Source organism: Callorhinus ursinus, unplaced genomic scaffold, assembly GCF_003265705.2.
Source record: "Callorhinus ursinus isolate GAN/ISIS: 27379988/994484 unplaced genomic scaffold, GSC_fseal_2.0 scaffold16, whole genome shotgun sequence".
Taxonomy (NCBI): domain Eukaryota; kingdom Metazoa; phylum Chordata; class Mammalia; order Carnivora; family Otariidae; genus Callorhinus; species Callorhinus ursinus.
The window spans coordinates 10,188,358-10,260,446 of NW_027397078.1; the positions used below are offsets into that span (position 1 = coordinate 10,188,358).

At 43.3% G+C, this 72,089-nt stretch overlaps 1 protein-coding gene and 1 long non-coding RNA gene across 2 annotated transcripts; both read right to left on the reverse strand.

Moving 5' to 3' along the window:
- Nucleotides 1–12,213: 12,213 nt before the first annotated feature.
- On the reverse strand, nucleotides 12,214–13,498 carry LOC141374314 (uncharacterized). Its single transcript, XR_012381092.1, has 3 exons — nucleotides 13,445–13,498; nucleotides 12,851–12,930; nucleotides 12,214–12,364 (listed from the first exon to the last, which is right to left on the reverse strand). It is a non-coding gene; the product is annotated as an uncharacterized lncRNA (long non-coding RNA).
- Nucleotides 13,499–17,893: 4,395 nt separating this feature from the next.
- MID1IP1 (MID1 interacting protein 1) lies at nucleotides 17,894–20,346 on the reverse strand. The gene is made up of 2 exons (XM_025857717.2): nucleotides 20,041–20,346; nucleotides 17,894–19,766 (listed from the first exon to the last, which is right to left on the reverse strand). Exon 2 carries the CDS (start codon nucleotides 19,495–19,497, stop codon nucleotides 18,946–18,948), a length of 552 nt encoding a protein of 183 aa, XP_025713502.1. The 5' UTR covers nucleotides 19,498–19,766; nucleotides 20,041–20,346; the 3' UTR covers nucleotides 17,894–18,945.
- Between the last annotated feature and the right edge of the window lie 51,743 nt (nucleotides 20,347–72,089).

The window sequence follows — 72,089 nt, forward strand, 5'->3', positions numbered from 1 at the left end:
GACTTGCAGGTCGGCCTACAATCAGGCAGCTAAAGCCCGTGTGGCAGAATACAATTGTTCTTCTGCTATTAATACAGAAAGCGAGTATCATGGCTCACAAAACTCTCCCAACTGGTCCCCCAGGCCAACACTGCAAGCATCATGAGGATGATGGCGGCATGTCAAAGACATACTCCTACCTCTCGTTGACCTGCATTGCTCTCTTCAAAATAGCTCTTTATCACCTTAATCCAGGGTTGGGCCATTCCTAGGCCAGAATCAGTACAATCTCTTTGGTGGGAGAGGAAAAGACTCTCACATAAAATAATATTTTCCACCTTGATGCTCCTGTAATAAATAACTTCACCATTACACCAGATGGTGCCCTCCTTTAAGACATCGAGCTCCTGGAGAACAGGGACCAGATCTCATCCATCTTCATGTCCCCAGTAACTAGTTCAATGTGTGGCACATAGTAAGTGCTCAAAAAATGTTTACCGAATTTAATTAAATCTTATTTAGTCCCAACATGTCCTGAGCATATTTGAAGGTCATTTAGGAGATCAGAGGTCTCCAGATAGTTGCCAATGACAGTAAAATGTCTTTGGCAACAAACAAGAACAACGAAACGAACAGTAAAAGACATAAGTCAGATTTCCGAATGCTCTATAAATTCAGCATCGATACGCTTATTTTAGAAAAGCGTTCGGTTTCTAGAAAAAAAACTGCAGAGATGGTAGAAAGTTCCCATACACCTCACACAGAGATTCCCTGATTATCCTACATTAGTGTGGTACACTTGTCACCGTTACTGAACCAAGATCAATATGTTATTCTTATTAACTAAAGTCCCAACTTCGTTCGGATTTCCTTTTTCCCTACTGTCCTTCCTCTGTTGCACGTTCCCATCCAGCACCCCACACTACATTAGTTGTCCTGTCTTTCCTTAGGTTCCTTTGGACTGTGATAGTTTCTCAGAGTTTTCTTGTTTTAGGTAGTGTTGAGGAAGTGCAATTCTCACCACATCCTATCCAGGGTACATACTGTCAGGAAGACTTATCGCTGTTGTTGTTGACCTTGATCACCTGGCTGAGGTAGTGCTTGTCAGGTTTCTCCGCTGTCAAGTTACTCTTCCCCCCCCCGCCATGGGCTTATTTTTATTTACTTTATCGAGGTATAATTTACATACAATCAAATGAGTGTACCCATTTTGAGTGTGTAGCTTGATAAGGATTGATGAACCACACTAGTGGTTCTCAAACAGGAGTGACTTGGTCACCCAGGAGACATTTGGCAATGTCAGGAGACATTCTCAATTGTCACTTCTGAACTAAGGGAAGGTGTTACTGGCATGTAGTAGATGAAGGCCAGGGACATTGCTAAATATTTTATAATGCAAAACACAGCCCTCCTCAAGAGAGAATTATCCAGCCCAAACTATCAGTAGCAACAAGGTTGAGAAACCCTGATACACACTCATATAACCACTGCTCCCGACGAAGACATGGTGGCACCCCGAAGTCTCTTGGGCTCCTTTGCAGTCAAGATCCCACTACTTGTCCCTAGAAACAACTATTCTGATGTTTTTCTACATCAGTAGAGTAGTTTTGCTTCTTCTGGAACTTCATATAGATGGAATAAGACTTTATTTCTCCTCTGTCTCTGGCTTCTTTCACGCAGCAGAATGTTGAGATTCATCCATGTGGTTTTGTGTATCAGTAGTTTGTTCCTTTTTATTGAATGGTATTCCATTGTACGGCTCTACTATACTTTATCAACGGGCATTTGGGTTGATTCCAGTATGGGGGTTTCAGGAATAAAAAGAAAACTGTGTAGAAGTCTTTGTGTGAGCATGTGTTTTTAGTTCTCTTGGATGAATACTGAAGAATGGAATTGCTAGGTCATATGGTAAGTATACATTTAACTCAAAGGGCTTATATTGTTAAAAAAGAAAGACAAAATAAATGGCTCTTCATCTCATTTTGGACTGTATGGATTCTCTCACTATTTCTGCTTTCTCATCTCCACTCAGAAATAAGTTTTGAATTAAAATAAGTAAGTGATGTCAGAGACACCCTCTTCCGTTTTCTTCCATCCCCAGGCAGAATTCCTTGGAATAGGTGATCAGACTTCATCAATCCCCTTCTCACTTGCACTTGGCCAAGCAAAAGTTGTTGTCTCTCAAGATCAGAACCAGAAACAGCTGTGTCTCTGGTTCTTTGGGTAATGTGTGTTTGATTTTTTTTTCTTTTGAGAAGATGTTTATAGAAAATGGCCTGCGGTATTGGCAGTTGTGAGAACAGATCTAACTTCTGCTTGGAATTGCTATAAATTTTTAAAACAAACCAAACCCTAACATCACAATATGGCTATGTAAGGTACCTCCAAGCCAAATCCATTAGATTGGGAATGAAATATTTATTATGATCTGAATGAGACAACAACAAAAAAGAACTTTAGATTTTTCTTAAAGTTGTACAACCAAAACTTGGAACATTTATTTTCCTACAGTGAGTTTGGGGATTTAATCTTTGATTTAAACAGGGACTCAACATGACCATCACAGAAGAAAAAGTTTACAGAGTTCATAAATGAAAATGAAATCTTTCCAAAGGTTCAAAGTAAAGACTTACTTTGCTAATAAGCATCCTGAATTTGAGGCACAGAGAGCTATTTCTTAGGCTTAAAAATGATTTATAATATGCATTATGAAATGATCCTTTCCCATACTCTCCCATCGAAGCTGGTAAGTGATATCTCCCAAATTTTAGACATTCATATCCAAAGATAAAATTTTAAAAGAGCATTGGTAAAATCATTAATTTTCTCAAAAACTAAATAATTTAAAGAGGGACAATAAGGAACTCTATAATGAATGAAATGACGATGGAGAGGTAGAGAGACCTAAATTCGAATCTTACCTCTGTCACAGACTAATGAAGGGGAAATATACTAGATGGATTTCAAAGGTTCATTTCAGCTCTAACCTTTCATGAATTCCATTGTCTGGTTTTCAATGCACACATAAATAACAGACCACAGATATTTGTATAAGCAACTGCTTCATCAGAGTGTTTTCACGCATTTCAAAGTAATCGAGGTGGGGGGAGCATTAGACTAGAGGCATTTGTTAAAGACTTATATGGAGTTACTACTCACCTTACAAGAATTATAATACTAAAATGTCTTCATTAATTTTTTTTTTTTAGTTACAATCTGATGGAAATTTAGCATTGCCTTTTACATCTTTATTTTCAGGTAGACTTATGTCCCCCTGTTGTAAGATTAAGCACTCATACGACACTTTAGTGTTTACTGAGTGTTTAAGGATCATATGTAAGTTAATTCTCATGCAAGACTTTTTAAGGGCAGCTGAGGTTATTTAAATGGAAAGAAATTGCTTTGGGAAAAACAGTATATACAAATGGAGTTAACTTTAAAGAGAGTAGATGCCACCTTAATCTGTAAGTATCAGGAGAAGCGTGAGGTACAACTGTAGTCAGAACAGGCTCCTAGCAGGGCATTTCACTTCTGTTCCAAAGAGACAAATAAGGTCATCTCTTGGGTGTTTCCTTTTCATATACTCAGGATTACCATTTTGGCAACTTCTCCATACATCACATTACTCTTTTCACATCTGGATTTTCAGTGTTTTGTATGTCTCTTCTCACTCTATCCCTCAGTAAGGTACAACCATTATTCAGGTGAGCATTTGAAGGTTATAAAATCATCTGCTTTTCAACGGGGGAAAAACCCTCAGGAGGGGACATTTCTGATGTCAGCCTGATAGTATGAAATCCAGTAGCTCTCCGGGTGTGAAGATTTTGTAAGACCCCCTAATACACCCTAGGGACAAATACAAAGAAACAACAAGGTCTGCAAGCTATATTTGCCATGAAAATGGAACCTTGACTTCTTTGACGTAGGTGATTAAAATGTCAGATTTGAATATCATAGTGGCTATTTTTCTGCATTTAAATTTGCATGATTTAAAAACAAAAGACAATGTCCTTTCAACGTTGAATAGAATTCAAATATAATAGCTGCAAGCATTTGTAAATGAACTGTATTTTGAAAATCATAATGTTCAGACTGAGCACAGATAATTGTATTGTTAAAACGACCAAAATTAATAAATTGCTCTGCCATTGATGTAAAGGTACCATTTTCACCTGAGTCAACAAGTAAAACTTAACACAGGGTTTCTTTCTGATATGACAGTGATGTTCACGTTGCCATGAACTGTCAAGACATGGCATCCATGAATGCAGAGTCATGGGCTCACCTTGAAAAGGGCATTTCCAACATAAATAAGAACTTACTTTTTTAAATAGGATTATTCTCTGTACGGAAAGAAGAAATGGTTTCTTTTGGCAAAATGTTTAAGTCAACACATGTAGATGGTCAGTTTATCTTGGAATGATCATCAGCACTCCGTAACCCACTTCAGACACTAGTGTGTTTCCATGAAAGAAGAGTCATTAGGAAGGAATTGACCTTTCTGGAGAAAAGGCTAGAACTCCTAGCAGGCATTATGTTGGAGAATTAGGCTGTTCTACAGATTAACAAACACATCTTTGGAGGAGGAATTAGCTTGCTGAGGTGGGAATGCATTTGATCTTACAAAACACGATACTGAGATGTTTATTTCTACCTTTCTGAAAGGTGGTTTTCATCTGGGAGGAAAAATGTTGAGATTAACTCCTCCTGACCTCTCTTCTCACAGACCTTGGCTCTGACCTTGCACGTGGACTCCCACCCTCTCCCCAGCAGCAGGCTTGTGCCCCACCAGCTGTGCCCTGCTCCTCATGGCCTCCTTGCCCTCAACAGGGGTACCTTCCACGCTGGTCATGCTATCTCATCTTCCTTGGTTCCATTTCTCTACTGTGAAGTGTCCAAGCCCCCACCCTCTACCTTCCTCTTTTGCTATGTATGCAGCACGCCTTTAAGTGTTTCGCCAAATGTCCGTTATCACTGTTGGCCGAAAAGTTTGGAACAATCCTTATTTCCCAGTGTTCTGCAACGAAAAGTTCCCGATCCTTTCCCCGGTCGTCCCCCAAAGAGGTACTGGCGTGGGAAATCTTGATGTGAGCTGGAATGTTAGAAAAATCATTTGTGTTGGCTCTGGTTTGATTATTGTGCCCTGGGTTTCTAAGCCGAACAAACCTGGGGAGCCTCCTCCTGCTTAGCCAAGACCCCTTCGAACAAATAGGAAGCTACTAACCCACACCACACCTCCCCCAAAGGAACTTTTGTTTGTAGGAAGTCAGAACAGGATTTCTTGGTAACTCAGGAGTTGGCCGAAGAAGGGGCGCCCCCCCACCCCTGCAATGCTGCAGGCCGCGTCACCCAGGGCACATGGGGGTCTTCCCGCCTTAACCACCACCTCACTGAGTGCTATGCATCACCCCTTGGCTGTTTGTTCTGCCTTGGGTTTAAGGGTGGGGTTTTATGTACACTAAAAAAAAAGAAAAGAAAAGAAATAAGCCAATCATTTTAAAGAGAGATCATAAAAAATCCATTTCCTCCTGTCACCCACGTAGGGACGAGCAGGAGCATATCCCTAAAGGTCTTCTCTCTATGGGAGATATTATAATATGTATATTTTGCCTACCCTGACTTTTAAAAGGTTTTGTGAATATGTCAAATTCCGGGAAATGATCTCCTGGTGTTTAATTTTTTTTTTTTTAACTCTTGTAACCCCTTGATCTTGCTGGTTTGTTAAAACGGATAAATTTATATATGCATTCTTTTCACAAAGAAGTTTACACCTCAGAAAATATATTACTGTAATTTATTGTCATTTTGAGTCCTTTCTGTCTCTTTAGCAAAGCTTCACTCACACTTGGGGCTATTTGTACAAGTCGCGCTAGATAATATCATGTGGCCAAAAAGCATTACCAGTGCCCTATGCTGAAATAAAAACGAAAATGGGAAATATGAGAAACTCGAAACATACATTCCACACCCAGGCCCAGCAGAACACCTCCAATGGGGTCACAAGAGCATCCCTGAACACGTCACCTTCATATTTCCTTTATACAAGAGAGAGAAATGACTCTCTTATTTAAGTCCTTGCCATTTCGGAAATTTCTCTTACATTGGTATCTGGGGAAAGAGCATTCCAAAAGAGAGGACAGCAAGAGGGAGGGGTCCAACGGCCGGAGCATGTCTTGCAAGTTGAAGGAGAATCAAAGTGGCTGGCATGTCTGGAACAGAGTGCACGAGGGGAAGAGGGTGAAATAAGGTCAGAGAAGTACGAGAGGCCATTCTGTGCAGAGTCGTGAAGGCTTTTGGAAAGATGGTGGCTTTTACGCTGAGAGTTATTAGGAGTCCTTGGGATGTTTGGATCAGAAGAGTGACAGGATAGGAGCTCTGTTTCAATCGCATCCATCTGGCTACTGTAGAGAGAGATAGGATAGATGCAGAGACACCTGCCAAGAAGCTACCTACTAATCCAGATGGGGTATCATAGTGGCTTGGGCCAGCACAGTCAGTAAAGGTGGTGAGAAGCGGTCAGGTAGTTGGTATTTTATGAAGACAGAGGCCAACCAGACTTCCTGACACACTGGATATGACATATGAGAGAAAGAGAAGAGTCAAGAGTACCTCCAACGTTTTGGGCCTGAGCAACTGGAGGGATGGAGTTCCCACCCGCTGAGCCGAGGAACGCTGTATGTAGCTAGGGCTGGCTTAGTAGTTGAGGTCTAAAACTGAAACCCTTCCTCCTAAAATCTACTCCTTTGCCTCTCATGCTTATCTTACAAACTCAATGCGGAACCACTTCATCCCAAAGGTCATCCCTGACTCCTCCCTCTCCATAAGCTTCAAAACATGCAACCACACCCTCTGCTTTCCACTTCTTAGATAATCTTCATCTGTCCACTTCTGTCCTCCACTGCCATTGCTTTATTGGAGGCCACCATCACTGGTCATCTGAATTCTTTTTTTTTTATCTGTTGTATGTTTGAGAGAGAGCATCAGCAGGGGAGAGGGGCAGAGGGAGAAGCAGGCTCCCCACTGAGCAGGGAGCCCGAAGCAGGACTTGATCTCAGGACCCGGGATCACAACCTGAGCCAAAGGCAGATGCTTAACCACTGAGCCACCCAGGCACCTCCCCCCCGCTCCCCGCCCCCCGCCCCGGTCATCTGAATTCTTGCAGGAGACTCTGAAATGGTCATGAATCCACCCCAGATTGAACCATTCACTGGACTGCACCCTGAGGCTTCATCTGAAAGCACAAAACCCTCCCATGGCTTACCATTTCTTATTGTCCTCAGATAAAGTCCAAATGCTAAAGTGTGGGGGTTCTTTTAACTCTTTGTTTTGAAATAATTTCAAACTTACAGAAAGGTTGCAAGAATAGTTCAAAAGCTTTCCATGTACCCTTTACCCAGATACCCCATTTTACTTCTCTTTCTCTTTTCTGGATCATTTGAGAATAAATTGGAAACACAATGCCTCTCTCCCCCTAAACGCTTCAGGGTATATTTTCCTAGGAATGAGAATAACAACATATGACTGCAATGCAATAATCAGAATCAGAAAATTAACATGACTCTAAGACAGTATATAGACTTTATTTAAATTTTCCCAATTGAACAAATGATGTCCTTTATAACAAAAGAGATATAGTTGTAGATATAGATGTTGTCGACATTACTGGGCCAGGAGCTAGTCCCAGATCATATGCGGCGTTCAGTCATCCTGTTCCTTCAACCTCTTTTATTGTGGAGCAGTTCCTGCATCTTTGCCTGTTATGACCTTGACACTTGTGACAAGCATAAACCAGCTATCTTGTAGAATGTCCCTCAATGTGGATTTGTCTGGGGTTTCCTCACGGCTGGATGTGATTCGAGTGTGTTGGACAAAATGATCACAGAAGCGATGTGTCCTCCGCGCATCGTATCAGGAGGCAGATCCTAAGCATGCTCTAAAACTCTCTTCATAATATGACCTCTGCTTAAGTATCACCCTCATTTCTCACCCTCCATCCATCCCCACTGCCAGGCTCTCAGACATAGCCCCAGAGAATCCATCCCAGCTGCATTTCCCCTGGCAAATCCACACTGTTCCATCAGATCTCATTGTAGAGGCCGCTCTGTCCAAGGGACTGGTGCTCAACCCCAGGCCTGGGTAAGAGCCTCTCTTCTGAGCTCGCAGAATGCCGTGTACCCACCTAGCATCACACTTATGAAGCTGTGTGGTAATTGCCTGTTTGTCTGTTTATTGGAGGGCAGGGACTGTGCAATGTTCACTAACATCACTTAGCACATAGCCCAACACCTGGCACATAGTAGGTGCCCAATATTTACCAAAGGAAGCATCACTTCATGTAAACTTCCTCCTGCATGTTCCCAGGGCCCTGCTTAACTCCATTATCTCTCTCGGTGTTGCTGGATTGTTTACTACATTTGGTCTTTCCTGTTAGACTGGAAATTCCTGGAGACGCATCTGAGCTCTTGCCCTTGATTCCAGTGCACCTTAACCCAGAAGGAGGGAAAGAGAGAAGGAAGGGAGGGGGAAAGGGAGAGATTGGGCCTTTTGTTTTAGAACTTTTTTCCTTCTGAGTTTGTGTGGAGCAGGTGCAGACTGTTTTGGAGTCTCTCTCCCAGCTACTCCTCCCCCCACACCCCACTTCCTGTTTATTCTGCCTTCCAACACTGCACTGGGGAGGGGTGGGGGGTTGGGAAACATTCCATTTCCTTTATCTGCCTTCTCACTCCCTGTGGGCCCCAATTCAGGAATGATGGCTTTGAGGTTGAGTTTATGCTTTCAAAGTCTTTATGAGAGTTATTAACAAGAATCTAAAGCTTCTGGTGTGAATTCTCATCAGTGCATATACTAATAAGCAATGAAGTCAATGAAGGAAGAAAAAAGGAAACAAAAGGAAAGGGGCCTGGAAAAATCACAGATTAAATAGTCAGAATAGTCTAGAATGTGGTTGCATTGTTTTATAAAGCCTTAAAGAACAAATCAGGTAAAAGAAAAGTATCTCCTTCCCCAAGGGTTTCATTTTTATCCTTTCCCTGGCCAACATATTGAATTAACCACTAGCAAACACTTACTTCAGGATCGTTACAAGTTATGGTTTAATTGTTGTCATATCTTGAAGACTTGGCTTCCCTTATAACAGATTCTTCAAACCCTGGTTTCAGTATTAGTTAGGATTAGATTTGGCCATGAGCAACAGAAATGGCAGTGACTTAAACAAAATAGCACTTTATTTCTGGCTTTTGAGATCAAAGTTCAGAGGTAGGCCATCCATGACGAGCAGAAACCCAGGTCCCTTTCCCCCTACCCCGCTCTTCTAAACACAGCGCTGCCACCTTATTATCCAACATGGCTGCTGGAGCTCCAGCCAGCCCGAGTTGCTCCATTTCACGACAAGAAGAAGGGAACAAATGTACTCTCCCATCCTTTAACAACACCTCCTAGAAGTCATATATGAAACTTAATGCTTTCAGCTCATTGGTTTGAACTCTGTCATGTGGTCACCTCTAGCTGCAAGGGAAGCAAGAGAATTATAGCTTTATTTGGGGTGACCAAGTTCCCAGCTAAAATTGGGAAAACAAGGAGAGAAAAGATACTAGGAGACAACAAGCAGTCTTTGATACAAATCTACTCTTCTGTAAAATGAGAATAATATTATTACTTACTTCACAGGGCCTTTGTGAGGAAAAAAACAAGATTGTGCGTGAGGTTGGCACCAGTCAGAGTAGTAACTGAGTGTGAGCCTAATGGTAGTTCGTTGCTATTACTTTTAATCCAGTGAGGTAGTATCCCCATTTTGCAGAAAAGACGCCAAGCCAGAACCCCAAAGAGCATTGATCAGATGATACCGCATGATTCCATTGATAGGAAGTTCCAGAGCAGACCAAATGGCAGCTGAGGATAGAACTCAGGAGAGTGGTTGCCTAGGCTGTGGGGGAGGGGAGGATCAGAAAGGAACATGAGGGTACTTCATAGGGTGATGGGAACTCTGGGTACCTTTACTGAGGTATCAGTTACACGGGTGTGTGCATTTGTCAAAACTCAAACTAGGTACGGTACATTTTATTGCATGTAATTATATCTCAATAAAAAAACCAGAACTAATGATGAGGTGTGGGGCTGCAGGAATGAATGCTACATCTGAATGTCATAAAACAGTTCTAGAAGGGAAAGAAGTGAGAATCGAACAAATAAAAATGAAGAGAGCAAGAGCGCAGGATCTTAGCCACAAAATACATCATAAAGAAGGCTGCTAGATTTAAAGTAAGCCCTTTAAGTTCCCAGTGGCAGCGCCACGACTCCTGTCTGTTTATGCAGAGCTACCGTCACCAAGAGTAGAGCTGAAAAGAAAAATAAAGTCTCTTTCACAAAAGAAGGTGAAAAGAACCTTTCAGTACTGTTTTCAACAAGTTGTTGTGCTCGAAATTCTATATTCCAGCCGGCCCAAGACAGTGAATGCATTAAGTGTCAAGAGTCTAACCTTTTTGTTTTCTGGCCACATGCTAGAGGCCTGGTGTTTCCATTTCCTATTGCTTCTGGAGCAAATTCCAACAAACTTGGTGACATAAAAACAATGCAAAATTATTATCTTCCAGCTCTGGAAATCAGAAGTCTAAAACAGGTCTTGCTGGGCTAAAATCAAGGTGTGTTGGCAGGGCTGCATGCTTTCTGGAGGCTCTCGGGACAATCTGTTTCCTTGCCTTTTCCAGCTTCTAGAAGCTGCCTCTGATTTTTGGCTCATGACCCCTTTCTCCATCTCCAAAGCCAGCAGGGGCAAATTGCGACTTCCTCATGTTGCATCACTCTGACTCTGACTCTGACTCAGTCTCCTACTTCCATTTTTAAAGACCCTTGGGATTACATTGGCGCATCTGGATACTCCAGGATAATTTCTTTTCTGAAGGTCAGGTGATTAGCAGCCTTCGTTCCTGTTGCAACCTTTATTCCCCCCTTGCCACGGAAGGAGATATATCCACATGTTTGGATGATTAGGACACAACCATCTTTGGGGTTGTGCATGATTCTGCCTACCAAGCTGAGCTTTAACTGTAAAATGTTACCTCGGATCCTTCTTTTCTCCACACCAGCCATCAGAGGAATATTTCCAAAGGTTCTAGGTGTATTAGAACCTGTTACTCAGGCAAATGTGATAAAACAGACCCTGTCTTATATAATTACATTAGACTTCTTTTTAAAGATTTTATGTATTTGCGAGAGAGAGAGAGAATGAGCGGGGGAGGAGGGGTAGAGGGAGAGGGAGAAGCAGGCTCCCGCCGCAGGCTCCCAGCCGAGCAGGGACCCTGATGTGGGACTCGATTCCAGGACCCTGGGATCATGACCAAAGGCAGACGCCTAACCGACTGAGCCACCCAGACACCCTACATTCTACTTTCAATTGCTTTCACTTAGTTCTACAATCTCCTGAAATTTGGATAAAGGTCTCTGCTCCGATTATCCATTATTGGGTAACACACCACATAGTGGCTTCAAAGAATGAAAATATTTTGTGTGCAAGTCTGAAATTTGGACGGGACTCAATGGGGACAGCTTGTCGCTGCTCCACTCAGCGTCGGCCAGAGTGGCTCAAAGGCTGGGAGCTAGACTCAGTAGAAGGCCCGGTCATAGGGTTGGCAGTGAGATGCTGGCTGTGGGCGGTGACCTCGCTGAGGCCATCAGCTGGGACACCTGCATGTGACCTCTTCACATGGCCCGGGCTTCATCGAAGCATTGCAACCGGGTTCCCAGGGCGAGCATCTCCAGAGACCATGTATCTCCCACAACAGGAGGATGTGCTGCCCTTTGTGGCCTGGCCTTGGAAGTGAAGGCCACGTATATTTTAACCAGGCAGCCACAAAGCCCCACCTAAATTCAAGGTGAGGAGAGGGAGAGTCTACCAATTGCTGGAAGGTGACAAGGCGGTGGAAGGGCATTTAGGGCCAGAAAGAACATGGCACCCTTTGTTAGAAAATGCAGTTTGCCACAGCTTCTCTGCCACGTTTCCATTTCTTCTCTTCATTTAAAGTCTCTTCTTCCTTTTATTCGATTTGTCCCCCTTACATAATGCCCCTTTTGGGGGCGCCTGGGTGGTACAGTCAGTTAAGCATCTGCCTTCGGCTCAGGTCATGGTCCCAGGGTCCTGGGATCGAGCCCCGCATCGGGCTCCCTGCTCCGCGGGAAGCCTGCTTCTCCCTCTCCCACTCCCCCTGCTTGTGTTCCCTCTCTCGCTGTGTCTCTCTCTGTCAAATAAATAAATAAAATATTAAAAAAAAAGAAGAAGAAGAAGAGAAGGATTACTTCCCTGCTCCTCAGGTTTCCAGTGGGTGGGAGTGTCCCGAAACACACTTTGTCTTTCTCCATCACCGCCCTTATCACGCCGACCCAGGGGTGACATCTGGTCAATTCGGAAAGACGAAATTCGGCAGCTTGTCTCAGCACCTCCCTTTTTCTCCTTGAGGCTAAACTGGCTCCAGGGAGTAGGCCTTTTCCTCTGCTCCCAAATGCGCTGGTTGGAAAGGGCTGTGGGTGTCGAGATTCCTCCCAGCCCCCAACACTTGGGTGAAACATCTAAATTTCTGGCACTTTCCCTCCAAACATTTAAGCTATGAAGGAACTGTCAGCAAGTACTTATCACAACAGAAGCTAAATTGTACCCTCAAAGCATCGATGAGTTACAAGGTGCAATGTCAATTAGATGTCACAAAATACTACACCTTGTTTTGAATGACCAAAACACACTAACTACACTCCTCGCATTCTGCACATACCTCGGCCGCTATGGTACACATACGTGTTCTTTCACAACGCACACGTTTCATTAACAAAATAGCAGGGCTTAAAATTAACATCACATTGTGAAAAACCGGAAAATTTTAAATACCTTGGTCAGAACCAACAATGCGGTACTTTCATTTTCATCTTTGCTTGACTACCAAACAGGAAATCTCCTCAATTAGATGTCTGCTCAGAAGAAGAAGAAGAAGAAAAAGGGAAAAAAAAAAGCCATTATCCAAGGACTCAGCAAGTTCTGTCAGGTATTTCAACATGGTGGAAGAGTAGTCAGGTTTTAATTGGCCCTATTGAGCTCACCCACAAGCTACAACATTCTTTACCTCAGCAGTGTGGTATTCAAAAGGAAAAAAAAAACTACAAAGTTAGTTCCTACCTTTGAAAACATCAAATGAATCATGTTCGGTTTCATCCTGTTAACTGAATGCTCGTTGATAAAAGTGCACATATCAACAGTAGTAAGACTGGTATTCAAAAGTAAAAGAAGAGTCTCGAAAACGCCCCACCCCCAACATTGTTTATTTAGCTAAAATAAAGAACTGGGCTCTGTGTTTTGCTAGTATTTTCTCGGTCTTATCTGCTGTTTTGGAAAGCACTTTCTCTAGACAGCTCAAGGTCAGAAAGTTACCTTCAATGACCCGGTCTCAACTAAATGATAAAAACTTTCTCCAATCAAAATTCTTACCAGTTCGGAGTTTTTGAAGGTAGATAGGTTTTAAAACTGCTAGGCAAAGCATTCTGAAACAATAGACAAAGAAGTAATAAAAATAGAAGAAAAATTATGGGAAGGTACAAAAAAAAGGCAAAACAAAAACGTTCCTCTTAATATAGAGAATGCCAAAACAGGAAGGACTGATGAGACAGTTGTGGTTTTAGCGGGCCTTGTTTAGACCGATGCACACAACTATTAGTTTTGTGCTTTAACTTGACCAAGACTTTTGACACTAACAAGAAAACAGCCAACTCAGTAATTAAAACAACAACAACAACAACAACAACAAATAGATGAAAGAAAATTCGAGGAGGCGAAATCTGCGTGGTTTTACGGAAGGCAGAAGGCATATCAGTTTGGGTATTTGCTATAATCACCTCCATTCAAGCCCTGAATAGCAAGCAGCTGGAAAAGCTCTGTGTACAGATGTGGTTTTCCTTCTCCTTAACCAACATTTCATTAATTAAATAACATTCTTTCAGTGGAGCAGGGAGGCTCCTGAGGAATGTGGGAAACACAAAGGAAAATGCTAGAATCCTCATTTGCCAATGCTGGAAGAGATCTTAAGGCTTGAGCTGCTTTCACCTCTTAATTTCCTTTCTGCAGACTTCCAAACCCTTTGTCCCTCCTGAAACCCAGAGGGGACCTCCCATCTCCACTCCATCCCCTTATCTTCTTCCCCAAGCTCCATCTCTGGACAACCCAGTTTGCATCCAAGCCCTGTCCACCATCCAAGCATGTCCACCACCGGGAGAATAAACTCAGGGCCAATGTCTAGGAAGTCCCCTGAAGGGGGTGAGAGACATTTGGACAAGGAACTCTGGGAATCCAGGTACCCAAGTGTGGTCTAGAAGTAGGGGCACAAGCTCTGGGCATTCCCTTGGCTCTGAGGACTCCTTGCCCCAGGGGGGTCACAAGGCCTTACAGGAATCATGGGGGGCCCTCGAAAGTGGGGGACCCAGGAAAGGAGCCCTCGTTGCATAAGGCAAAGAATGGTATTGGCTTCCAGATACAGAAATGGTTATTGGTAATAGACTATCATTATCTCCACCACTTACCAGAAAGTTCTACACAGTTCCAAATGAACTAACTGGAGATGTAATAAAATGTTTAGAGGAACTCAAGAACACCCGTCAAATTTCCCTGAATTAAAAAAAAAAAAAAAAAAAAAAAAAAAAAAAATTCGGACCTGACCTTAAAAGAAAAAATAAATAACTTTAAATTTAAATTATCTTGCTAATTAAAGCAATTTAGCCTCGATCAGAAACTACATAAAGCTTGAAATTTTATTTTATTTTTAAGCTTGAAATTTAAAAAAGACTAATAATGAATTTTAAGAGACCAATCCAATAGTCTACATGCTTAAAGTTTTTGTGAACCTCTGGTCCAGATTTTTTTTATCTGCTGAGGGTAAAAATCGCCTCTAAATTTTTAGAGAAAACATCCCCTCTGTCATTATTTCATTCAAAACTCTTCCAAATAAATCAAACAAGGATGTAATGATTGGTATCAATGTACTAGACGTCCCATAAAAAAGATAGTTTCCTTTAGAAAAAGGTAGACTCTAAGATTTGAGGCCTCAGTCCACCAGAACTGTGTCCAATTTGCAAGGAGAACCAGAGACTAAGGGGGAGAAGGCGGGGGGCCGGAGGCAGAGGGGAGACACGATGCCCCAGTGAATTTTGTTTGGCAACTACAAATAAGGGGAATCTATGGGGCATATGCAAACGACAATAACTTTCATTTTTTTAAAAAATTGTTAACAGTGGGCTAGTTTTCAAGTCGGTCCAAACAATAATAATCCCAGCTGCTTTCTAACAATTGAGTTCAGGTTCAGAGAAAGAGTAAATGAGGCCAGACCACTAAGGAACACTGTGTAAATGTACAACATGAAAAAACCCCATGTGAGCAAAGCAGAAAGCTGGTTTTTAGAGGCAAAAGCAGCCCTTCTCAAAGGCTTCGGTGTGCAGTTTTGATGTAGAAAATCGCATCAAATGTAAATATCTGGAGGGTAATCAATTCCATTCTAAGCTGTTCCGTTTTGCCTGGTTCATCTAGCCGTGCCTTCCCTTTGGTCACAAGCCTCCACGGAGATGGGCACCTTCAGGCACCCATGAGCTCTTTGACACAACCTTAAGAGCTCTTTGAGGGAGGTGCCACCCAGTCTTTGCAACTTTTAAAATCTGTCCAGTACTTTGAGCTTCCTCAGGAAAGACCTTCTGAAAATAGTCACTCATCCCTTTACCTCTGATTTTAAGCCAAATTTTAAATAACATGAGAAGTTTGACCAGGTCGGTCTGAAAGGTCTACACAGCTCCAAATGAACTAACTGGAGTTGTAATAAAGTGTTTAGAGGAACTCAAGAACAGCCTTCTGTAATTTCCCTGAGTTACTTAAAAAAAAAAGAAAAAGAAAAACAATCGGACCCGACCTTAAAAGAAAAAAATAAATAACTTTAAGTTTAAATTATCTCATTAATTAAAGCAATGTAGCCTCGAACAGAAATTACATAAAGCTTGAAATTTTATTTTATTTTTAAGCTTGAAATTTTGAAGACTAATAATTAATTTTAAGAGACCAATCCAAGAGTCCACATGTTTAAAGTTTTCATGATTTGCCCTTGTTTTGTCTCATAAACTGATCTTGAATAAAACAGTAGTTACTATCTGTGGGCTAGTACTTTGAGGGGCTGGGAAACCTCACAGGTTCATAAAAAAAAAAAAAAAAAAACCCAATCCTCTTTAACAGTGCTTGTTATTACTCCTAGGTCAGAATCATTATTTATGTATAAAAATAACCTTACATGAAGGAATGTTTCCCAAAATGCAGTTAAAATTGGTAACCATGTACAGTTTAGGTTTTGCTATCTGTATTCTGTATACCGCAAGAACATCCTGAAAACAGCTTGCAGTTAGCATCTCCTAAAACTCCTGCAAATTATCTGCTCAAACTATGACTTTTTGCTTTTGAGTTCAGGTTCTCCCTTGAGATTTTGAGGATGGAAATAGTTGAGCTGCTGTTTCAAGGATGGAACTGAAATTATGCATTCCATGCTTCATATGTTCCTGGAGAGAGGCAAGGGGGTCAACGGAGACATGAACCAACATTTAGAGCAAGAGAGAAACCTGTAAGGCCCCTTTTCAGTAGTGCCTGAAGAAACTCCCAAGCATCATTCTATATATGTCAGCTCATGTAACCCTCACTGCAGCTCCACGAAGAAAGCATTGTAGTTATTATGCCTACTTTCAAATGTGGCAACAAGCGTGGATGGTTGAATACTCCTAGTTAGTAAGTCGTAACAAGAGGATTTGAACACACCACTTTCTGGCTCCAAAGTCTTGGGTGTTTCTTTCCACCGCGTGGCCTCTGCAGTTTCCCTTCTTTGTTGTTTACACTTTGCTATTTTAAAGGGAATACAAAGCAAGAGGTTGTATACCTTACTTTTGGTGTTGTTCTCCTTATCTTTATATATCAATGATTAACTTTCTCTGGCAAAGGCAGGCACCCCAGTCTTGACACTTCCCCATTTTTTCACTGCTGCTAAAAGCTGATAATGGACTTGAGCTGCCCACACCACCAAAAAACGTTTTGCTTTTAATTTATTTATTTATTTTTGGGACTGCAAAATTATATGTATTTTAAATTCAAGCTCTAGGAGCTGAGAGATGTGTCATGACTTCAAGATTAAAAACTGAAGTTGATCCAACACTACTTCCCCCTGAACAAATAATGAAAGAAAGAAAATGCAGAGCACCCTCCCAGGAAAGCATCCTAATGGCATCTAAGGAGTGTTCCCAAGGGCCCTGCTACAGCTTGGCTCCAATCTGCCGTCCACAGGTGCTGCTGTCCACAGGTGCACGCTGGCTTACCGAAAAACCGGAAGCATTGCTGGGCACTGCCTAACAAAACTTAGCAGTTCCCTGGGAACTAAGGAAAGAGGCCCCGGCACACATTATAACACGTTTCAGTATCTCCTAAGATCCACCTGAGAGTCTTTTTAAGTAAAGACCTGCAAGGCGCATGCACTAGTATTAGCCGGAGTTTCTTTTCTGATTTTTCACTTCTCAGTAGCCAAGTGAAATTTCTGCCCCTAAAATGAGTTTTTCTGCCTCAAAAAACACTTCAGTGTGTGCTTGGGCTTCTTAAAAAGTTCAGAATGTTAATCAAGCACTGTGAAAACCTGGCCAAGGGGGTTGAAAAATATATGTACCTTCCCAGATGACTTTGGTGATCTACGAATTTTTGTTGAGGTGTGTGGGCCTACCGGGTACTGACTTACTAATAAAAAGCTTGGTAGTGAATCTCGTTGGTAGCTACATCCCAAACAAACCCGGATCCTTATGGAGATGATTATCCACCACTTTGAAATACCAGAGAGGAAATAACATTTTCTTTTGCTAAAAAAATAAATAAATAAATAAATAAAGAGCAATTGAATTTATTTTTATTTCACTTAGCTAGGCCATTCATGGACAGATTAAAAAGCAACAAACTTTTGCCGAGTCTCGTTAACACATTTGCTTTTTTTTAATTTTAGAATATAGTCTACATCTGGATTAAAAAAGTTTTAAATAAATTTAAGACATAGGACACACAGTGGAACCCTTCATCATTCCATCTACACCACGGATAGAATGTCAGTTGGTTCCATTTCGGATAAGTCCACTTTCTCATAATAACATTATTATTTTCACTGGCTGAGTGGCAAGCTTCGTACGAGCTGGCACGGCGCCAGCTTCCACACACTGGGGTGGGGGCAGGGAGGGCGTGAAAGGGCTGGGGTAGAGGTGCCACAGGACAACTACACAGTGTAACAGAAAATCATTAATCTCGTAGTACCGGTTACCGACAGACAGTGCTGTTTGTGCGCTTATCACAATGGAATCGACGAAGTTTCAGAGCAAGGAGGGGATTGGAAATACTTTAAGACAGGGCCACTGTTACAAAAAGAAATAGTGCAAACAGGAAAACTGATGCAATCCTAGCAACGCTGCGGCCTCCACCAGCCCAATGGCAGGACGGTAGGAGGCTGCGCGCCCCGCCTTCCCCAGCGCCCAACTCCGGGCGCCGCTCCCAAGTGTGGCAACCCAGCGCCGCGCCCCGGCATGGCCCCTTCTCGACTCATCTCCTCCAGAAAGAACAGAAAAGAAACTCCAGGAAAGGCACAGGCTGAATGCAGGGCGTCAGCCCAGTCCCATTCCCACCCTCGTAGAACACAGCCCCCCCCCTCCACTGCGGGAGAGGGGGAGGAGGCCCCAACCCTGACTCCCGCCACCACTTTCCTCTGTTCTTCGCAAAGAGGTCCCTTCCTCCAGGCAGCCCCGCCGCGCCCCCTGCACGTACGCAGCCCCCCCCCAACTTTGCAGTCCGCCCATCGCCCATCGCGCCCTACAGCCAGAAAGAAAATAGCTTTGAGAGAAAGAAGGTGAGAGATGGGGCCAGGAAGGGTGCTGGGCAGCCGCGGGCGTCCCGCCTCAGTGGCCCCAATTGCTGAAGCCGATCTCCTGCTTGTATCTGTTGGTGAGGATGTTGGCTTTACGCGTGAGTTTGGAGAGCACAGTGTGCAGCCCGCGTAGGTGGTAGTGGAACTGCTGTTCCAGGTCCTCCTCGCCGGCTTCCGCGCCCTCTAGGTGGCTCAGGTCCACCAGGATGTCCTTGGACTTCCAGGCGTTGCCCTCCTCGCTCCCCGCCGGCGGCGGCGGCTGGTGCAGGACCCCCCACTCGATGTCGTTGCGGATGGACTTGAGCAGCACGTAGTGGCTGTACATGTCCCGGGAAGGCGCGAAAAAGCTGCCGTTGGCGCTGCCCGGGCCGGGGGCCGGGGTCGTGCGCTCCTCCAGGCAGCCGCCACTGCCGCCCACCTCCACGCCGACGTCGTTGTCCAGCCCGGGCTCGGCCAGGGGCACGTCGCGCAGCAGGCTGGGCACCATCACCGTCTGGTCCATGTTGTTCACCGCGCCGATGAAGCGGTTCATGGCGTTAAAGAGCGAGTGCTTCTGGTTGTAGGTGTCGCAGATCTGCATCATGGTGGCCGCGCGGGCGCCGGGGCACCAGGACGCAGGGGCACGGGGTGGCCGGCTGGGGCGACGGGCTGCCCGCCCTCACGCGCTCTCCGAGGCCCGCGCTGGGGGCCTGGCTAGAGCCGGAGCGCCGGGATTCCCGGCTCCTGCTCCGCCCTCTCCAACTCTCGTCTCGCTCGCGGCCGGGCCCTGCGGGACCCGCGGCTGCTCAGAGCTTGGGCGCCCGGAAGCTCGCGATGGCGGCGCGTGGTCCGCGGGGTCGAGCCCGGGCCTGCCTGGGGGGACGGGAACGAAAGCGATTACTCACACGGCGGGGGTGTCCGGCGGCCCCGCCCGCGCACAGCGCCCTCGCCGGTGCCGACTCCCCCGGGACGGCGACCCGCGGGCTCCCGCAACCCTGCGCTTCCCCCCGCAGCCCCGCGGTCCCACCTCCTCGCCCGCCGAGGCCGCGGAGAGAAGGAAGGGGTGCTCCCCGCCCCCGTCTCCCTCGGAAAAGCCTGAGTCCCAGCACCCATGCTGACCGGGCAGAGATGGGGCGGGGGCACTCACCTCCTGCTGCGCCTCGAGGTCCCCTGCTGCTGGGTAGGTCAGCGTTCCCGCTGCTGGCGGCGGCTGCCTGCGGGCGCTGCTGCGGTCAGTGGCCGGACTGTGACTGCGGGCGGCTGGGGTGGCGTCGGCCCCCTACCCATCCCAGGTGCTCAATTTATAGAGCCCCGGAAAGGTGTCGCCGGCGCTCAAGGGCCACCCCCGGTGTCTCCTCCTCCCGCCTCCCCGGCAGCGCCAAGATAAAAGGCCCAGGCCGGGATGACCGCGAGTAACACTCTCCTGGCCCCTTCTACAGCGAGGGCGGGGCGCGCCGGGCCAGCTCCGCCTCTCGCCTGATACCCGGGCGGAGGGAGGGCGCCCTGGCCGGGCCGCCCCGGGCCCGGCAGGGCAGGGCAGGGCAGAGGAGGGAGGGAGCAGCCGCACCCCGCCAGCCCCGAGAGCAGAGCAGGCCAGTTGGGGGAGGGCCGGACACTGAGCGGGTAAAGATGCCGGCGTCCGGACCGGCCAGAGGGCGGGCTGGCCTGCTGGTTTGGGTGGGCCAGGCACACGCTCCCGGAGTGGGATGACCGAAATGCACCCTGGTTGCAAACGGAGCCCCCAACCCTGAATCGATAGTGCCGTGGCGCAGAAACTACGAACTCGTTTATTATTAGCCGTCGGGGAAAAGGGACCAGCAGCAGCCGCAACTCCGTATCAGGGCTCTTACGTAAGAAGGGTGGCTGGGCATGCCTGGTGCACGTGGACGCGTGGTGTTCCCGCCGTGGCCCTGAGCTTGGCCAGCTGCTGGGGGAGGGGAGCCTCGGAGCCTTTTGCCTCCATCCAGGCCGGGTCTTTCTCAATCTTTTCTGTAACAGCTGCTGCCAGGGATGAAGAGCAACCCACCGTCTGATCTGCGCGTTTTCCCAAGAGATCAGATGTGCCAATGGGGAGAAGTAGCCAAATTCCTGACTTTTGTCCAAGTCCCGCTACTCAGAGATGCTGGTGAGCCCTGGCCATGTGGCCTTTCGGCTTCCAAAGGGCCAGGAGAAGGTGACTGTAGTTAGGCCCGGTGTTGGGTGTCTTTCATCATTTAACAGAAAAGCTGGGAGGCATGCAGTAATTTTTTTTTTTTTTTTGGTGGTGGTGGGGGGTGGAGTTTGAAATGTTCCTTTCCAAAGATAGTTCTTAAAACACAGGGTCATTGAATAGGGCCAAAGTCATGTACTGAATCTTTGAATTTAATTTTTAAGAGCGTGGCACCTTAAATTTCACTTTGGGACTCCAGACCACAGCCTGCTTTCATTTATTTTTGTTTCACCATCTCACTTCCCTTGTCATGTCCCTTCACTGGCCCATCTTCTCCAACAGTACTACAGATAACTCAATAAGACTCAAGTTTCTAATTTTAAATTGCTTTTCCCTAAAACCTTTCAGGGGTGCTTTTACTATAGTGTCTTCTCACAGGATAAAAAAGTGCCAAAAGAAGAGAGAGACACCTAATAAAGGAGTTTATTTCTTTCCCTCTTTCTTTCACTTCAACGGTGTATATTTAAATTTTTTCCACAGCAAACAATCAGACTTGGTGCAATGAGGACTGACCTGTGGACCTCTGGAGACAGAATCTAACCTGGGGACCTCCAGTTCCAGGCCTTTTTAGCTCTGCAAGATCATAGCCCATGTTTTCCTGTTGATAAAACTGGGATAATGCTATCTGCTCACCTATCAGTCTTTGGGGAATCAATGGAAAGAAAAATGTTGGACAAAGTATCATTATATGAATTTGAAGCATGAAGATAATCTCATTCTCCCATTTGCACCCACAGAGACTTAGAAACTTTCCCACAGTCAGTTTCCTTATAAATAAAATGGAGCTTCTCCCAGGGGCTATACCCAATTTTGGTTAAGGTTAAATAAGATAGTGGATGTAAGAATTATGTAAATTAGAAGCTACTTTCCAAAGATTAATTGTACTTACTGAAGGACCTCATCATAGCCAAGAGGTGTTTATGTGAAGAATCAGAAACTTTAAAAACGCGTAAATGTGCTATGATGAGCCACAGACCCTTTCCCCTAGTGCTTAGGCAGCAGTGGAGTACAAAAGCGGTCCAGATCGATTTTAAATCTTTACAACCAATGAGACACAAAGAGCACTGCAAGAGGACAACTCGAGAAAAACACACATCCAGTTTCCAGTAGGTGATCCTCTCGTTAATTAAAACATATTTGTCCCGCATTACAGATCCTCTTGATATTTTAAGTACGTATGCCTCTGGATGAAAACTTGGTATTCAGATTGAGTTAATTAAAAGCTGGAATCCCGCCTCTTTTTGTCTTCGTCCCAGTTCCAACAAGGTGTGATAATAACTCGCAGAAAACGGAACTCCAAGGGATCTAGCAAAGGGATCCCAGCAAAAAGGCCCAGGTTGGAAGAAAGCTCCTAAAGCCTTCTTTTTGGCCTCCACCCATCCCCCCCCCATCCGATTCCTTCCTTCCTCTGGTCTCGAGGTCCCTCTCCATTCTCCAGTTCTTGATTCCGATCCCTGTTCTTTCACATTTCTTAAATACTTTAAGAGAGAGATGGCTCGTGCACCTGCCTGCAAAACTTCCCAACCCGGGCCTCCTCAGCTCCCGGGTGCCAGCGCAACAACTCACGCCCACCGAGTAACTCCGGAACGAAAAAGTCCCCGGGGCCAGTGCTCCGGGCCCTTCGAATCACCCCACCACCGCCCCTCCAGCTTCAGCCAATCAGGTGCCGTCTGAGAATGTTATGCAAATAAGCCTTCGCGCCCCAGCCAGTCAGAAGCCACAGCCCCCTCCCCCCAGAGTCCTCTTTCACCCCAGCCGCGCCGAACTGGCGGCCGCGTCCCTGGCAACTGGCGCGCAGTCAATTTTCCCTCACTCGCTGCTGGGAAAAAAAAAAAATGGTTCCCTGGGGTCACTTGGGAAGGGAGCGGGGCGGGCCCTGGCCTGGCCCAAGGCGGCCAGCCTCTCTGGTTGCCCCAGGCACTCTCCCAAGTCGAGATCTGTAACTGGCTGGAGATGCTGAGCCACCTGCCCAGGCTTCATTTTGCCTCCGGAAAACAAAGTAAGTCGTCCGGGAGCAAACAACTTTTGAGTACTTAGTGTAGGCCAACAAGCTCAAGGCTAGCGGCCCCTGGGCCTCTGCTTCCTCTCCAAGACGCTGAAGTGTGTAAAAGCTTTGTCTGGGGTCTGGCGCCCACCCCAGCTTCTTGGTCCACAGCTCCGACTCTGGAGCTCTGAAGTTCCGGTTCTTAATTCGCACTTTACCTCCTAACCTCAGCAACCAGGAAATCATGCGTTGCTGGCCCGTTTCCCACAAAGTGTCCACAAATTACCCCTTCCACTGTGTCCTTTGAAGAGTTGGGAATGGTGGCATTTTAAATGGCCAGAAATCCGTAAACAAAAGAGAGAGCAAGAGTCAACTAGGCAAAGAGAAGGCAGATTGGAGAAGAGGTTCAGCCTAGAGTTCTAGAGCAGGTGGTGCAATTGATTGTAAGGCTAGAAACCAGCCCAAGCCAAGGTAGTGGAGATTCTGGTCTACTCTGAGGCGGAACTTAGAAGGAACCACTTCATGCAAAGCGTCCAAGAAACAGGACAATCATACTCTTGTTCAAGGGCATGTCCTCCCACTGTCCACTTACACTGAAATCACTCCCAACATCCCCACCAAGTAGTCACCCTGGCCCACATGCTTGTACTAGTTGTCGCTCGTTGGAGCCCTCCTGGAGGCCACGCCGCACACCATCCCATATCTGAAGGGAAACGCTGTCTCCCTTGAATCTTCTTCCAGCCATCTACCCCCAGTTGCTACCGTGGCTCTTCAGGTTCGCTTCTGAGGTGCTCATCCATGCCGGTCAGTCTCTGCAAGTAGCTCTGGTGTGCTTGTAAGTGTGCCACTTGGAATTCATCCCAAGCACCATCTCCTAGGACTAAACGGAGTGGCGGGGCCACCTATTTTATTGTCAGTGGTAACTTTCTAGGTCGTCTCTATTGCACATAAGTGCTTGGAACTTAGACATGCTAATGCATTTGAACTTTACAACAACCCTGAGAAGAAAGTAAGGATCAGAGAGTTTAAGTGACCAAAGTAACAGGACTGGGATTTGACCTAGTTCTCTGCTGCCAGAACTAATGTTCCTTCTACACTATCCAACAAATACCTATTTCCTTACAATGCCGCCTAACATTTAATGGACTTCTTTTTTTAAAATATTTTATTTATTTATTCATAAGAGACAGAGAGAGAGAGAGAGAGAGAGAGAGAGAGAGAGAGAGAGAGGCAGAGGGAGAAGCAGGCTCCCTGCTGATCAGGGAGCTCGATGCGGGACTCCATCCCAGGACCTGGGATCATGACCTGAGCCGAAGGCAGACGCTTAACCATCTGAGCGACCCAGGTGCCCTAATGGACTTATTTTAACAGCTACCTCCATATGTTGCTGGTTAACAAAATCTCGTGTATCCCATTCTTGAGCAGGGCAGATCTTTTTGGACCGAAGCACGGAATTTTATATGTATCTTACTTAAAACTTTATCTCATTAGATTTGGCTCATTACTCCAACCGGTTTCAATATTTTAGGTCCTAATTTTTTGCTCTAATGTATTCAGATCTTACCCATACATGTGATAACTATTGTATATATTCAACCATGTTATTGATAATAGGCAAAAGGCAGCACTCAGTAAAGGGCAAAGTGCTGTGGAACATTTGGAAAGCTCCTTCAGCTTGATATCAGTCCATTAATTAGCACCTTTTGGCGTATGTTGTTTCAGCCAGCTATGAATCATGTTAATTGTACAATCATCTAGCCTACATAAAATTTTTTCTTGACTACAGAATATTATGAGTGACCTTGCTAAATGCCTTGCTCAAGTCCCAATTTAATGGCTGGTTTTTTTCTTACGGGGTCAGGAAGCAAGGTATTTTTTGTCATCTGCTATGGAGAAACCACTGTCACATGGTACAAATGTGGCAGAAATAGCATCACAGTATTCTGAGTTAAAATTGGGAGGGGGGAGTAATCTCATTGTCCTTGTCATTATAGGAAACACCGTCACGAAGATTTAGTTGGGAGAAGGCTGAAACCTAGGAACAGGGCAGGAGTGAGTCTGTTGGCCTCAAACCTTAAGCCTCCAGGTTCTGGCATGTCTGAATATGTTGGAGTTAGCATTTTGTCAAATCTCATTTAAAAAAAGCCTCTTTAGCTTTGAATCCAGGAGGAGTAAAGCACAGGAAAATTTGAAAATACTGAAGACTACCTTTTGTTACGTTCTCAGCATTTCTCTATCTTTGGGAACTTTATATAGAAAATGAATCATTTAATTTGAGTATGGTAGATAAGAAAATCACAAGACTCATTATAGGTTTGCTTACCTACCATATAGGGGCATCTAATTTCATTATTCCTGGAGTTCTTACAATTCCAGGACGTTTTTACACTGGTGACTTCTTTTCCTACTTGGATACTTGAAGACTTTTTTCCTTCTTCCTTGAAGTTGAAACATATAACTAGCTTGTTTTTCAATGTCAGCTTTTCTGAACAATTTTACCCGGTATACAGCGTGCCTATTAAATCTACAGATGAACACATTTAATTAAGAACAATTTTCTATATCATGTCTGAATTGTTTTCTATTTCACGTATTGAGATCTCTACTTCAGTGACATCCATTACGTTCATGTGTTGTCTTTGCCGTCTAGACCCAACACTTCCTTTAACTCTTTGTGGCTTTTCTCTGTGATGATCTGAACCCTTCACTCTCTGCACGTGGGTGGCTCAGTTGTTAAGCATCTGCCTTTGGCTCAGGTCATGATCCCGGGGTTCTGGGATCGAGCCCCGCATCGGGCTCCCTGCTCGGAGGAAAGCCTGCTTCTCCCTCTCCTGCGCCCCTGTTTGTGTTCCTTCTCTCGCTGTGTCTCTCTCTGTCAAATAAATAAATAAAAATCTTAAAAAAAAAATGAACCCTTCACTCTCTGGCAGTAATTTAACATTCTGTCATGCCTGTTTTGTTTCTAGTCCATTTATTAACTCTCTAGTTGTTTGTTTGGTTGGTATTTTGTTGCTGTTGTTCAAATTTTGTTTCCTTTGCTTGGCAAGTTCCTTTTTTAAATCTTCCCAATGGTTTATTATTTTTCCTATTCTTACTAAGGTCTTCCTTCTATAGCTGCAGGGACTTGTGGGTTATATCTGCTTCCAAACATGTCTCTTGTGGACTATTTTTGTTGTTGTTGTTGTTTGCAGGGGAGGGTAGAATCAGGCCAGCTTTACAGAAACATTCAACAACAGGAGACAGCAAAACTATAAAAAAGGTTATGTGAGTCAAGAATCTTATAGAACTCAAGTGAAAGAACAATAGTCAGAATTCTCAAACATGAACTCAGAGCTTTTCTTGAAAAAAAAATACTCAGTGATAAAATTCTGCCAACAACAACAAAAAAAAATGATCAAAAGAAAGAACTCAGGAACAAAGAAACCCTGACGAAGAGATTCATGGTGAGCTTGAATCCATTGAAATACAGAAGGAAGATTAAACTGTGGGTAGGATGCTTGCAGAACAGAATAAATATTTTAAACACCTACAGTGTGAAAATAGTGCAAGATCAAAATTGGAAGATGGGAGAATAGAGTAGCAGAGCCAATCAACTTTCATTGCAGTGAGTCAGTCAATGAAATCTGAAACCAAATTGTGCCATTCACAAAATGAAGACACTAACATCTTAATAATTTTTGAACTATTTTTTCTCGACTTAGAGGAGATCCTTGAGGAACTAATATTTTCTATAGCAAAAAATCTCTTTCTAAAGTTCAGTATTTCTTTCCATGTCTCTTCAGTTACTACTCAAAATTCAAGTAAAATTAATTTTAATATTTCACTGAAAGTAGTATGGAAAATAATGTTCTACTTCTTCATTTGAGTACTAGATGCTACTTACATAGGTGTGTTCAATTTGTTAAACTGACACTTATATTCGAACACTTCTTCACACCTGTTATACTTGAATAATTGTTTGGAAATTCCATTTATATAAACTGTCCTGATACTTTGTCAACAGTCTGATCTGGTGAGCTGGTTTGGAATTAAATGTTCTCAGTACTGCTTTGGTAAAAACATTTGTGAACCCAAATATTACATGGGAGTAAGAAAGCAGTAAGCCATCTGTACTCTGGACCCTTAGGGCAGAAACTACTGTTCTCACCCTCTGTTCCTGTCAACTGCAGTTCAAGAAGTCCAGTGTTGGGAGTTTCTAAGCCTTGGTCTTGGAGAGATGATAATTCTCAGAGGTGATTCCATTAAAACAACATTTTTCTATAAACGTCCTAAATACTGTTTCTAAAAGTGCATTCACACAGCACATTTCTGGATGGGTATCTGCTTCTGTTATGCTGTTCTTTGTTATGTATCTATTGCAGATGATTCATAAAACTGGAAACTTGGCATCTACCATTCTCTCTGTGAAGTCTGCATTCCTATAACCCTAAAAGTAGGAAAGTTCATGCGAGTGGAGTTTGAAGAGTCTCCTATGCACTCATCTACACCCTGAGCCTGGCCAAAGCAATATATTATTTATCTATAGCATATATATTGTTTAGCACACCACTGCGCAAAGATTATCCTGCAGTTTGGCCTGCAAAGATTGGACTTTAGGTCAGCACTGGTTCTGGGCAGTCCGAAATCCAACTGGGGCACACGGCCTGTTTCCTTTTTTCCTAAATGGCTTCATGATTAGTAGAAATTTGGAAATAAACTCATGTGTCCACCATTAATGAGCACCTTGAACTTTGTTATAATTATTGCTTTGTTCCTAGAAAAACATTAAACAAGGACACGTATGTTTTCCAACTTGAAGGCACAGTGTCTCGTGTAATTTCATTTTGTACAAAGCGGGTGATTACCTTGTCTGGGATTGTAAAGTGGGTGTTTGTGGCGTAGAGTTCATCCGGCAGTATTTGTCATAAATGTATATTTGGGGCTACACAGTGTCTCTAGAAATGACTTCCTTGGTTTCCATTGGAGGGACTTAAATATCATTTCAATCCCGATTTAAAATATTAGCAAACGTTAAGCGAAGATGCTGAAGTGATTCGAATAGTGATTAGACTCGGGGTCTTAGAAAAAAAAAACAAAACAACTTTGATTTACATAACAAAACCTCTGTAAGAGTAAACAGCGTAGCTAGGTGTCAAAACATCTCTTTCCTGTTTAGTCTCCTTCACTAGAAGGAGATTCTCTAAATCATTGGGCTTTGGATTCAGAATCCAGAATATTCCAAATTGAAGATTCTTGGGAGTCTGTGAAATATTCAATTAAGAAATTCTAAGTGTGGGTTTAGTGTTTGTTCATTCCACCCCATTTTTCCCATTTAGTTTTAGACAGCACATTCACCTTTGTTAGATCCAGGCTGAAGCAAATTGGATGTCATTAAGAACGGCCAGTTCAGCTGTTTTCATAAATGTTGTTCTTGACATACTGTAGGGACCATGCCTTTTGTCCGTTCAACCAATTGGTTCAAGTACTTCATATTTCTTTGTTCCATTTGTGTTATTCCTCCATGACTGGTAAATGAGTGCCTGGATTATTACCACCTAACATCATGTTTATTCAGATTTCTATTTTTTATTTACTCAAGCAAAAGCATAAATTTGCCTTCCTTCTAGAATACAATCCTTGACCTATGTTCCCAGACAGAAGACAGTCTCCTCTCCTCTCCTCTCCTCTCTCCCTAACAAAGGGCCAGAAATTGAAATGGGAGAAATGCTTAATGGGAAGATGATGTTCTCCCAAATCCCATTTTGGAATCCTTCTGTAATTCACTCAGAAAATGTAAGGTGTGCAGGGAGGTCAACTTCACCCACAATATACTGTGTAAGGAGATATAATAAATTCATTAACAAAACAGAAAAAATAAACCCTCCACACATTGCACAGTAAGTGATTAATTCTAAAGTTATGACTGCATTCTCATAAAGACCATAGAAACACCCGAGTAAATTTGTGTTAAAATACAAAATTAGGTAGCAATAAGTTTTCTCTAACAAGCATTCTATTTACTTGAGAGGGTGGCAGGCAACATCATGTAGTGTAAAGAGCAAAGTATCTGGACTCAGACCTGTCACCCATCCTCCCCCCTCCACACACACCCCAACCCCAGAGTGTGAATCACCTCTCTGCCATTTCCTACCTGGTGAGCTCAGAGAAGACACAAAGGCTCAGTTTCCTCACCTTGCAGAGTTAATGGAAGGATTAAAGATGACGTATGCACGTTATAGAGTATCAGGCATCGGGCCAGCAGTAAGTGTGTCACCAGCTGGGTTACATTTCCACTGTGTATTGCATGTCTGTATCAGGGGGCCGTATATGAGAATTGTGAATGTATTCTCAATCCCCAGATTCATGTCTTCCTTCCTTTCAAGCAAGTTTCCTATAATTTCATCATTGAATATTTTTTCTCCTTTGGGATTTCGAGCCTCTTCTTCTGGAGTTGATTGTACGCTTTTGTCTCTCTTTCGGAGTTGTCACTTTTTTAAAATCTAGTTTCATTTATTTGTCCTTTTTCAAGTCATCTTGAATAGTGTCTCCAAACCTAGCTCCCTATTACTCACTCGTGATATCAGTAATATCTATTCTACTTTTTGTCTTTCATATGTGGGGTTTTTTTTTTTATCAACGATCTGAAACACTTCATTTAAAAAAAGATTTTTTAAAAATCATGGCAAATATGCCAATATTTGATAAAATTGGATTGGGTGTACGTGTTGTTTGTTATTCTCTGTAATTTTCTGTGAGCTTGGTTTTTTAAAAATAGACTTTTGTCTTTGGTGTCTTTTGGTTTTGTTTTGTTTTGTTTTGTTTTTTGAGCAGTTTTAGGTTCACAGCAAAGTTGAGAGGAAAGTACAGAGCGTTCCCGCATACCTCCTGCCCCCACACGCCCAAAGCCTTGTCCACGGTCAACATTTAGCACCAGAGCATTTGTTAACAGTCAATGACCCCACACTGGCACATCATCATCATCCCTCAAAGTCCATAGTTAACATTACAAATATGGTCTTTATATCTAATAATTATTTCGTTATTATGTCTATTTCCTGAGCCCTGCCAGTACCTTTTATATCTCTTTCTCAGCATCTTATCATCCCTTACTATCTCTTCCTTGAGCCCTTTTCCTTTTCCTTTTTCAAAACAATCTTTCTGGGTAACTTATTTATAATTGTTCGCGTCTTCTGCATTGAGGGCAGCCGCGTTTTTCCAGTTGTGCATTTTTTCCTTCCTTACGTCCCTCCTACCTTCACATAGACCCCCATCAATAAACCGCACTAGCTCGAACTTCAAAATATCTCCAGATATGATCTCATTTTATGACCCTTGGCAGTTAGAGAGGGCAGGTCTGGCCAATGACACGAAAGAGGAAAATTCTCTATGGCTTTCAGGAAAAACTTTTTTAAAGAGGACAGACGACATTGGCATGTGCCTTTTGCTTTTTTCTGGTTGCCTTTCTTCCCCTTCTTACTGTTGGAAAAGCAGCTTGGTGCTTCAGATGCAGCACCCACTTTATCTGGCAACTTTATCACCATAAGGAAGATAGCCACATATACTGATATTAAAGCATGAATCTGTAAGAAGCTGGGTGTAGACGACATCTTTGAGCAGCTCTATCAGCCGTAAACTGTCTAGCTCCCTATTTCCTTTTACATGAGAAAAATAAATTTCTATTTATTTAAGCTACCGTGGTCAGTTTTCTGGTACATGCAGGCAAGCACGGTCCTGACTGATGAACACCACGTATACAGTATTTATTAGTTTCTCATGCCTGTCGTAACAAAGCACCACCAACCTGGTAGTTTAAAAACAACAGAAATTTATTTTTTTTCCCTATCCTGTCATCCAGAAGTCCAAAATCAAGGTGCCAGCAGGGCTGCTTTCTCCTAGAGGCTCTGAGGGACAATCTCTTCCCTGCTTCTCTCCTGGTGTCTACCTTCTGCCAGCAACCCTTGACATCCCTTGGCTTGTATATGCGTTACTCTCATTTCTGCACTGGTCTCCCTATGACCCTCCCCTCAGTTTCTATGTCTTGTCATTTTCTGTCTCCCACAAGGACACCAGTCATCGGATATAGGGCCCACCCTAATCCAGGGTGATCTCATCTAGAGATTCTTATTTTCATCTGCAAAGACCCTTATGCCAAATAAGGTCACATGCTGAGATTCAGAGTGGATGTATCTTTGGGGAGGGGCACCGTCTAATCCACTATATGTGTGTGTACACGTAAATGGGATAGTAGGTATGTAGTTTTATTTTAGAGCAGTTCTTTTACTTATTTATATATTTATTTATATTGTACTTTTTACTTGATTCTTCTCTCTCTTCCCACATCAACCTACATTGTACTACTCCCGTAATTCATGTTAATATATTGTGTATCCTTCTATTTTTTACCCACAGACATCTAATCCTATCCAGACAGAACGTATACACACACACACACACACACACGCACGCACGCACGCGCGCGCGCGCACATGCACTGAGTATTGGTTAGCTTTTCTGCATAATGAACTACCCCCAAACTCAGTGATTTAATATGGTCATTACTTATTATTATAGCTCATAGATCATGAGATTGGGATTTGGTTACTTTTGGCTGGGCTTGCTCATGTATCTCAGGATCAGTTAGAGTCTCTGTTCTAGATTGGGTTTGTCTGGAGTAACTTTTAACTTTGCTAAAGTGGTTCAGCTTCACCATCTCTCAACCTCCTCCTGGGACCAGTGGGCTAGCCCAAAAATATCCTTCCCATGGAGACAGTGGAAGTATAAGTAGGCAAATCCAACCACACATGCACTTTTTCAAGAGTCCGCTAGTGTCACATCAGCTAACATCTCATTGACTAAAATCATAGTCAATGGGCACAGAAATCTATTCCATCTCTTGATGGAAGACACTGAAGTTACATGGCAAGGGCCTGGATATAGGAAGGAGCACAAAATAAGGTCCATTAATGCAATCTATCTCATAGATGGATATGATAAACAAACATGTCTGCCTTCATTTGGTGAGTGTTTGCTTCACAGAAATAGGATTATATTTTGTAATTTGTTTACACCTTGCTTTTCTCAGTGATACCATGGAAATACCTCTAAGTCATCTTTTTATCTCTGATTCAATTTTTAATTGACTGTATGTTATTCCATCTTGTGTATCTATAATTATTTAACTATATGTAATATATTTTTAAACCATATATATAAATATGTGGCTTATATATATGGTTACATATATAAATATGTAAAACTTTCTTGATGGGTGTTCCGTTTGTTTCCTTTTTTTTTAATTGGTCATTCATTTTGAAGAGTACAGAAAAAAATCCCTTTGGGGTAGTTTCCAGGAATGAATGTCCTGGGTCAAACATATGTTTATTGTCTACTCTTGAAACCAATATTACACTATATGTTAACTAACTAGAATTTAAATAAAAACTTAAAAAAAAGATATGTTTATTGTTAATTTTGATAGAAACTCCCAGGTTATTTTTCTTTCTTTCTTTCTTTTTTGAAGATTTTACTTATGTATTTGAGAGAGAGAGAGAGTGCGTGTGGGGGGGCAGAAGGGAAGGGAGAGGGCCAGGCCGACTCTGCACTGAGCTCAGAGTCCAAAGCAGGGCTCGATCCCATGACCCTAAGATCATGACCTGAACCCAAGTCAGGTTACATTCCACATGAGGCTGTGATACTTCAATTTTATCAGTGATTTATGTCACTCTTCCCTACATTACTGCCAAGAAGTGGTGGCATTGTTGTTCATTAATCTTTGCCACTTTGTTGCACAGAAAGTGACCATTGCTTTTCCACCTTTCATTTCTCTGTTCGTAAATTTTAGCATCTTTTCATACAATTTGTCATTTGAGTTTGCATTTCTTTTTTTTTAAAGATTTTATTTATTTATTCATGAGAGATAGACACAGAGAGAGAGGCAGAGGGAGAAGCAGGTTCCCCACGGAGCAGGGATCCCAATGCGGGACTCAATCCCAGGACCTCGGGATCATGACCTGAATCCAAGGCAGACAGCTTAACCATCTGAGCCACCCAGGCGCCCTGAGTTTGCATTTCTGTTACTAGTTTCTTTATACCCTTTTCTCACTTTTCTATTGAGCTGTTTTTCATTTTCTTGTCAATTTGTAAGAGCTCTTTGTATATTATAGAAAAGTATGTCTTTGATTGGCTTAGGGGTTACAGTATCTCTCCAGGTCTTTGTTTGTTTATTGACCTTGTTTACAGTATCCTTTGTCATGCAAAAGTTTTGTTTGAGGCTGTTCTTGCTATTTAAATATTTATTAAATTAAATGCTTTTTGAAACACCGCTATGCCAGCTAAGCCAGTGTAATAATCATCAGGAGGTTGAGTGGGGGAGAGGGATCATCTCTTGACACTGCCTGGAGCTTCCTCCAAATCCTCAGTGCATGCAGAAGAGAAATGAAATAGGGCATTTCAATTATACCTCTACAAAATTGAAAAAGGAGAGAGATAAATGAGAAGTCACAGGTAAAGAACATGTGATTGAGGCCCCAACAACTGTTATTTAACAGAAAAAACCCCACTTGGGTTAGCTAGGACTGAAGGAGGAGATCAGCTAGAACACTGTATTCATTTCCAAGTACTGCTCTAACAAACTGCCACAAACCTTATGGTTCCAAGCAACAGAAATTCATTGTCTCACAGCTGTAGGCATGTGAAATCAAGGTGTTAGCAAGGCTCTTCTTTCCAGAAGGCTCCGAGAGAGAATCTGTCCTATGCCTCTTTTCCTAGCTTCTGGCGGTTGCTGGCGATCCTTGGCATTCCTCAGCTCATAGACACTTGACTCCAATCTCTGCCTCCATCATTGTGTGGATTTCTCCCCCGTGTGTCTTCACGTGGCCTTCTTTAAAGGACACCGGTCCCTGCATTTAGGGCCCCACTATAATCCATGAAGACTTCATATTACCTTAACTAATTACCTCTGCAAAGGCCATATTTCTAAATAAAGTCATATTCTGAGGTTCTGGGTGGATATGAATTTTTTAAGGACGCTATTCATCTCAGTACATTCTGCCCTCTGCCTGCTGCTCCCCGCCAATCCCACCCATTCCATGTGCAAAATACATTCCCCGATGTCTGAACCCATTCCAGCACTAACTTTAAATCCAAAATCTCATCTAAATATCATCAAGTTATGGAAAAGTTAACAATCCTAAAAAAGTTCCAAATCTCATCATGTAAATCATCTAAATCAAGGTATGGATGAGATTTAGGGGACGATCTATCCTGGGGCTAATTTCCTTTACATCTACAGACCTGTGAAACTAGAAAATAAGTTATCTGCTTCCCAAATACAATGATGTGACAATCATAGGATAGATATTCCCATTCCAAAAGGGAACAAGTAGTCACAGAATGTCTAGTATCCCCTCAGTGGAGAGCCTGATTCTGTAGGCTCCGACACTAAGGTACCTGTCCTGGATAGAGTGGTGCAGTCAGCCCCGCCTTTAACGACTGTCCTTGCAAACTAGATACACTTTTGAATATGTGTAAGCAAGCCTATCTCTTCCTTTGTAGCTTCTGTGTGTTTAGTCTCAGTTAAAAATCTCAGTTAAAAGACTTTTTAGTCGTTCAGTTTTGTGTTTACATCTTTAAATCTTCTGAAATTTATTTTTTATATCATGGGAGATGGAGGCTATTTGAATTTTTTTCTCAGATGGATGTTCAATTTTACCACTTATTTTAACAGATCCATACTTTTTCCAAAAAGTGGTTTGAACTATGACTTTTGTCATTTATTAATTTCTCAGATATATTGGGACACAATTCTTGACTCTCTCTTCTTTCACACTGATTACTCTGTCTCTTCCCATGTCAATATCATATTGATTTGCTAAAAGCGGTTTTTCAATATATGCTGGTAAAAGAAGACTTCCCTCACTGTCTTGATTTTCTGAATGTCTCTTTTTATCCTCCAAAAAGTCTGTATGAGAGGATATAATGAGAGTATACAGCTGCACTAAACATTTGGTAACCACTAGCCAAAATTAAATTACTTAAAGTTAAATTAATTAAAGTAAATTAAAATTAATCAAAATTTGAATGACATAAGTAAAATTAAAAATGCAGTTCTTCAGTTGTACTGGTCACATTTCGAGTGTTCCATAGCCACATGTGACTGGTGGCAACTGTATCGAACAGCTCGGAATTAGAACCTTCCCATTGTTGTAGAAAGTTCTATTGAATAGTGCTACTCTAGAGTATCTGACTTTCTTTGTTTCTGAGGATGACTCTTCTGATGTGAATTCTTCCTCTAACTTGTGTTACATGTTTATTTACTTCCCTTTTCCATTTTTGCAGGTGGGGGAGTGGGGGTGGTACCAACATCTACATATAGGCCATGTAGCATCCTTCCTTCATTTTGCTTATCTTTAGATGGTGGCACTTCTGAAAAAGGCCACTACTTGATAGTAGCATGAGGAATATTTCTGCTTCCAGCCATGACAGAGCAATTGGAAATGGACTTACCCTTTCACCATAAAAAAAAAAAACCACAACTATAGAACTGGAAAAAATGTATGAGACAACTGTTTTCAGGCTTTAGACAACAGACAGTACAAGAGCATGACCCTTCAGAGGATGGAAACACAGGAGATGAGCCTCAAACTCACATCATTTTTCTGCCTTGGGGGTACTTTTTGGGACATGGTGCCAACCAAGTGGAATATGCCTGTCTCACTGAGCTGAGGATATCAGAGTTTGGGGCAGCTTGAGCACATGGGATTCTTTGAAACTGTACCAGAGATGAGGGAGCTGAGCAGAACAGGACCTAGAATAGCCAATATAGTCTTGGGATTAAAAAAAAAAGGGGGGGGAGCCTGGGTGGCTCAGTTGGTTAAGCAACTGCTTTCGGCCCAGGTCATGATCCTGGAGTCCCGGGATCGAGTCCCACATCAGGCTCCCTGCTCGGCGGGGAGTCTGCTTCTCCCTCTGACCCTCTTCCCTCTCGTGCTCTCTATCTCTCATTCTCTCTCTGTCAAATAAATAAATAAAATCTTCAAAAAAATAAAAAAATAAAAAAATAAAAAGTTGGAGGACTCACACTATGCAATTTCAAAGATTACCATAATGCTATCAAAATCAAGACATGGAGGACAAAGAGTTAAATGAAACCAAATATAATACATGAATAAGTAGATAAAGCTACACAATCAATTGATTTGTGAAGCCAAGACAATTCAATGAGAGAAAGGAAAGTCTTTCAAAAAGTGTTGCTAGAACAAGTGGTTATCCTTATGTTAAAAACAAACAAAAAACCTTACCTCACACCATACACAAAAATTACTTCTAGATGAATCATAGACCTAAGTACACAAGCTAAAATTATAAACTTCTGGAATAAAATGCAGGAGACTCTCTTGGTGACTTTAGGGGAGCAAAGATTTCCCAATCAGGATGTAAAAGAAATTTATCATTACAAATTGTATATTGGGCTCCACCAAAAGTAAAAAAGTTCTGGTCATCCAAAGTCAGTTGAGAAAATGAAAAGGTGGGCACCTGGGTGGCTCAGTCGGTTAAGGATCTGCCTTGGGCTCAGGTCATGATCCCAGAGTCCTGGGATCGAGTCCCACTTTGGGGTCCCTGCTCAGTGGGGAGTCTGCTTGTCTGCCCCTCCTCTGGCTCATGCATGCTCTCTCTCTCTCTTTCACATAAATAAATAAAATCTTAAAAAAAAAAGAAAATGAAAAGGCAAGCATGGTTTGGAAGGAAATAGTCATAATACATATGTCTCATGAGGTGCTTTATCCAGAATTCATAAAAAATGCCTTCAATAAAAAAATAATAAGCAGCCCAATTTTAAAATGCATAAAGTGCTTCAAAAGACACTTCACAAAAGAAAACATACGAAGGCCAATAACTGCATGAAAAGGTAGACAACATCATCAGTAATCAGAGAAATGCAAATTAAAACCACAGTGTGACACTACTTCACACCCACTAAAATGGCTCAAATTTAAAAGTCTGATAAAAGGAAACTTTGGTGAAGATGTAGAATAATTGAAACTCAGCCTTGCTGTGAGGAGCATAAAATAGTTCATCCACTTTGGGAAACTCTCAGTTTTTTGTAATGAGAAACACATACCTGTGCTCTGACCATTAATTCTACTCCAATGCATTCAAGAGAAATGAAAACTTATGTTTACAAAAAGACTTATACGAGAATGTGTATAGCACCTCTATTCGTAATAACCTCAAACTGGAAACCATCCAAACGTCTATTAACAGGAGACTGGATAAATAAACACACTATAGTCACACAATGGAATACTAGTCGGCAATGAAAATGAATAAACTGCTTATACACGGGACAACAAGAATGACTCTTAAGAACACGCTGAGCAAAAGAAGCCAAACACAAAGGAGTATACACTCTATGATTACGTGGATAGGAAGTTCAAGAATGGGCAAAGCTAACCTATGGCGATGGAAATCAGAACAGTTATTGTTGATGATGGAGGGCGGGAGGGGTTGAGTGATTGACTGCACTGGGGGCACAAAAGAGCTTTCTTGAGTGATGGGCCTGTTCTCTTGTGTTCTTGATGGGGGGTGGTGATTATGGAGGTGTATACATTTACCAGGACTCATTGAATTGTAAACTTAAGATTTGTGCCTCTTTTTGTAGGCAAATTTGACTTCAAACAAACAAACCAAAGGAACACTGTGAGGGGGATGAAAGGAAGTAAGCTGTGGTCGCCTGCAGCTTTCAATCAGGTATGGTGGCTTAGAAAATTGCGTGCCCAAATCTGTGTCTCTTCCCTGCAGGTGACGGGTCTTCATCAGCTCTTGGCAGAGCCCTTAAGGGGAAGGTCTCGTTCACAGGAAGGGTTGGTTATTTAACTTTTCATCTCCCTGGAACTTTTTTTTTCATGGACCTGTTTTTTTTTTGGGTTTTTTTGTTGTTGTTTTGTCTTGTTTGGTTCAGTTTTTCTTTGCTCTCTGGCCCCCACCACCAGCAGCCTTGTGGCAAGCTGTTGTCACCTCTGCCTTATCTAGAGGAAAGTTTATCTGGGCTGGAGAAAACCAAAAATGGTGTAGCCACAGTGTCTTTTCTTCACCTTGGCTTTCCCTGTAGTGTTTCAGGGTGGAAAGAAGTCTACACAGTGATGGGCCCTACTCCACCATAGCCGGCTCACTCCCCCAGCCCATCCTCAGTAGGGCGAGGCTTGCCTCTAGATGCCTTCAGATCTGGAGAGTTATTTGTTCGCTCCCACAGCACAGGCCCATGACTTTACCAGAGTTCCACTGTACTTGGCGGATATGCTCCACTGTGTGGGTCATAGTAGCCGTTTCTTAGTTTCATTGTGGCTGGAATTTTCTTTTGTTCTCCTTCATTCAAATCTGTGGACTTGGAGCGGAAGAGTGTGACCAATATACCTTTACTTCACCATCTTTTGTTGGAAACCTCTAGTTTAGTGTAAGCTTTGAGAAATCCGGATGTGGTTCTGCCACTCCCATGTCTAACGCCTCTGCCTGGCCTCCAGTGTCAGGGAAAGATAGAGCCCCAAAGCCCTGGGGTAGCTCGTTGGGCTCTGTGCAGCCTGCCTCCGATTTAGCTCCTCAGCCTCATTTTGCTTCTGGTTCCGCAAATCTAGGATGCTCCAGTCACTTTCACCTTCCCTTATCTTTTTAAGATAACATTTATTGTTCTTCTTCAAATTATGAAAGTGACTGTATTCAGTGGTAGAGAATTGGGAAAAAGAAGTATAAAAAAGGCATTGAAAATCACCTGTTGTCACGCTTCCTAAAAGATAACCACTGATACCCTTGTGTCTTATTTCATTCCAGTATTATTTCTCTACATAACAGCCAGAGAGTATTTTTATATGTTACATATTTTATATATGTCATTTTAAGGCAATGAGTCTTTTAGACTCCTTCCCCTCCACATTTTATTCTGAGCATTTCCCCTCACCTCACCATCATAATAGTTTAAGTGATAGTGAATATTAATAAGCACTTACTATGCCCCAGTACTACATGGTTAAGCACTTGACATACATTTTCGCCTTTAATCCTCACAACCATCTATGAGCTGGGTACTATGATCTTCCCATTTCACAGATGAGGAGATCAAGTAACTTCCCTGAGGGGTCGATGGAATTTAAAAAAAAACACATTAAATATTGAACTGATACTAAAGAATAATTATAACCTATATGTAAGGTATAAAGAATAACGATACAATGAACCAAAATACTAGCCACCACCCAGTGTCAGGCAAATACACTTGCTTTTGATGGTTCTTCAAAGTGGCCTTCCTTGAAATGATCACGATTAGAATTAATAAACATGTGGGTCCTAGAATGAAAATTCCCCAGTGTAAAGGAGAGAATGGCTCACCCAATCCCTCGGAGTACAGCAGGTCCTTTGCCTGTGTAGAGAGTCAAGATCTGTTGATTGCTGTGAGTCCAGTTCCAGTGGATGCTCCTTGGGTGTTCCCTTTCCCAGCCTTAGCAAACTTCTGCACTGAGCGGGGCTGGAGCAGTCAGAACAAGGCCACCTCCAGTGAGGTTGATGGAGCAGCCTCGGGAGCAATGGCATCAAAGTGGGCAGCGATTAGGGGATGAGTAGGGTCTGGGTTGGTGGCAAGATCAACTTGCGACGAGCACTCCAGGCAAACAAAGCAAGGACCCACATAACCAGCGACAGCACCTAACTAGGTAGTGGGTGACTCGGAGTCATTCTGGGAAAAGTCAAAGGACCTGGAGGCTTTAGGAGCCCCGCGAGGTTCAGGGGACTCAGCACCAAGGTGTTTTTGTTACTACAGCCATTCCTACCCACACCCTCATCTGTCCACCCTCCTGGACTAGTGTGGGCTGAGCTGGGAAGGATCAATCAATATTTAACAAAATGCAAGTTTCACTGCCCAGACCACTCACTTCATTCAGCTCTGGTGGCTCTCCCACCACTCTCTGTGGTCCGGTCCCCAGGGGTAAACTCAAGAGCTGTACAAGTTGTCTTCCATCAGACAGACACTTCCAAGAGACACGGGAAAGCCGCGGTGGGGCGGGGGGAGGGCTTGGCCACACCAGTATCTGTGCCCCTTCTCCACCTCCCGCTGCCCACCCCCCATGATGTAGTTCAGGACCCTTATTGTATCTAGACTGAATTCCTACAGTAACCTCCTAAGGAGCTTCCTTGCTCCCAGTCTGTCTGCTATATTTGCCACCACGCCAATTTGGCTCCTTTCACAATTGCTTTTAATTGCCTAGAATACATCTGGATTTCCAAAATCAAAAATAATATCACAAGTTATGTTCAGAAAAGTTCCACTCCAATCCCTATTTCCTCCGCCCTGCCTCCTCCCTCTCCTCGATAGGTAAATAGTTTTATTAGTTTTTCATTTGCCCTTCCAGTGACTTCTTTTTTGGTGGCTTAATACTCCATCGTGGGGGTGTACTATTCTTTCTCCAACCAATCTCTGTATTGAACACCTGGGTTATTTCAAATCCTTTTATTGATGACAAATTTAATGAAAAAAAAATTTAGTAGCAATGTCCCTCCCCTGCTCGAAAACCTCTATGGCTCTCCATGGCCTGAAAATCCAGATGCCCTTGGAGGTCTTCTAAAGTCCAAAACAATCTACCTTCCCCAACTGGTTTTCCCCCCTACCCACTCTGGACCCTGTGTAGCAGCCACAGGGGAACCTGTCCTCTCCATTCTCCAATTTTATTTCCCCAAATTTACCCTGCGCATTGCTCACGCAGTTCCCTCAACCAGAATTACTCCTTCTTCCCGTCCACCTCTTCTGTCCATGTTGGTTGAAGCTACTCCTCAATCCCTAGAAGAAAAGGGATCCTTGCAGGACTCCTTCACTGAGTCCTTTCCTCACCTCACCTCCCCCAAGTGAAATTAATCCCTTCCCCATGGGATTCCCAAAGCACGTGCTTGTATTTTTATATTTCATTTTTGCAATTTACATCATGCAGTGTTTTCTGGTAATTTATGTACATTTCTCCCCCCTCCCAAGTAGATTATGGGAAAACGATTCCTGCACAGAGCTTTTATATGGTTAAGGGCTCAATACATACTCGTTGAATTGTTTGTTTTTATTAAATGTCTGTAAAAATAAAGCACACATAATAACTAGGACCAACATTGCTCATGGCTTTCAAAACCAAATGAATGTCACTCATCCTTTTGCTTGCTTTGTTTTACTCTACTGGGTGGTGGGAGAGGGCCCAAAGCAATTCCTGAAGAAATAAGAATTCTCTGAACAACCAAAGGTGATTGTTGTGTTTGTACAACATTTTTATGTAGTTTTAAAATTACCATGCTTTGACACATCAACCTTCCTCTTAATAGCTTTTTGCCAACTACACTAAATTTCAAATGAAGTTAGTTAGGTCCGACTCAGAATGACTGCCAAGCATTTGCAGAGTTCAAAGTGTTTATTGATACTTTCAAATCAATGTTTAAATTTAAGGACATGACTTATCACTGCCTTATGACATTGATATGGCAAATTCGAACCATTCATGGGGCCTCTTTAATAGGTGTGCAGATCTGGCCTCCTGGAATCCACTAGAAGATCCTTGGAAATATTTGATTTGCTTCTTCCTGTTGTAAGGGAAACAACCCCCCCCCATTTTATGAAGCATCATCAGAAAGAGTCTTAATGAGCTCTTTCAAGGGAATTTCATCAAAATTAAGACAATGTAGTACAAAATCTCTGATTGTAGAGATAAAAGTCTTTCCAGACTCTTGGGAAAACCCCAAAGGTCACATCAACACTGATGGGATGCTGTCAAGTTCTAACTGACATGAGTATTTTTGGTGGGTTAACACACGTTCATTGTAGTGGGTCTCCTATTTTAGTCCATGTATAGAGCCTAAAGTCTATACCATAAAAGACTTAGAATCTCATAAGAACAATAAAACCTGTCAATGGGAGAACACTCAAGGAGTTGGTGGCCATCTTTAATCCACCACAGACTCGGTCCAGGATAATGACTATGCACATAAGCAGATCCCAGGACTAGCTCTTGCACACAACCCCCATTCGTAGCATTGTTCCTGTCACTTAATACATTTAGTGAATTAACAAATAGATATCCGAGATATCATGGTGGAAAAAATTAAAAGCTGGGCTTTGGGGTGAATTGTATGCGGGAGGCAAAGGAGAGGAGGGAAGCACAGTGATGATGTTATGAAGTTGGGAAGCGGATGGTTATACTGGCAGTAGTTTCAAGAAGGGAATATTAGCTCATTTTCTGATGGATTAACTTTCAAAGAGACCATCCCTAGAAGTTGTCAATTTAGAATAATAAAAATAATAATGCTAGATCATGGCTTAAAGGTAAGGAGTGTAGGTGAAGATTTGGGAATCAGAGAGGTCCAAGCAATGGTTAAAAAGGAAAGAAATGGTTTCATCCATGGGAGAGACTGTAGCAGGAACAATTTTAGACAGTCACCGAGCAGCGCTGTTAATGAACACTATTACAAGAACATTTTTGTTGACCTCATTAGGGTTGTTCCCCCATTAGCGTTGGTAGGTGCTTCATGGAGATCAGTAGTAAAGATACCTCGACTCTGAGAAAGAGCCGTTTTCGAGCCAGAATTTCAGAGGCTTCTCAAGTTGTCTGTTAAATCTGTGATCCGATGAAATATGTTCAACTCACATTCCGTGCCATGTTTCAAGTTTACATTTTTCTATAACTGTTGGTCCGGCTGCCGCTAAGGCAGAGGAAGCAGAAATTTGTTGTGAATCAGGGCTGCTCTGGCTGAGGTTTACGGAGGGGCTCTTCCAGCCTTGCATTTAACCCCCTCCCAGCCTTGCATTTAAACCGCTCCCCGCCTGCCCGTAGCGCAAGCTGTGAAGTGCTCCGTAACCCCGTGACCAGGAGAAATGAGAGGCTCTGCTGAGACTGTAATCTCACTCTAAACAGGTCTCCGGCGAGGGCTGGTGAGTGGTGATACATCACGCGGCTCTCTCCTCTCAAGGCGCCTAGTGTCACCTCTACGGTGCTCCTGGCTCGGGCTGCAAGATAGGAGAGCTTCCAGGGAGCGTCGGATGGAGGTCTCCCGCGCATGGCGGCACAGCGCATTAGCTGCTGAGCAATAGGCCTGGCCCACAGCCTCATTATTAACATCTGAGAGTCGGCTGCTGGGCAACTGCAGGAATAGCTTCTATGACATTTAAAAGTATGGATTTTTCTCCTCCTTCTTACTGGACAGGCCTATCGCATATTAGTTTCTGGATATACTGTCATTGCAATTGAAGAAGCCGTCTCCACCGTGGCCACTGTGACTATTGATCACAGCAAGGATGAGTTCCTTCAGGGACAATCATCACTAAGCACATAGTGGAAAATGAGTAAAAGAAATACTCATATTACTACCATTATTGAATACGAATACTGATATTATATTCATTGAAGCGTGTGGGTGCTAGGTTCTCTAAAAAGCAAAACACTACCCAAACCCTGTCACTACAGATCATATCCCTGCCCATAGGACATTTTCTGTTCCGTTTGGATAAGGCGGACAGATGTATTAGAACTGTATCTCACACGTTCAATCAATAGCCCATAATGATTCATCAATAGAGAGAAAGAGCTCACTTAAAAGTATGACCTTCCAGCCTCTGAAAAGGCATGTGTAGTTCCAAGGATTTGCTAATATGCATTGAAGAGAGTATTTTCGGCTGGATGTAGCACTGAACCCTGGAGAAGGTGGGTTACCTTTCAGAAAAAGGAAATTTCTCAAGGCCCTGTTCGATAAATGAACCTCGACTGAATGTGGCTCCGGGGAGAGGCAAAGGGTGACTGGCGCTAGATCCGACATTTTCCTGCAGCCACTGACAGATTCGGAGATAAGTCACATCGTGAGTATGGTGAGCGCTGTCGTGTTGCTCCTCTCTCTCGAGGGAAGCCGGGGACCAACGCATCCAGCGAGTGTTCAGCAGATCATAGGAGGGAAGCATCTGTTACAGAGATGGGCCCAGTGAGATGGTTTGGAACCTCTCTTCTTAACCCCAGATAATCCTCTCATTAAGGGCAGGTGCTTGCCTGATCTCTGGATCACTGATTTGAGTCATTTTGTACCGTGGCTGCGAGAGGAAAATATACATGTTCGAAGCTCTTTACTTCATTAACCTATGTCTCAGCCATTTCACTGAAAAAGCTCTAAGAATAAGAGGAAGACTACCCAGCACAAGGTAGCTGTGAAAAAGTAATGAACACAAATATTCAAAAAACGCTTTTAAGGGGTCATAATAAAAATACAAATTTACATCTATAGAATAATTTATAACTAGGTAAGACTTGGTAAATCACTTTGCATACATTATACAGGACATTTAAATCTCAAAGCCAACCTACAAAGTGTACAAATACCTAATAAATACTAAATAACTAAGCCCAAGAGCAAATTAGCTTAAAAATTAACTTTACAGATGACATTATTTTAGATGAATGGAAAATCATTCTTTTAGTAATTTAACATTGGCACCAATACCCCAGAAAGATAGACGATTTGACCTCGGCTCTAAAGTTGTCTCCATTGTTAATTTCCATAAAAACCTTAACATTTGTCTAATTATAGGGTTCTGCATTCATTGATCTCACTAATTCAACTGTTTTATCTGAGTGCCTCTCCTGAATTGATAAATCTAAATTGCACATTTTCTAAACTGCTAAGCTCAGGAGAAATCTTGAAGGTGGCCCAAATGACTGTTGGAATCTTTTGCACCCATCTAGCACCATCTACTGTAACTTTATAATAATGGATTTATTGTCCTTGTCTCAAAACCACGATGTTCAGATTCCTTGACTGTGTCCAGGCATTACTCATTCCACCAAAGGGATGCATTCATGGGGAAACTGAAAACCAAGCGATTTTGGTGGCAAAACATAGGAAAGGAGCAAATCATATGAAAGGCATTGTTCAATTTCATCATCAAGGAATGGGTTTCTCAGATTTCCTGGCTTGTCTTGAAGTCTGTGTTGCATAAGCAATATTGCTGCTAGAAACCTTTCTAAAAGGAATGAGTAGTTACATATGAAAACACTGTGAAGCCCTTGCAGTTGCTTTCTTTGTCCTGGAAGAATGTGTGTTCACATGATTCACACAACTTATTGTTTTATCATTTATCTGCCTCCCTGGAAATAACAGGACATAAAGAGAATGAAATCAATATTCTTTTCTACTTGCCTAGCACAAATGGATACTTACTTGGGGTCAATAGTCCTTTTTGAGGGTTTTATGTAATGTTCAAAACTACCTCAAAAAAAAAAAAAAAAAACCTACCTCTACTCTAGGTGGAGAGAAGCCAGAGGATGGGATGATGAGGGAAACATAGAGTTAGCTGGAGTTATGACCAAGGTCCTGGGTTTTGTTTGGGGCTATGGATTTGCAGGTGATTATTACATTATTCAAGCTAACCGAATAAACAGAATGAAAAATTAAAGTAGGCCACGAATGGACCAATGATGAGTCCATCACGGACCAAGGATTATGATAAATTGAATCCCTTTTAACAATCCAATGTTAGGGACGCCTGGGTGGCTCAGTTGTTAAGCATCTGCCTTCGGCTCAGGTCATGATCCCGGGGTCCTGAGATCAAGTCCCACATTGGGCTCCTTGCTCCGTGAGGAGCCGGCTTCTCCCTCTCCCTCTACCGCTCCCCCTGCTTGTGCTCTCTCTCTCTCTGACAAATAAATAAATAAAAATCTTTTTAAAAAAAATCCAATGTTAAAAGAAAAAAAGAGAACATATTCCTACTTTAGTTTGAATTTTGGAACCCAAAGACTTTCTGCCTAGCGAGTTTTTGACCAGTGAGGTAACATCCTGCATCAGAGCCTCAAGACTAGTTAGGAGTGCCTAACTAGTTTCCTGATCTTCAGAAGAGTTTCCTTGTCACAAGTCTCTCTGCAGACTGTTCCATCCTCGTGCGTCACTGCAATGCTGCAAACCCTGGGAGATAGCATCCGCATCAAGAAATGGGTTCAAGAAGGTTCCCGGCTGTACTGCTCATGATCGCCCCAAACCGGAAACAATCCAAATATCTCTCGACAGTAAATAGATGTGGTATAGTCACACAAAGGTATACTCCAGAGCGATGAAAATGAATGAAATACAGCTACCACAGCACATGGACGAAACCCACAGACACAACACCGAATGTGAGAAACCAGACACACAAAAGAATGTCTACTACATTATCGTATTTATGTAAAGCTCACAAAACAAGCAAAATTAAACTGTGTTGAAGGAGTGCATGCCTGGGTGGTAAAACCATAAAGAAAAGCAATGATGTCATGTCATAAAAAAACCAGATTAGTGGTTACCCTTAAGGGGGTGATAGAGTGACTAGGAGGACACATGAAGAGTGGGCCACTGGCAGTGTTCTGTTTCCTGACCTGGGTGGTGGCTCGATAGGTGTTTGCTTTATGATAATTCCCTTAGCTATACACTTAGGATTTATATACTTCTTGGAATTTCTGGAATATTTCACAGTTACAAAAACAGTTTAGAGACAAATGACGGAAACCCTGCTCTGTGACCCCATTGGCCACCCAACCCCTTGTCTTGTCAGTGAGTGCTCTCCACATCTGCTTCCGGCTCCTTGTCTTGTCTGGTTCTCTCTTCTCCTCATCATGTACACCGTGTTCTGATCATACTATTCTCTTTGGTGACTCTGTACTTTCTCCACTTCTGTGCCTAAAACCTACCCCCTTCTCCCAGCCCCACTTCCACGCATTTCAAGTCACATCCATCTTTCAAGGCATCGTCAAACCAAGACTTCTTCCATGAAGTCATGCCTGAGCTCCTTGGTCAAAGTACTGTCTTCTAACTCTGAATTCTCATCTCCATTTGAACCTCTTTTATAGCAACTATAATATTCTCCTTGTCTGGTCTTGTGTGCGTGCGTGTGTGTGTGTGTGTGTGTGTGTGTGTACGTGTGCGTGTGCGTGTCCTCTTTGTCCATAGACAAAACACAGTTTTGAGCACAGTAGGTACTGAATAAATGTAGAATAAATTCATTCTCCAATAGATGAATGAGAATCATTATCCATTTGGCTGTTTGGGACTTAAAATACCTTTGCAGAGGCTTGACCACAGAAAAAGGGTCATTGTTTGTTAGAGGTATGCTGAGGATTAACTCAACACAGGCAGTAGGGTTTACTGGCTGTTCTGAGACTTGGGCTGGGCCATTCTGGGAACCGGCCTGCAGCCCCCAGGTCACTCTATGCTGCTAGTCTTGGGGTTGTGACCCAAATCAGTTTTGTGGAATGTATCTGGAAGGCGTTAGAAGCTACTGGGTAATTCATAATACATATATGAAGACACTCCACATGTGAGTGAGCATTTATAGAAATCATACATATAGCCACCATTTTGTGAGCATGTGTATGAGTGTGTGTGTGTTGGTGGGAGTGGGCAGCAGCATGGGGAACTGCTTTCTAAATTACTTTGTAAATCCACAACTTACAAAGGTGTATGTTATCTGGTGGAGTTCAGAATATCTCACTCTTGCCCCTTCCCAAAGTCTGTGGGTCGGTCTGAGTAGAGAACGAGACAGTGCAATAGAGAAGACTCCTAGGGCTACTTACAAAGCAACTGATGCCATGACTAGTTAGCTGTTTGTGTGCATAAGGCCATTCATAAGTTAGGCATGCCCGAGTCATGAAATACCTACATTGTGAGCATGCATGTTTGCGTGTGTATGTTATGGCCTATCTTTGGGAACCTGTTCCTTAGCAAATGAGCACCTCTATTTTGGTTGACTACACAGAATCATGCAAAAATAACTGAAGTGTGACCAGATTTTGAAGGAGGGATTATAGTGATACAAATGTTGACTTAGGTAGGAGCTAAACAGAAAAAAAAGCAAAACAATGAACCATTTAGAGAAGATTCTGGAGAACTTTGGTTGGGCGACTTTGAAAGGCACAGAAAGTATCTTTGGGTGAAGAGGTCTGCTCATCTGTTTAGCTCAAGTCAAAAGTAATTGTTCAGAATGGGTGTGGGGGTGTGACCTTAGTGGTTATTGTGCAGGGCCATTAGTAGAGTTATAGGATCACAAATAAGTTAGTTTTGCATGTGGACTCTAAAATGCATTATGCACATACGAAGTATTAGATGCAAAGTGTAGTTAATGGCTAACAAATGTTTGAAATCCAAAGTTATTCCAGGAAAGGAGAAATGAAATGAGTCCATGTTATATTCATTAGGCTAATGGCCTCCAACATTTGATATGTTACCCAAACATTCTGTGAATTGCTAGCTTTAACATGTTGTAATTTTTTTAGTTAGAAAATTTTCAAGAAAATTCAGTGGAAGTCATTGAAATGATCTGTGAAGAAGTACTTTTAACTTAGGAATAGGAGAACACTCCCTGTGCTTTTCCTCAGGTCCTAGATGAAGTATAATTCAGGAAATGAAGTCATGTGATTAGGCAATATCATTAACTTTCTTTGTTATTATGTCATGATCATTTTTTATGGTTTGGATAGTTTCTTTACAAGTCCCTTATGCAAGGGACTTGTAAATAGTTATCTCTGTTTGGGAAAAATTTGGAACTGTTGGTGAATTTTATCTAGTTGTCCATAAGGAGACACAGCAAAAAATAGGTGGCTGTTTGGTTTTACCTTGAATTTGCTAGTTTAAAAGTACTGCAGCTGCATTTTTCACTGGGGTTCTCTGAAGAAATGTGGAGTTTTGATTTTGAATGTCAAGGCATTTTTTTTTTGTTTTTTTTAGCATTGTCATTGGAGGTTTACAAGTGTTTTTCCGTTGTGGATGCTGGAGAAAATGAAATAAACCATAATAAAAATAATTTTGTCCAGGTGGTACATAAATCAGTTGAGGAAATACAGTTCTTTGTGGCAAATAAAAAACATATGTATTACCAAGTGCACTGAAATGTTATTATTCATCAAATGAGTGTTATAGATGTGTTAGAGTTTAGAGACGTGAGGAAGAAGAATATTAAGGTAGAACATAGCAATATTGCATATTTTTGCCTAATGTGGAATAATTGGAAACAAATAGGTGAGGACTTTTGCATGAATTCCGAAGAGTTGAAGTTCATTTCTGGGGTACACGGGGATCTCCCCATCAGGAAGACTATCTGCTGCTATTTTCTCTTAATTCGCCATTTGTTGAATACTGCCGAGTTACAATCCAACTCCACCTAAAGAAATAGAGGGGTGCCTTGGTGGTTCAGTTGGTTAAGTGTCCGACTCTTGGTTCCGGCTCAGGTCATGATCTCCGGGTCATGGGACCAAGCCCCGTGCGGGGCTCCGCACTCGGCTCAGAGTCTGCTTGGGATTCTCTCTCTCCCTTTCCCTCTGCCCCTCCCCCTGCCCAAACACACACTCCAAATACATACATACATACATACATACATACATACATACATACATAAAATCTTAAAAAAAAGACTTGGGAAATAGAAATTACAATGGATACAGTGTTAGCTAGGAAAAACCCTGGTTGCAGTGCAATCTGGAAGCAACAGGAATGTTCGATGACATGTACGGGTGTGTCTGTGCAGATATTTAGAGTGTATGTGTATTCATCTTTTTGTCATTTGCTACTTACAAACTAGAGTTTGTAAATTCTTCTTCTAACCCCAAATCAGACATTTCCATCTATGTCCTTTCTGCATTTATGTATGCAGATTATGCTATATTATTTCATTTGTCCTCATTCATGTGTTATTTTATAATTTTCTGATCATTTTGTTTGTCTTTGCAATTTAATTACAACTTAGAAATGGTTTGTAATTGCTTTTGTGACCCCCCCCTTCGACTGTTCCCATGAAGTGCATAATACACAAGACATGCAGGTACTTAAAATTGCTTTTAAACAAATGAATGAATTTATTTATTCACTATTTTCTGCCATTGAGTTATTTCAAGAGATTAGACTGAAAGTTCAAGGAATTGATGTGGGATATAAAACAACTCTAGAATGTTATACTTTGTTGGCTTTAGTAACAGTAATCATTTTCATAGTTTAGTATTTTCTTCAATTCCTTGTATGTTCCTTCTATTTTCATGCCAATTTTGCACTGAAACTAGGAGTTTCAGGCTGAAAGGAAATGAAAACATAACTTTGCTCCTTTTCTATGACATTTACTATGCAGGAATGAGCTATTTCAATTTTAATTTTTAAAATACTTTTGATGCAAGGGTACCTGGCTAGCTTAGTCCATGGAGCAAGGGACTCTTGATCTTGGGGTTGTAAGTTCGAGCCCCATGTTGGGTGTACAGATTGTAAAATCTTAAAAAAATACTTTTTTAAATCTTATTTTTTTTTTAAAGATTCTATTTATTTATTTGAGAGAGAGAGAGAGAGAGAGTGAGCATGAGTGGGGGGAGGGGCAGAGGGAGAGGGAGAAGCAGACTCCTCGCTGAGCAGGGAGCCCGATGCGGGACTCCATCCTGGGACTCCAGGATCATGACCTGAGCCGAAGGCAGTGGATTAACTGAGCCACCCAGGCGCCTCTTAAAAAAAATACTTTTGATGCATTATTTTTGTATTCAAACTATTCCTTGATTTAACCAGAATCATTATAGTGTATCACAATGTCCACCATTTGATAGCAACTCTTTTCAAATGGAAATTTCTAGTTATTTTTCTCTTAAACCCAAACCTATAAATTATTGATAAGGAATTTTATGTAGCTTAAATGAATACTACCAGCATTTACTTCTTTAATGAACTGGATTTATTTATCTCTTAGAGTGGAGGTTTGACCAAAGTCATTTGTTGGCTAAATGCACATTTGTTATGCACAAATTATTTCTTCTTTGATAACATATTCAGTCTCTTTAAATTTCTTTCTCTTCCTCCTCCTCCTCCTTCTTGACCTGCAAATCATAAAGGGGGCAGAGGTAATAGAAATAAATTATCAGAGGATTATGAACATTTTGGAAAATAGTATGAGTTAGAAAAGATCTGTATGAATGATGACCTAAAACAAAACCAGAATGTTCTTTCTCAGGTAAGAGTGTTTTACATTAAGACGGATGTTTATTCATCTTAACACACAGGTCAGACTATGGTTAAAAAAATATTCCATGATTTAATGCAATCAATTAACATGAGTTAAAATTGTCACAAAATCCTATCTTACAGCATCAGAGCTCTTGGTAGGATGTTAAGGTTCAGATTTAAGGAACACATGTAGCTCCAGTGGTTTACCCAAGTGTGTGAACGTGTCACATGGTCAAATATCAAATGGCGACTGGATTGAAATGGTCTCCCTTGATATGTGATGTAGTCAAACTTTATGTAATATTGGGTTCTAAAAGTGAAACCAACCGGCGATTAGGATATGTCAGCAGGAGTACTGATCCTGAACCTAGTTTAGCACTTAGAATGTTCAAACATGAAGAATTAATGAGTTAATGTTGGATGAGGCATGGACCATTTTTTGAAGAATTGAGGTTGGCCTGTTGCCTTCCACAATTCTGGGTCCTCATTTAAAAAGAGAGGATAAAATTGATTTTGGAAGTGCTTTAGGTAGTCTTAGGTCACAGTTGGTATATGTTTTGTGGGATGTGTCAGGATAGTGACAGGGCACCTTTTCCATTCCATTTACTCTTGGGACCAGAAAAGCAGTGACAAGTGCTTCAAGGAACCTGGGAAATCAAAGACCTAATAGCTTCTTGGTGGTTCAGGGCACTCAGGTCTTAGGACATTTTCGACATCCACTAGTTAACATAAGAAATGTCACAATGTGTCAGTAGTTCACCAATCTTGTGTTCTGTATAGGAAGTATAGGAAGGTATAGGATACCACTCCTCTGTAAGAATGTGGCCATTTGCATTCATGACATCGTCTTCAGAAGTTAGGGATGCAACGTGAACCTGCCTAATTTGCCCTTAGTGAAATGCTAAGGTTCTGTGATCCATGAATTGATCCAAATTCTCCTTGAGCACACTCACCTTCTCATCCTGCCCAGCTTTGCGGGTGTAATGGATTCCATGTGTGTATTAGACACTGCATAAACAGATTCTTCATGTTTGTTCTTAAACCATGCCCCATAAGTTTTAGGGTACACTGTACATTTTAGACTTATTACCAATAAGCTCATGTGCACGCTGGCCCTACATTCTCGGTGTCTTTTTGTTGCTCTTATCCCCTCTATCTTGGGGAAGGATCCTTGTACGAAGGAATTAAGATGTTTCAACACCTTCACATGTAAGCCCAAATAAAATATACCCGTGTTTTTGCAATTCTGAAAATTCTTTCAGAACAAAAGCTTTTCAGTATTAGATTTTGGAAACTCCCAACTCCCTTCAACCAATTGGTTCTGTGACAAAGAAAAAGATTTGGAATGCAAACACTCCTAGCCGGCGCACATACAGACTTTCATAATTCACTCAGATGTACCAGTCTAACCCTCAATATGTGATAAAAATTGATTATCCATTTAAAGTTGTTTCATGGTCCATGCATGTGTTTCCACTGGTGTTTTAAGTGGCTTTACACAGAGTGAAATAGCATTACTTAAACAGTAAAGTATAAACATAATATGGCTCGTTTATTAAGGTCCCAGTGCTGCAGCTGGAAGGCATCCCAGGCAGTCCTGATGCATAGAAACCATCAGTGTCCTTGGCTTCGTTAGCCGATGAGACAATTGAGACACCTCGATGTGGTCTATGATGACCCTTCTCTCCTTCCTCTCTAGCAAGAGACGAGACACTGTGCTTTTATCTTCCTCCTGATCCAACCATCTCTTGTCAGTCGTGCATTGTTCACATGAGTTGCCTGGTAATAAGTGTTGCAGCTGAAATTTTAGAGTGGATTGGAATCCCTTTCAATGTAAAAGCTTGGAATTGTCATCTTTGTTGATGGTTGTCGTCAAAGGAGGGAGCGTGGTCAGCAAGGTCATGGAAAAAAGGGTAAAAAAAAAGCCTGCTGAGTTTTGCATAAAGTCCTAGTGAGTTTCCCCAAATCTGGTCTCTTCTGAGCCTTGGCTGTATCTAAAACACCAGGGATGACTGTTAGTGCCCACCCATAGCCCCTGGACACAGCCCATCTCCGTGCAAGCCAACCGGATGGCCTCCGACTGACCACATCGGCGGCTCTTTGCCGTTGGGCTTTCTCTGGTTGCCAGAGCCCTTTGGTTTACCCATAAGTCAGGCTGGCAGTGCCGGGGAGCCAATGACGGGAGTTGCCATCTGCCCTAGGCTTATCTGCACCTTGGATGAAATATTTCTAAGATGTGATCTTTACTGTCCCCACAAGTTTCTAGTGGAATTGAGCCGTGGTTTCCCACTGTGGTAGCCTGCTCAATAACACATGCCTTATTGAACTTCTCCCCTTCCTTACTCCCCTATCGTTACTTTCTGGAATTTTCTCCCAAATAAACTCACTCTCACGTTTTTGTCTTGAGGTCCAATTCTGAGAGAATCCAACCTTAAATGATTTTTTAAAAACCGTATGTTCTCTGGCTCAACCTCAGATCAACTGAATCAGTATCTCGGGGGAGTGAGGCCCAGGAAACACAGATGTTTTAACACACACAAGTGATCCTCAGGTGTGGCTGGCTGGGAAACACTGAGAACCCCTTCACCACAATCCTTCTCTCCCCGCAGACTTCAACAGTAACAAGTGGAGGCAGGAATGGCTTCTAGAACATGGCGGCCATCAGTGTAGTGGTACTCACAGTGTTCAAGCATGGCTTCCATCGCCTTCTTGCGATGGAATCCTACAAACTCCAGGAAGTTGTAGGTGGAGCTTGGAGGAGGGCAACCTGCCCTTGTCCTTTTAGACTTTCAGGAGGTCATTCTGTTTGTTTCATTCCCCACCTGGATGCCACAGGTTAAACAGAAGGTTCCGAGCTGCCTACAGACCAAAGTCGCTGGGATGTACTTAAAACCAGACTACATATTTAGAATTTCCTCTGGTTGATCCCAGGCAAAAGGATGGTCTTTTACTATGTCTTTCAAGACAAAAGCGCTTAGTGCTTAACAATGAAGAGTGATGCAAACTGAATTCGGGGGCCAGATCCTCATGCCCACTAATGCCTTTCAGTAGCTAGAAGGAAAAGCTAGCCAAAGCCAACCCCACACCTATGCCAAACCTGAGGTAATGAAGCATTGGTGTTCAGAACTCACCTGAGGCCATTTCTGGCTCCTCAGCTTGAAAGGTTTAAGAATAATTTCAAGAAGTCAGAACAAAATTCCTTTGAAAACTAAAGAATGAAAATACATTTTCTGGGGAACCAAGTAGAAGGCACTGTGTGCATTTAACCTGGAGAAGACACTACTGATGGGGGTAAGACTAAATTGTCATTGCACTGGGTCCTGAAGAATCAGTAGGCTTGCTTTAAGCATATCTTTTCCTTTTCATTTTTATTTAAGTATATACTTTAAAGAGAGATTCATTTCTTTAATTCAACCCATGTCTTTGCATTTCTAACACGGGCCAGGTGCTATGCTGGGCGCAGGGGTTCCAAAGGTGAGTCAGGTGCAACCCTGGCTTCTAATAAGCTCCCTGTTGTGGAGTTTTGGGGGGAACATGAACTGACAGAGTGCTCCATTCCTATAATGAATAGAGTGTGATAAAGCTTTAGAGGAGAGGGTGGTTCATTAGGATAACGTCTGTAAGAAAAGGGACGCATAATTGCTTTTAAGCTGGAAAGCGCTACAGAAATGCCATTGAGAAGAGCTGTACCTGGGGAAGTGGGTGGGGTGGGAGAGGCGGTCAAGGAGGATTTCAGAGAGAAAGTGACTTTTGTCCCCGACCTTGGAGACCAGAAGGCTTTCAACAGGCAGAGGGAGGAGCAGAGCCAGTCGGGGCCCTGGGCCCAAGGCGGACAAAGCCTGGAAGCTGGTGTTGGGGGCTGTCTGCTGACCGGCCAGTGGATTCTGCGAGGGCCGAACATTTTCCATTCTCCCCAAGGCCACCCCTCCCTACCGCCCGTCTTGCTTCCATTTACTTCTCCTCGACATCACAGACCTCTCTGTGAACTTGCGGGCCTCTCTTTCTTGGTACCTCAACATCTCTGGAGCTTTTCCCACCTTTCCCTCGGAGATGAAATGTTCAAAAACCATAAATCCAGCCCACCTGCTGACACCTCTGAGCCAGAGCCTCTGCTCCTAGACCAGCCCCTTCCTCTGTCCGTGACCTCATCCGCCCCTGGTCTTTGTGAGTTTTGAGCACTCCCTCGACCATTCTTTGTCATCTTAAGTCTTTCCTACTCCACTGATTTTTTTTTTTTTTTTGCTTTTTCTTGAATTGCATACTCAAGTTTCCCCTACCTTTGACAATCCCCCTCCACACCCTTCCCTTTACCTCCCTTCTGTGAAACACTAGCTCATCTCCCTTTTCCTTTCTTCCCCGGTCTCCTAGAAGGCCTTGTCTATAACTGCTGCCTGTGCTGTAACACCCACTCCCTCTGTAATTTCTTAGAACCCAATTCTACCTCTTCATAACTGACCTTTCCCTCCTGCCGCCCAGCTGCACACGCTCCGAGCTCTACCAGGGACCCGCTATGAGTTTTGCAGCCCCCATCCCAATTGATATCGAGGGGCAGAATTCACTTCTTCATTTTCTAGACATCCATGTTCTACCCCATCCCGCTTCTCGGCCTCATATACAAATGAGGCCTATTTTTCCCTTGAAGTGCTCACCTTCAGATACCAACACTCATGTCTATGTGTTGGGATAACAGCATGTGCCCAGGGCTCCCCGAACACTGAATAGGCAGTGATTCAATGGGTCTAGGGGCAGAAGGAGCTTTGGGGAGCATCCCAAAGGTGGTCATAGCTTACGTAAGTGGCAGTGGAGACAGTCTTGCCATTAGCAGAAGTCTGGAAGGCAGGAGAGGAAACTAACCTGTGGACGATGAGTCCCAATCTATCTGTGCTGAGTGTGAGAAGGCAGCTAGGTTATCCAGGAAGTCGAGGCAGTCCGCCCAGCATTAAGATACAGACCAGAGAGGTTTGGAAGACACCTGCTGATGGGCGTGGCTGACACCAGGAGGGTGGTGGGCTCACCGGGAGACAAGGCCACAGAAAAAGGAGAGAACCAGGGGCAGAGCTTTGCGGTTTTAAGCTGGAGAGCGCTAGAGAAATGCTATTGAGAACAGCTGTACCTGGGGAAGTGGCGGGGGGAGGGGGGAGGCGGTCAAGGAAGATTTCAGAGATAAAGTGACTTGTCCCGGGCCTTGAAGACCAGAAGACTTTCAACAGGCAAAGGGAGGAGCAAAACCAGTCTGCGAAGGCAGAAGCGAAGCTCGAGATTCCCTGAAGTTCGGCTTCTTGCTTCCCTCCACCCGGTTCTCCAGGTCATCCAGATGGGCTTGAAGCACAGATCTGTCTGGTCGCTCCCCTGCTCAGAAACCCTCAGTGGCTCCCATATTGCACAAGATGAAACAAACAGAAGAAAAAAAATCTCTGTAGCACAAGGCCCTTCAAGGTCTAACCCTTGTGTAGCTTACCTTGTCTATCTCCCCTCCCTGGCAGGGGCCGTGCTGTGACCCAGGGGTTCTGGACCTTGAGCACACAGCAGAACCACATATGGGGGCGGTGCTTGTTAACACACAGATGGCCAGGCCCCAGCCCCGAACTTTCTCACTCCGTAGTTCTGGGGTCGTACCTGAGAGTTTGCATTCCCAACAGTTCCCTTTGCGATGTGACTGCTGCTGGCCGGACCGCATGCAAGGACCACGGCTTTAAGCCCTGCAGGCTCCCCTGACCGGGACAGGGGGCTCTGCCTCTGTGTCTTTGAGGATGATACTCCATGCCTGTAATTCCACCTTCTTCTCATTGCCCAAGGCAGTGTTCCAGAAAACTTCCTGGACCAATTCTCCTCGGTGGCTCTACACCACGATTCTTTTCTACCTTCCGCTAATAGGTATTCTGCACCTCTGATAAGGCAGGGACTCTGCTAGATTCGATTTGCCAAGGCAATTCAGAGAGCAATACTACAGACTCGGCCCCGAGCCCCTGCTGGATGGGGCCAGTCTCGCTCTGTTGATGGGCTTGCTGCCTGCCCCCAGTCAGGACCCTGGGTGGTCCCAAGGCTTGCAGGGTGGGGGAGGGGAGGGGGGGTCAGCAACTCTAGCTGTGACGCTCTGGAGAAAGAATGATTCAGAGGCTGATGTTGGCAGTCTCTACCGGTGCCTCTGTCTTTTGTCCCCTTCTAGAACACAGATTTCTTAAATGCCAGAGCAGAACTCTCTTTGTATTCTGTGCTGCTGGCAACTGCCTTGTACATAAGAGGTGCTTCTTCTTGAATGAGTGAAATGAGAAACAGCGGTGTGTCCAATTTGTTTTTTGCTTCTAAGTTTATTTAAACAGAAGAGGCCATGACAGATGACATCTGTGCCATATATATTTGTCACATTTATGTTAACATGCAGCTTTTGAAAGTACATTTCATACTATCTCCATTATCTTCTGTTACCCTCCCGTTTTTATCTGATCAATTAGGAGGTAGCTTTTGACCAGCTGGCCATTAGGCAAAGAGACATCTATTTACCTATTTGATAGAGCCTAGGAGACTTGGACAATTCAAAATAGGGCATTTCTAAACAATGATTTAAAAAACTAAGATATTAACCTCGTATAGAACTTTGTTTTCCAAAGATAAACATTTTTTTTTTTTTTTTTTAAAGGACAGCTCAGTGGATTTGGATTTCTTGGAAGACTTTTGTACCAGGCTCTTCCGGCTCACAGCGCAGTAACATAGCACCATTTTGCCATCTAGTGTTGCGGGGCGGTATTACCTGGGATAAGCGCCGTGCAGTTTTCTGGAGCCTTTAGTAAGGCTCGCAAGGACGTCCTCGGGAGTTAAATAGATCTTCGAATCCCAAGGATCCCAATTTCTTAAAAGTCAGCCTTCTTTCTCATCCTTCCCTTCTCAAAGCCTCTGGTAAACAACCGAACTGAGCTAAATTCAGAACATATTGCAATTGTGTCCTTGGGAATCACCCACATGCATCTGCTGCGAGATTTCCTTCTGGGTGGGAGGGGATGGTAGAGACGACAGCACCCACAGAAGTGGGTCCAAATCGCTCAGCTGCAGCAGGCATAGAATTGAGCATGGCTTTAGAAGTAAACCTCAGTTCATGAGGATATGTAGATGCGGGTTACACAGCGTCCAAAGCAGTTACGACCAGGGCTTAAATCCTTGTTCTGCCATTTACAGCGGTGGGACCTTGGGGGAAGTCACGTGGCCCCTCTGTACCTCAATTCCCACATCTGTAAAATGGGGATGATGATAATACCCAGTTGTATGGTTGTGGTTAGTATGAGTTCATAAATGTAAAGCATGCATGCCATTGACTGTACAAATTTGCTTGAATCCTCAGTCTATGATTTAGTACTTCTGAAAATTTAAGCAGATTTTTTAACTTCTTTGAGCCTCAGTTTCATTATTTGGGGGGGTAATACTTTTTGGTTAGAAGCAGTAGCATACCTAGTGTATTTGCCACCCAGAGCAGATAATTTTTAACCCTGTCTTCCCCATATGACAAAATCTTTTCCCGTAAGAATCACGAAAAGAAACATGATTCCAACAGTCAGCAAAGAAACACAGTGGAAAATGGTCTTTTCTTGAACTTTCATTCCAGTAAAAATATAAAATAAAATAAAAATAAATATCATCTTACCAAAAGGGAAAAAGACATTGGATCAATATTTTTATCTGTATGCATATACTTTTTAAAGACGGGGAAACCGTGTGAAGAAACACACCCACTAGCGTGAATGCCACATGGTTCAAAGAATGATTTGCACCTCAATGTTTTCCCATCACTGTGCTATCTGTGCATTTCCAATCTACCATTTGAAAGCAGGAATATATAGTACCACCAGGACTAGGGACGCAAACTGCACCCAAAGTGAGTGCAGATGGTTTCCCGAAGCCAATGTGTGTGGCTGAGTCTACCGGTGTCAGCGGTCTACTGTGTACTGGGGGGTCCTCTGCATCATCTTCCATGCAGAAAACAATCTTTATTAAAGGGTAAGTAATGCAAATGTGCTTATTTGAAACTCACATATATAGCATTTATAACTCAACAGTGACCTTGGGAATTTTGGAACTGAACCCAATGCAATATTTGGGGGGTGATGGGAAGAGTATTATCACTGACATTCCGAATTAGTTGCACATATTGATAATGAAAGGTACGGATTTGTAGTAGGTTTTATTATTGTTTAAAATTTGCCCACCAACAATGCATCCTCCTATTGCCTGCACCTGGGGCCCACTGTGCCCACCACCCTGCCCTTGGTACCCATTGCCTATAAGAGTTCAAGGAGAAAGGCTGCCAGGGAAATTCACTCAATCGTGAATATTTGACATACCCAATGTTCTTCCTTGAGTTATCTCCTCCTTCCCCTCCTCCTACCAACCCAAAGCCTGGCTCTCCATCCTCCAGTATGCCCAAATAAATGATTTCGAGCCTACAGGTGACTAGTGAATGACAAGGTAACCAACAAATCCAGTGTTCTATGTTGCTTGATGATAAATAATCAACAGCTTAGGCCTTCATTGGGAAACGTGGCTTTTCTCCAGATTTCCCATCAAGTCATCTCTCAACACCAAAAGACTAGAGTTGGTCCGAGTTGTCTTGGCAGTCGGGTGTGGAGGTACCACTGCGGGGTTTGGCCCACAAGCCTGTCATTTGCCTGTCTACTCTCAGATCTATTCCCAGCCCTACGTCTCCTCCACTCTGTGCGACAAAGCACTCCATGTCCCTGGCTTCCGGGCAGGTTAGGCCAATAAGAGGCCCAAACAAAGACTGGAGGGGAGAAGCCTGGCATCACTGCCTCCGGCAGGGCCCACAACAGTTCCGTCTCTTCCACCGAGACAAGTTTCCTGAAGGGTTAATGAAGCTTAAGCCCCAGGGCCTCTCACTTACACAGCCCCCTTCCAATGCCCTGTGTGTATAATTTGTTCACAGCTTTTTTGAAAGATAATTTACAAACCATAAAAATCACCCATTTTAAGTGTATGGTTCAATGGTTTTTAGTAAATACATCAGATTGTGCAACCATCACCACAAACTAATTTTAGAACATTTCCATCGGCCCCCCCCTAAGTTCCCTCAGGCCTTTTTAGTCAGTCTTGGCTCCCAAGCCCTGGGCCTGGTAGCCATGAATCTTACTTTCTGTCTCTATGAATTTGCCCATCCTGGACATTTCATATCAATGGAATCGTATAGTAAGTGGTCCTTTGTGATTGGTTTCCTTCACTGAGCACCATGTTTTTGAGGCTTAACCATGCTGTAGCATGTATCAATAGTTTTTTTTTTCCTTTCTTATTTGCAAATAGTATTCCATTGTATGGGTAGTCCTCCTTTCCTTTATTCGCTCACCAGTTGCTGGACCTGAGTGTGATTTTGTATTTGTAACTTTGCATTCTTTATCTTAAAGAGGGTTCCCCTGGTTATCTAAGCTTTGGGCCCCCAAACCTAGAGCTGCCTCTGTCTCTATGGTTACAGTCCTGTGGCAGGTAGCCTCTCAGAGACCCGCCCCTGCCATGATCCAGGCTCCTGGTCTTCGTGCCCTTTGTAGTCCCTTCTTCTTGAATGTGGCTTGTCCCAAATGGCTCCCTTCTAACAAATAGAATATGGCTAAAGCATTGGGATGTTACTTCCAAGATTAGGTCACAAAAAGACTGTGACTTCCATCCTGCTCTCCCTTTCTCATATGCTCTCTCTCTCTCTCTCTCTCTCTCTCTCTCTCTCAAAGCTCTTGTTCTACAGGGAGAGAATGCCATATTATGAATGGCCCTATGGGGAGGCCCACATGGGAAGGAACTGATGTCTTCAACTGACAGCCAGTGAAGACTTGAGGCCCGTCAACATCCATATGAATGAGCTTGGAAGCAGAGATCCTTTCCAGTTGAGCCTTGAGATGACCACAGCCCCAACTGACACCTTGATCGCAGCCTCGTGGGAGACCCTGAACCAGAACCACCAAACTAAGCAGCTCCCAAATTCTTGAGCTACAGAAACTATGAGGTAATCAATTTGTTGTTTGCCTCTGCTCAGTTTGGGGGCTGACCTGTTAGTCACCTATAGACAAATATAAGCCCCCACCCGGCAGCCTTCAGCTTGTCTCTAGCTCCTGCCACAGGAGCATAGCTTCTGGTGTCTGGCAGCACCACCTCCTCCCATGGCCTCCTAGTCCTGAGGGTAGGGGCATCTTCCTGCTGTGGCTAACGTCTGTGTTGCCTGTGGGCCCTTCCTTGACTTCATACCCTCCTCTGACCCATGTAACCAGTTGCTGGTGTTAACCCCCCTGTGCTTTAAATACCTAGAGTGGTTTCTGTTTCCAGCATTGCAGGGTAAAGCAGTTCATCTTCTGTGACACGTAGCCTCACTTGAGCCTTCACAAGTCTGTTTAGAGAAAGAAAAAAATTAGCATGGGACCAAGAGTCTTGTAGGTCCTAGAATCAGTCTTCACAAATAAAATAGGTTAAGACAGAAAGCCACCCGCTGAGCTACCAGATAGCGCACAACAGTTCTAAAAGGTGATGACAGGGTGACTGAGCAGACCTCCCCACCATTCCGGCCCGCGGTGCGCATTCGGGAGCAGGGAGAAAGGGTGGGTGAGCAAGAGTGGGTATTCGCCAATAGCAGCGGCTGCCGTCCTGGGGATTCCTCTTTGCCGAGTCTCCCTGGGGCCACGCAGGGTGAGGGGGGCTTCTAAGGCTGCTCGAGCGAGGGGCAGGCGTGATCATGAGCAGAGGGCTAAGCCCACCTCTTCTGGGGCTCGGGCAGTCTCACCGAGGGCTCCGTACTGTTTAGGTCAGAGCCTGGCTGCTCTGGGAATGGAGTTCAGCCCCTACCGTGGTGAAGAAGTTTCTGCAGACTGCTGGAGGGCTGGTGCACCAGCAGACACAATGCATTCTTTCCCCTGCTGGACAAAGTAGCTGCTCTTTCCCAGCCCGACCTGGGAAAGGAGAAAAGGAGCCTCTGGGTTTGGTTCCTCATCTTTTAATCCCTTGCTTGGTCAGGGGGCTGTTGGCTGGGGAACTGTTTTCCTCGGACATTCTTTTCGCTTCCAGCCCCCAACACTGTTATTGCCTCTCATGTGTGGTGTCAGAGAGTAAACCGAGCCACAGAGATTAGCCCCTGGCATCCTTTGGCGGGACAACCAGCTGTCATTCTTCATTACCCCCTGTAGCCCACGATTCTCTCTCCCCTGTTTCTGGCACCTTCTCCCTTTCTCCTGTGTTATTTCATGGACCAGCACCTTCAAACCCACTCCCCCAGGCCTGATGGAGGAATTGGCAGGTCCCTCTGACACAAGTGGGCTCAGCAGCAATCTGCGCTCTGAGAGGTGATGAATTGCCCCACAGTGACCATGCCCTACCCCCCCGCCCCCACCAAGTAGCACAGGCACCCGGCTCACAGAGGGACAGACACGAGGCTGGCACGAGGCAAGTCTGATGTCAGAAGCCCTGCGTGGAGTCTGTTTCTGAGCGCGTAGTCTGAACACAGAGAAGGGGTGGACAGAGGAGGGAAATTAGGAATAAAATGGCTAGGAGGATTATAAGATTGATTTCACTCGAGCTGCAACTGTCAGCTGTTTGGGGAATCTGGGCCAAGGCCTCAGCTAGAGCTGGGGAGAAGTTAAAGAACAATGGCTCATAAGAAAGACAGTTCCCCTCTCCAGACCACTGCTGCTTTCTCTTGCCGGAATAGATTTCACCAAGCAGTTCAGTATTGACGCTAATCATTTACATCTTCATTAAATATTAATTTGATAGCCTGTAATTGTTCATTACTTTTCAATCTGGGCTGGATTCTGTGAGACGCTGTGCTGATCTGCTCTCCTCATGTTTAGGCTCCTGGTCTCTCTGGGATGTCATCACCAAAGGCTGTTGGGCACTGGGCTGGGATCCAGGGCAGGGTACAAGCTCCAAAGCAAGGGAGTCACTCATTGCCCACAGTGTGTTTGATGGTTATTACTTGTGTGATGATGGGGAGGAACGTACATTATGCAGCCGCTCAGGGCTCTGCTGGTGAATTACAGATCACTTTGTCCTTTAGCCTGTTAGCACATCCATAAATTACAGCACAGCCTGGGCAGAACTCCTATGGAAAACTACCATTTTAAAAAATCTTTTCTAGTGCCCTTAATTTGGGGACCGCAAATCAATTAGGTTACCAGTCACCATAAACACTCAATGGGTTGAGAAACAGGAACGGGAACCACCTCCATTTTGTGGATGAAGAAGATTTGAGGACAAGTCGTGGGTGAATGTTGAAATGCACTTGGGGCAGGGGACAGGGGGACCCACTCCCCGCAGTGGCAACTCGTTGTCGGGCATTTCGTCAGGCACATTAAAGGAAAACTGGGTTTAGCTTCTATTGAGGTATTTGAAAAGGAGAGAGCTCCCTCATTATATTGGCTCTAGTGCTTTTTGGCTGCATATAATGAAATACCAACTAAAATTGCTTCACTATCAGGATACTTCCCATGTAATATACAAAAAAAAAAAAAAAAGAAATCTAGAGGTGGGTGGTATCAGGGTTGGTTCGGTGGTTCCACAGTGTCACTTAGGACCTGGATCCCCTCCATCTTTCTGCTCTGCCCTCCTCAGGGTGTTAGCTAGGTATTTCGGCCTGTCCCCACTCCCCATGGTTGCAAAGTGGCTGTCACAGTCCCAGGCATTGAATGGTAACACAAAAATGTCCAACTGAAGAAGAGAGTAGTTTCCACCCATGAGGGATGTCTTATGAGGGAGGAAGGCTTCCCCAGGAGCCCCTTCCTCAGTTCTCAGCTGCGAGAGAGGCTGGGAAGCGAGTAGCTGCCATTTTCAGTCTCTGGGATGGGAGGTTCTCGGCAAAAAGAAAGGAGGTGGAAATGGCCTTTGTGCTTATGATCAGCAGTATCTTCGACACCTAGATTCAACTTTCACTGAGTTCTTACCACAAGCTTAGCACTCTGTTAGGCACCTTCACGTGCGTTGCCTTATTTACCCAGTGAAGCTGTCATAAAGTTAGAATGCTCAATAAGTCACCTTCTGGGGTCTTAGAAGCCCACTTGTTCATCTATTTGCCTCTGTAGTCCTAGGGCTGTTCATTGGCGAAGAAGACTCTGACCCAAACTGACCCTGGTAACCAAGTGGACTGAAAATAGGTATTAAAAAGTAAGACTGAAAAATCATATCAACATGGATTCAAACAATCTGGATTGTTCTTTGAAGTTACGTAAGAACCAACACTGGCCATAGATACAGACTCACTGTAAGGAATGGCTCAGAAATAAAGGGCCCCAATACCGCCGTGTTCCAGTTTATTAGCTTAGGTCAACCCCATTGGCTGAGCTTACTCATTTGAGCCCACTGAGAATACATTGCCGTTCACCTGTGTTTTGCATTGGAGTTTCTGTCAACAAGTAATCAAGTCTCTCCAGATGTTTCACTTGCTGTAACAAAGCTACTGTCATACACAATAATGCACAGATGTTCCCTTTGAAAAGCAGATTAAAAATGTTTTTGTTAATGCTTTTGAATTATCAAATGAATTGCGAGGAATATGAACGCAAAATTGGTTTTAGGAATATCTACTTGAAACTGGATTTTAAAAAAATTAATTATCTGTAACCTCTTCGGGTAAGATTAATCAAGCGTCAACAAATAAAGTAGAAAAATAAACTGTGTTTTTGGGGCAAGATTCAAGTGGTTAGAGATTATGAAATTTGCTTTTCACAGGATTTTATTCCTGCCTGTTCCATTTTCTTCTTCGGTCCTCTATTTCCCTTACTGCACTTCACATGGGGCCTGTTTGCTCTTGTGTTACTCTGAGTCTTTGTTTCCGACATGGTTTTTTCTTTATTTGCTAATTCGCCCCTAAGTCCCGAAAGCTCTTTCAACACCCTCCTGTTGGTTAGCCGTAGCATTTCAGAGCTTCGCTGTTTCTGATTTATGCTGTCCTTTTGATAGCCCGATAGTTTCCTTATTTTCTTTTAACCTTATTTTGTGTTATTACACACTAGGTTTCATTGTTTTTCTGCCGTGCCTTCATTATCTGTTGGTACGTTATTTGATTCATTCCTCTCTTTCCATATAATACCATTGTAGAGGGTTTGCTCACAATCTGCTTCTCTTGCTTGCGTTTAAATGAGGCCGGGGTTCCTGCGCTTTTACGAGAAGGGTCCTGCCCAGGGAGGGGGCAAACCGGAGCTGCTTCCTGCTCTAGGGCTCCTTCCCTGCTTTGACTTGGAGGCAAGGCTGGCTTCGCAGACGTGTGGCCTGTGTCGCCCCTGTCGCAGACACAGGGTCCTGCTTGGGCTTTCACGCTCTGCTAGCACCTCGAGGTGTTTCATACCTTGTGAACAAGGGGCCCTGCGTGTTCAGTCTGCACTCTGCCATGCAAATGACGTCGCTGGTCCTGCCAAGGAGCATTAATGACACGGCCTTTGTGGGTAGCCACCTGCACGGTTCTGAAGGCGGCCCCCGCTGGACCTCTCCCGGCCACTGTGTGAAACATCTCTCTCTCCCACCAGTTTCCAGCTTGCTCAGTTTGGATGCCACTCCCAACACGATTTCTTTCTCAGGAAGGGTCTCCCCGTTGTTCGGGATAGGGGATAATACTGGGTATTCCTGAGGTTCTTGCAGGCTTTCTTTACCCGGGGCCTTCCTGCCGCCTTCTGGAGGGGACCTGTGGCCCTTGACGGGGCTTGCCTGCAAACGGAAGTTATGAAGACATCGCTCAGGGGTCTTCTCAGATCTGCTCGCTCAACATTCCTACTCAAAGTAGAACATTTCTCCTGGAAGCATTTGTTGGCAATTTCTGTTTCCTAAGCCTCTTAGGGTGATCGAAACGCCCCCTTATCCTGCCTCTAGTTCCTCGCACAGCTACTAAACCCAAAGGGGTCCTGCTGCTGTCAGGGTAGGGACCCATACACCCATATTCTGGAGCTCCTGGGCATGCTGTCACTCCCTTTTGTTGAGGATGTTGCCCGTGGCTTGTATCTTTTACTATCCTACTTGTGATGAGAGGATTTGGAGAGATTAAACAAGTACATTGCCATCATGATCTTGCCCCAACTAGAAGCTGTAGAAGAACTTCTAGATTTGATGCACTTAGTATAGGACCATGAACCATTAGCTAAGTACTACATGAGATTGTCAAAGCCCACTTTCTATGACCATTCTTATCCAGGCACATGTTTTCTCAGAGGCTGAAGTGCGAAATAGGAAGACAACTGGTGTCATTGCCATCAGCAGGGCACATGGGATCTCGCTTAAGCACCGATTTTTTTTTTAAATATGGGAATTTTTTTTAAAGATTTTATTTATTTATTTGAGAGAGAGAGAATGAGAGATAGAGAACACGAGAGGGAAGATGGTCAGAGGGAGAAGCAGACTCCCCGCCGAGCAGGGAGCCCGATGCGGGACTCGATCTTGGGACTCCAGGGTCATGACCTGAGCCGAAGGCAGTCGCTTAACCAACTGAGCCACCCAGGCGCCCTTAAGCACTGAATATTAAAATAATTTTAAAGTTTGGCTTAAAAAGTAAAAGCCTTCACAAAATGAGTAAAGTTCTATTCGTGAGTCTTGTTTGCTGGGAATGTAAATATATCCATTACATTCTTCAAATCTCACGAAATAGTAAACCCTGCGATAACTAGAGCAGGTGAGAGCTACCCGATCAAACCTGGAAAAAGACACACCCTTGTTGTTGTTGTTGTTGTTTTTAATCACTGATCTTGTAAATAAAATGAGGCAGTAAGATATAATTTTTCACTCAGCGTATGCAGCATTATTTCGGCAGAGTAGGGCACCGTAGCAGAGCATCTATCAAGACCATTTAGAATCATCATACCTGATGCCCCCACAAAGTCCTTCTACAACCCAAGCTCGCCTGCCATTCATTCACTCACCAGGCATATGTGAAATCTACCATGGGCCAGAGCTGTTCGGATGAGACCACAGAGCCCCTATTTGTGGGAAACGAGGCAGGCAGCCACATCAGGTCTCAGGAAATGGGATGGGTGCTCAAACAAGAACCAGAAGAGGGAAACCTGTGTCCATTTAGGAGGTCAGAGAAGGCTCGGTCCCACACTCTGACTCTAGCTCCTGCAAACTGCCCTCCTAACTGAACTAACTCACACTTGTCAAGTCTTTATGATTCTACTTATCAAGTAAGCCTTGCCTCCTGAATACCATTTTATAATGACATTTTCCCTTTTTTGAATTCTGAAGTCCATCCCACACAGTCTCATATTTGTCTATGTATTATTATAGGGTTATTCTACAGTTGTTTTGTCTTTAAGTGCCTATTTCTTTTTTTTTAAGATTTTATTTATTTATTTGACAGAGAGCACAAGCAGGGGGAGCGGCAGGCAGAGGGAGAGGGACAAGCAGACTCCCTGCTGAGCAGGGAGCCCGATGCGGGGCTCGATCCCAGGACCCTGGGATCATGACCTGAGCCGAAGGCAGACGCTTAACAACTGAGCCACCCAGGCGCCCCCTTAAGTGCCTATTTCTTTTTTTATTTTATTTTATTTTTTTTACTGCTTTTCTCCAGCTGAATTTTAAGCTTTTCCATGATAGCAGCCGTATCTTCGATTGCCTTTTATCTTCTGTAAGATCTAATGTGATACTGGGCACATAACGGACATTTCACAAATGCTTGTTACAGAAGGGAACGAGTAAATGAAGTTATAGATCCCAATTGCCGCAAACGAAAACCTAAGACGTGTTTATGTTTGGTTTTGTTTGGTTCGCTACATGAAACTCGATGAAACTGGTTATATGTTCTTCAAACTGTGGGTGGGTGGAGCTGCTTCAGAGACTCCCACGATATCACTACATTGGCTTTCTTTTGCAAGGTAGGTAAGGATTCTGTTGCTAAAACACCCTGTATCTTTGAGTGACGTAGGCTCTTAGTCCAAAGTACACAGCTTGTAGAACATACAGTGGTATCATGTGGTGGGAAGAACATGAGCTGTGGGCTAAGCGACAGCTAGAGTCAAATGCTGAGATATCATTCACCACCTGGGTGGACCTGGACAGATTAATGAGCATCACCCAATCTGCGTGCCTCCCCATGTATTTTGCATACAGTTACGGGTCTATATTCTTCTTGATATGTGCTCAACTTGGCCCAATAATATAGGGCCACGAGTCTCAACATTGTGTAGCAATGGATACCATAAGCTTTGCATTGATGTTCTAAAATTGGGTCAGTGCCCCCAAATTTGCTGTAGTTATGGGACAGACTTAGAGAATATATCTTTAGCTTCTTGCCACTAAGACAAGATCTTTTCCATCCCAAGCCCCCGTCATGTACAATTAGGATATTGTTTGGAAATTATAACATCTGAAACTTTTTTTTTTAAAGATTTATTTGACAGAGAGAGACACAGCGAGAGAGGGAACACAAGCAGGCTGAGCAGGGAGCCCGATGCGGGGCTCAATCCCAGGACCCTGGGATCATGACCTGAGCCGAAGGCAGACACTTAACGACTGAGCCGCCCAGGCGCCCCTTTAACATCTGAAACTTAAGAAAAAACGGGCCCGATCCTTAAACTTGTCAGACATGCAAGGCTGTAATAGTAGGCTTGAGAACTACAGATTTTTGTACTGAGCTTGGTGAAGAGAGGAAGAAAAACAAAGACATCTTTCTACCACGCCAGTGGAGCATTGCGGGCTATGATTAGAGAAAGAGGTCAGATTCAATTCATTATCTGTTTGCCACCATTCTGCCAGCCCAGGTTCTCTTCTGCTGCCAAGTTCACAGGACTAAGGTCAGGGGAATGGCTAAGAAAGCAATGAGTCTCTATATTTCAGCTGTTTGCTTGTGAGTCTACAAAGCTTGTGAGAATATTTAAATATGTGGACAAGAAAGGAAAAAAAAGATCTTTTTAAGAACTCATATTCTGTCTGCTAACCTACATTTCATCCTTGCCACCAAAACCTCAAGTTGAGGTCCAACTGAGAACTCACAAATTTCATTCAGAGATGTGGAGAACAAACATTGCCAATTACACATCGCCCTTCTGATGGACAGCTCAATAGCACAATGAAAAATAGCAACACGTGGATGATGAAATCAGAGGAGATGGAATTTCCAGCAAACAGGAAAAATGACCCTTCTTTCTTTTTAGGAAACCTTCACTCTCCGTTTGCTCCCCAAAGATATGCGCATTTGGTAAGTTCACACACATGCGAGCAAACGCTAAATGAGTCAAATGATAGATGATGTAAGGCAGTATAATGATTTTTATATCGTCAGTTTGACCTGGTAGTGAGGTATTATTTGACATGTTTGAGACATTTTTATAATTAAGTTTGTAGTCAGTTTTTGTATGTATTGTTAGGTGTTGTTGAGAAAAGTATCTGTTCACAGGTTAGGACTATTCACAGGTTGCTGGACCCAGTTCTACACATTCCATTAGCTCCAGCTTGTGAATCGTGTTGTTCGACTCCTCTATGCACTTACTAAGTCTTCTTCTTTATCTATGTCTTTCTGAAAGAGATGTGTTAAAATTCCCACTAATTGTGGAGTTTTAAATTTGTCTAAGCAGTATTACTGATTTTTTGCCTTACATATTCTGAAGATCTATTTTTGGATGCATAGTAGTTTATGACTATCATATATTCCTGGTCTATTATCTTACTATGTAATGACCTACTTAATCTCAAAGAATGCCTTTTTGCCTTGAAGATTCTTTCCTTTTTTTTTTTTTTTAAAGATTTTATTTATTTATTTGACAGAGAGAGACACAGCGAGAGCAGGAACACAAGCAGGGGGAGTGGGAGAGGGAGAAGCAGGCTTCCCACCGAGCGGGGAGCCCGATGTGGGGCTCGATCCCAGGACCCTGGGATCATGACCTGAGCCGAAGGCAGACACTTAAGGACTGAGCCACCCAGGCGCCCGAAGATTAGTTCATTTGACCTAAGTATTGCTATGTCTGACTTCTTTTTGTTACTCTTTGGTTGGCCTGTCTTTCTTCTTCATCCCTCTATTTTCAGCCCCTTTCTGTCATCATATTTAAGGAGTTTTTCTGGATTAAAAAAAAATCCAAGGCAAGAAACTATTTTAGGACTTTTGAGTTGAATTCATACATATTCTTGTGGTTACTAATGTATTTTTATTTATTTCTAACAGCTGATTTTGCATTTCCCTTGCATCATGTCTTCGCTTGGTTTCCTGGGATTTTTTTTGTTTTTGTTTTTGTTTTTTTTTAATTGATCTTTTAAAAATTTGCTTCATAATAAAATAAAATTTAAAAAAATAAAAAAACTGCTTCCTCAAAAAAATAAAAAAAGAAATTGCTTCCTCTTTTTTCATCTTCTGGTTTGGAAGTTATTGTTCCATTTCTATTCTTTTATTGGGCACCCTTAAATGCTTAACATGCACATTTGACCTAAAAATTAGTATCTTTACCCTCTTCCTGAACAAGATAAGACCTCCAGACACAAACTCCAAGCATAATCCCCCATCTTCCATGTTTTTCTTGTCTAGGATTTAGTGGCCTCTTGTTTTTAATTTTCTATCGCTTATTATCATTGTTATCAGTTTTGTAGCTAACACTTATTTAGATTTTAATGCCATGTTGAACAACGACCTCTCACATTGCCTCTTATATCCCACTTCTTCCTCCTGGGTTCTCTCCTTATTAAAGTATCTTCTCTAGAGGTTTTTCAACAAAGGTCCATAAGTGGCCAACTTTCTCCTTCTTGTTCTTCTAAAAATGTCTTTATTTTGACTTCATCTGGAATATAAATGTAGCTGAGAATAGAAGTGAGGTTCACAGTTGAAAATAGTGTTCAATTGTCTTCTGACATTATTGTTATTGATGAACAGTCTATTTTCAGTCTAATTTTTGTTCCTTGGTCTTTTTTCCCTGATCACAACTTCCTCCTTGTTTTTGGTATTTTGTAGCTTCACTGTGATGATCTTGCCCCATTCTCTCTAATCTCGCCTTCTGGAACTCTTAATTTTTTTTTTTTTAAAGATTTACTTACCTATTTTAGAGAGAGACAGACAGAGAGAGAGAGAGAGAGAGGGAGTGGGGGGAGGAGCAGAGGGAGAGAATCTCAAGCAGACTCCCCCGGAGGATGGAGCCCAGTGGGGGGTCCAATCCCACAACCCTGAGATCATGACCTGAGCCGAAACCAAAAGTTGAATGCTCAGCTGACAGAGCCACCCAGGTGCCCCTGGAACTCTCATTAGATATATGTATATATGTTGGACCTTCTCATTCTTGCCTCCATGTTTCTTAATCTCTCTGTCCTGTTTTCCACCTCTTCATCTTTCTTTGCTGAATTATGAATCATTTGCCCAGGTTTGTTTCCAGCTGGGGATAACATAGCTACTGAGTTTTTAATTTTAATGGTTCTGATTTTCATTTTCTTTTTTAAAATACTTCTCCTTTTTCATAGTATCTTTTTCTTTCATTATAGTTTTGACTCCTCCCTTTATCATTTTCAAGTGTCTCATTTGAAGTCTCATCTTATTCATAAAGCTTACAAATCAAAACAACATATTCCTCCCTCAGTAAGTAACTTCATGTATTAGTTTGTCGTATATCCGCACTGTTTCTTCATACAAATGCAAGGACTTTTGAATATATATTCTGATTTTCTCCCTTTCTTACCATAAGGTAGCATCATATACTGTATAGACAGTGTCCTGTTTTACTTTTAGCACTGAAAAACATGACCTTGTTCCTGTTTGTGATGGCATAGCATTCCCTTGTGTGAGTATGCCATGGTTAGTTTAACCAGTACCCTGGAACCTGGGTTGTCCAGCCTTTTACTCTTACACATAATACCGTAGTGGATAACTTGTCATTTTGCATGTGCTCAGGCCTATCTCTGGGATCGAGTCACCGAGTGGGGTCACTGGGTCAAAGGGTAACTACATTTGTAATTTTGATAGATGTAACCCAATTGTTCTGCATAGAGGTTAGAACATTTTGTGTCCCACCAACAATGTATGAAACTGCCTGATTCTCTACAGTCTCACTAGCAAAGTGTATGTCAAACTTCTTAAATATTTTTCACACACCTCACATATAGTCTCTTTTGGAGTATGTCA

Bases quoted from the DNA above. Each gene is read 5' to 3' on its own strand.
- MID1IP1 (XM_025857717.2), bottom strand. From the start codon at position 19,497: ATGATGCAGATCTGCGACACCTACAACCAGAAGCACTCGCTCTTTAAC.